The following is a 64,873-nucleotide window of genomic DNA, read 5'->3' as shown; positions in this document are numbered from 1 at the left end:
TCATCACCAGCACTTGGCTCTTCTCAGCGCTGCTCATGCTGCCCTACGCCGTCTACAGCACCACACGCGCCATGCCCGCCCGCGGCGCCCACCCGCCCGTCAGCCAGTGCACCCACGACTGGCCCAGCGAGCACGTCCGGCAGGCCTGGTGAGTCGGCCCCGGGACCCCCGCCCGCCCCTGGGACCCCGGCACGTAGGGGGACACCGTCCGGCCACCGGCCCTGCTGCTGCGGCCAGGCTGGTGAGGGGCCACTGAGCGACAGGCACCGCCTCTTCCAGGTACGTCCTGCTGCTCCTTGTCCTCTTCTTCATCCCGGGCGTGGTGATGATCGTGGCTTACGGGCTCATCTCCCGCGAACTCTACCGAGGCATCCGCTTCGAGCTGGACATCAAGGGGGAGGCTGCAGGTGAGGGGCTGGGCTGGCACGGAGCAGGGCTGGCAGCACCGCTCGGCCCTGCCCTCCCCTCCTGCAGCATGACCCCCCCGCGGGCAGAGCCCCCTGCCCCGGGACACCGGGGAGGGCTGAGCCCCCACCCTGGGTCCTCGCAGCTGGGGGGTTCCCTGGGGACACCTCCCTGTGCAGGGCCCTGTGCCGTGTCCCGTCCCAACACCCCGCTGCGTCCCAGCAGACGATGTGCTCGTGGCCTCGGGGTGGCGTGGGTCCCCACGGCGCCACGGCTGTGACCACATCCCCTCCGCCCCACAGCTCAGCGCAACGGCAGCGGGGAGCCGGTGCTCGCCTGCGACGAGGGGGACGGCTGCTACCTGCAGCTCTCCCGGCCGGGTGGTGCACTGGAGCTGCGGGCGCTGGGCGCGGCGGGTGCACAGCAGGACCGGGCGCGCATCAACAGCTCAGAGGCGAAGCTGGTGGCCAAGAGGCGCGTGATCCGTATGCTGGTGGTCATCGTGGCCATGTTCTTCCTCTGCTGGCTACCCATCTTCACCGCCAACACGTGGCGCGCCTTTGCCCCACGGGCGGCCCAGCGGGCGCTCTCAGGGACGCCCATCTCCTTCATCCACCTCCTCTCCTATACCTCCGCCTGCGCCAATCCCCTCATCTACTGCTTCATGAACCGCCGCTTCCGCAAAGCCTTCCTGGCCACCTGCGCCGGCTGCCGCCGCGCCTGCCCGCACCGCCCGCTCGAGGAGGAGGTGGCCAACGCCAACGCCTCGCTCTCCAAGTTCAGCTACACCACCGTCAGCAGCCTCGGACCCCCCTGAGCCACCCACCCCGGCCCCCGCTGCCCCCTGGGCTCTGCCTGCGCCCCCCATGCCCCCGCCCACCTTGGCACCCTCCCTGTGCCCCCCGGGCCTGGCACAGCTCAGCGCACCCCCAGCCTCCAGGATCCCCCGTGCCTCTGCGCACCCCCCCCCCCCCGTCCCCATCTGCCCTGGGGCCTCACCAGCCCCCGTACAGCCCCAGGACCCCCAGCACCCCCAGCGCCCCCAGCTCCACGCACCGCTGTGCCCAGGCTGGGCTGGGGGCGAGCACCCAGGGCAGGGGCTCCCCAGGGACCTTCGGGGCCTGGCAGGCCAGGGGCGGGTGGGGTCGAGGCCCCCAGGCCAGGGTCTCCCTACGCTGCTCCCTGGCCCCAGCCACAATAAACTCGCCCTGCGCCCGCCTGCGCTGCTGCTTCCCGCCGCAGTCAGTCCAGCCCGTCCTGGCACTGGGGGGTCTGCGGGCCAGAGCCGGGCGGGGCGGGGGGATCACACTGCTTGGGGCTTGGGGGGCCACGGGGCCTTGCTCCTCTGCTGCGGGAATTCCCAGACCCCCGGGGCAGCGGCCAGCGCTGCCTGTGGGAGTGGTTGGTCCGTGCCCGGGGCTGCGGACAGCCCTGTCCGGGACAGCCCCGCTGGGCTCCACGCCAGCACGGCACTGGGATGGTACCGGGACAGCGCGGCACGGCACCGGCATGGCACAGCTCTGCACACATTGTCCCCAGGGGAGACACCCACACCTGCACGCAGACACGCACACACCTGTACACACAGATCGCACCCGCACTTGGGCACACGCAGACACGCTGCACACGCGGGCACACACACCGGCACTGGCGTGCGCACAAGCACACACATACAGCTGGGCACGTTTGCACAGCCGTACACATTCACACCCGGGTACAGACAGAGCCACAGCGCACACCTGCACACGCACCTGTGCACATGCACACACCTGCACCTGCACAAGCATGTGCATGCGCACAAACAGCTGCACCAAACACCTGCACACACACGTATGCACACATGGGCGCGTGCACATGCACACACACACACAGGGCAGGGCACACGCACAGACATAACCCTCCAGCACCCACAGGCAGCTCTTCACGGGTAGTGGATGAAGGGACCAGACCATGGCTCTCGTGAGCCCAGACACAGCAGGGACACGACCCCCCACAGGACTCCATCTCCCACAGAGCCCACAGGACCCCATCTCCCACAGAGCCCACAGGACCCCATCTCCCACAGTGCCCACAGGACCCCATCTCCCACAGTGCCCACAGGACTCCATCTCCCACAGTGCCCAGGGACCCCATCTCCCACAGAGCCCACAGGACTCCATCTCCCACAGAGCCCACAGGACCCCATCTCCCACAGTGCCCACAGGACTCCATCTCCCACAGTGCCCACAGGACTCCATCTCCCACAGAGCCCACAGGACCCCATCTCCCACAGTGCCCAGGGACCCCATCTCCCACAGAGCCCACAGGACCCCATCTCCCACAGTGCCCACAGGACCCCATCTCCCACAGTGCCCAGGGACCCCATCTCCCACAGTGCCCACAGGACCCCATCTCCCACAGAGCCCACAGGACCCCATCTCCCACAGTGCCCAGGGACCCCATCTCCCACAGAGCCCACAGGACCCCATCTCCCACAGTGCCCACAGGACTCCATCTCCCACAGTGCCCAGGGACCCCATCTCCCACAGAGCCCACAGGACTCCATCTCCCACAGTGCCCACAGGACCCCATCTCCCACAGAGCCCACAGGACCCCATCTCCCACAGTGCCCAGGGACCCCATCTCCCACAGTGCCCACAGGACCCCATCTCCCACAGTGCCCACAGGACTCCATCTCCCACAGTGCCCAGGGACCCCATCTCCCACAGTGCCCACAGGACCCCATCTCCCACAGAGCCCACAGGACTCCATCTCCCACAGTGCCCACAGGACCCCATCTCCCACAGTGCCCACAGGACTCCATCTCCCACAGAGCCCACAGGACCCCATCTCCCACAGTGCCCACAGGACTCCATCTCCCACAGAGCCCACAGGACTCCATCTCCCACAGTGCCCACAGGACTCCATCTCCCACAGTGCCCACAGGACTCCATCTCCCACAGTGCCCACAGGACCCCATCTCCCACAGAGCCCACAGGACTCCATCTCCCACAGTGCCCACAGGACTCCATCTCCCACAGTGCCCAGGGACCCCATCTCCCACAGTGCCCACAGGACCCCATCTCCCACAGTGCCCACAGGACCCCATCTCCCACAGTGCCCACAGGACTCCATCTCCCACAGTGCCCACAGGACTCCATCTCCCACAGAGCCCACAGGACCCCATCTCCCACAGAGCCCACAGGACCCCATCTCCCACAGTGCCCAGGGACCCCATCTCCCACAGAGCCCACAGGACTCCATCTCCCACAGTGCCCACAGGACCCCATCTCCCACAGAGCCCACAGGACCCCATCTCCCACAGTGCCCAGGGACCCCATCTCCCACAGAGCCCACAGGACTCCATCTCCCACAGAGCCCACAGGACTCCATCTCCCACAGAGCCCACAGGACCCCATCTCCCACAGAGCCCACAGGACTCCATCTCCCACAGTGCCCACAGGACCCCATCTCCCACAGTGCCCACAGGACCCCATCTCCCACAGAGCCCACAGGACCCCATCTCCCACAGTGCCCACAGGACTCCATCTCCCACAGTGCCCACAGGACCCCATCTCCCACAGAGCCCACAGGACCCCATCTCCCACAGAGCCCACAGGACCCCATCTCCCACAGAGCCCACAGGACCCCATCTCCCACAGAGCCCACAGGACCCCATCTCCCACAGAGCCCACAGGACCCCATCTCCCACAGAGCCCACAGGACCCCATCTCCCACAGTGCCCACAGGACCCCATCTCCCACAGAGCCCACAGGACCCCATCTCCCACAGAGCCCACAGGACCCCATCTCCCACAGTGCCCACAGGACCCCATCTCCCACAGAGCCCACAGGACCCCATCTCCCACAGTGCCCACAGGACTCCATCTCCCACAGTGCCCACAGGACCCCATCTCCCACAGTGCCCAGGGACTCCATCTCCCACAGAGCCCAGGGACTCCATCTCCCACAGAGCCCACAGGACCCCATCTCCCACAGTGCCCACAGGACCCCATCTCCCACAGAGCCCACAGGACTCCATCTCCCACAGAGCCCACAGGACCCCATCTCCCACAGAGCCCACAGGACCCCATCTCCCACAGAGCCCACAGGACCCCATCTCCCACAGTGCCCACAGGACCCCATCTCCCACAGAGCCCACAGGACTCCATCTCCCACAGTGCCCACAGGACCCCATCTCCCACAGTGCCCACAGGACCCCATCTCCCACAGTGCCCAGGGACTCCATCTCCCACAGTGCCCAGGGACTCCATCTCCCACAGTGCCCACAGGACTCCATCTCCCACAGTGCCCACAGGACTCCATCTCCCACAGAGCCCACAGGACCCCATCTCCCACAGAGCCCAGGGACCCCATCTCCCACAGTGCCCACAGGACCCCATCTCCCACAGAGCCCACAGGACCCCATCTCCCACAGAGCCCACAGGACCCCATCTCCCACAGTGCCCACAGGACCCCATCTCCCACAGTGCCCACAGGACCCCATCTCCCACAGAGCCCACAGGACCCCATCTCCCACAGTGCCCACAGGACCCCATCTCCCACAGTGCCCACAGGACTCCATCTCCCACAGTGCCCACAGGACTCCATCTCCCACAGAGCCCACAGGACTCCATCTCCCACAGTGCCCAGGGACCCCATCTCCCACAGAGCCCACAGGACCCCATCTCCCACAGAGCCCACAGGACCCCATCTCCCACAGAGCCCAGGGACCCCATCTCCCACAGTGCCCACAGGACCCCATCTCCCACAGAGCCCACAGGACTCCATCTCCCACAGTGCCCAGGGACCCCATCTCCCACAGAGCCCACAGGACCCCATCTCCCACAGTGCCCACAGGACCCCATCTCCCACAGAGCCCACAGGACTCCATCTCCCACAGTGCCCAGGGACCCCATCTCCCACAGAGCCCACAGGACCCCATCTCCCACAGTGCCCACAGGACCCCATCTCCCACAGTGCCCACAGGACCCCATCTCCCACAGAGCCCACAGGACCCCATCTCCCACAGTGCCCACAGGACTCCATCTCCCACAGAGCCCACAGGACCCCATCTCCCACAGAGCCCACAGGACCCCATCTCCCACAGTGCCCACAGGACTCCATCTCCCACAGTGCCCACAGGACCCCATCTCCCACAGTGCCCACAGGACCCCATCTCCCACAGAGCCCACAGGACCCCATCTCCCACAGTGCCCACAGGACTCCATCTCCCACAGTGCCCACAGGACTCCATCTCCCACAGAGCCCACAGGACTCCATCTCCCACAGAGCCCAGGGACCCCATCTCCCACAGTGCCCACAGGACCCCATCTCCCACAGAGCCCACAGGACCCCATCTCCCACAGAGCCCACAGGACCCCATCTCCCACAGTGCCCACAGGACCCCATCTCCCACAGTGCCCACAGGACCCCATCTCCCACAGTGCCCACAGGACCCCATCTCCCACAGTGCCCACAGGACCCCATCTCCCACAGAGCCCACAGGACCCCATCTCCCACAGTGCCCACAGGACCCCATCTCCCACAGTGCCCACAGGACTCCATCTCCCACAGTGCCCACAGGACTCCATCTCCCACAGAGCCCACAGGACTCCATCTCCCACAGTGCCCAGGGACCCCATCTCCCACAGAGCCCACAGGACCCCATCTCCCACAGAGCCCACAGGACCCCATCTCCCACAGAGCCCAGGGACCCCATCTCCCACAGTGCCCACAGGACCCCATCTCCCACAGAGCCCACAGGACTCCATCTCCCACAGTGCCCAGGGACCCCATCTCCCACAGAGCCCACAGGACCCCATCTCCCACAGTGCCCACAGGACCCCATCTCCCACAGAGCCCACAGGACTCCATCTCCCACAGTGCCCAGGGACCCCATCTCCCACAGAGCCCACAGGACCCCATCTCCCACAGTGCCCACAGGACCCCATCTCCCACAGTGCCCACAGGACCCCATCTCCCACAGAGCCCACAGGACCCCATCTCCCACAGTGCCCACAGGACTCCATCTCCCACAGAGCCCACAGGACCCCATCTCCCACAGAGCCCACAGGACCCCATCTCCCACAGTGCCCACAGGACTCCATCTCCCACAGAGCCCACAGGACTCCATCTCCCACAGAGCCCACAGGACCCCATCTCCCACAGTGCCCAGGGACCCCATCTCCCACAGTGCCCACAGGACCCCATCTCCCACAGAGCCCACAGGACCCCATCTCCCACAGAGCCCACAGGACCCCATCTCCCACAGTGCCCACAGGACTCCATCTCCCACAGAGCCCCTCGCGGACCCCATCTCCCACAGTGCCCAGGGACCCCATCTCCCACAGAGCCCACAGGACTCCATCTCCCACAGAGCCCACAGGACCCCATCTCCCACAGTGCCCACAGGACCCCATCTCCCACAGTGCCCAGGGACCCCATCTCCCACAGTGCCCACAGGACTCCATCTCCCACAGTGCCCACAGGACTCCATCTCCCACAGAGCCCAGGGACCCCATCTCCCACAGTGCCCACAGGACTCCATCTCCCACAGAGCCCACAGGACTCCATCTCCCACAGAGCCCACAGGACCCCATCTCCCACAGTGCCCACAGGACCCCATCTCCCACAGTGCCCACAGGACTCCATCTCCCACAGAGCCCACAGGACCCCATCTCCCACAGTGCCCAGGGACCCCATCTCCCACAGAGCCCACAGGACTCCATCTCCCACAGAGCCCACAGGACCCCATCTCCCACAGTGCCCAGGGACCCCATCTCCCACAGTGCCCACAGGACCCCATCTCCCACAGAGCCCACAGGACCCCATCTCCCACAGAGCCCACAGGACCCCATCTCCCACAGTGCCCACAGGACTCCATCTCCCACAGTGCCCACAGGACCCCATCTCCCACAGTGCCCAGGGACCCCATCTCCCACAGTGCCCACAGGACCCCATCTCCCACAGTGCCCACAGGACTCCATCTCCCACAGTGCCCAGGGACCCCATCTCCCACAGTGCCCAGGGACCCCATCTCCCACAGAGCCCACAGGACCCCATCTCCCACAGTGCCCAGGGACCCCATCTCCCACAGAGCCCACAGGACCCCATCTCCCACAGAGCCCACAGGACTCCATCTCCCACAGAGCCCACAGGACCCCATCTCCCACAGTGCCCACAGGACCCCATCTCCCACAGTGCCCACAGGACCCCATCTCCCACAGAGCCCCTCGCGGACCCCATCTCCCACAGTGCCCACAGGACCCCATCTCCCACAGAGCCCACAGGACTCCATCTCCCACAGTGCCCACAGGACTCCATCTCCCACAGTGCCCACAGGACCCCATCTCCCACAGAGCCCACAGGACCCCATCTCCCACAGAGCCCACAGGACCCCATCTCCCACAGTGCCCACAGGACCCCATCTCCCACAGAGCCCCTCGCGGACCCCATCTCCCACAGTGCCCACAGGACCCCATCTCCCACAGTGCCCAGGGACCCCATCTCCCACAGTGCCCACAGGACCCCATCTCCCACAGTGCCCACAGGACCCCATCTCCCACAGAGCCCACAGGACTCCATCTCCCACAGTGCCCAGGGACCCCATCTCCCACAGAGCCTACAGGACCCCATCTCCCACAGAGCCCACAGGACCCCATCTCCCACAGAGCCCACAGGACCCCATCTCCCACAGAGCCCACAGGACTCCATCTCCCACAGAGCCCACAGGACCCCATCTCCCACAGAGCCCACAGGACTCCATCTCCCACAGAGCCCACAGGACCCCATCTCCCACAGTGCCCAGGGACCCCATCTCCCACAGAGCCCACAGGACCCCATCTCCCACAGAGCCCACAGGACCCCATCTCCCACAGTGCCCACAGGACCCCATCTCCCACAGAGCCCCTCGCGGACCCCATCTCCCACAGAGCCCACAGGACCCCATCTCCCACAGAGCCCACAGGACTCCATCTCCCACAGTGCCCACAGGACTCCATCTCCCACAGAGCCCACAGGACCCCATCTCCCACAGTGCCCACAGGACCCCATCTCCCACAGTGCCCACAGGACCCCATCTCCCACAGTGCCCACAGGACCCCATCTCCCACAGTGCCCAGGGACCCCATCTCCCACAGTGCCCACAGGACCCCATCTCCCACAGTGCCCACAGGACCCCATCTCCCACAGTGCCCACAGGACCCCATCTCCCACAGAGCCCCTCGCGGACCCCATCTCCCACAGAGCCCACAGGACCCCATCTCCCACAGTGCCCAGGGACCCCATCTCCCACAGAGCCCACAGGACTCCATCTCCCACAGTGCCCACAGGACCCCATCTCCCACAGAGCCCACAGGACTCCATCTCCCACAGTGCCCACAGGACTCCATCTCCCACAGAGCCCACAGGACCCCATCTCCCACAGTGCCCACAGGACCCCATCTCCCACAGTGCCCACAGGACCCCATCTCCCACAGTGCCCAGGGACCCCATCTCCCACAGTGCCCACAGGACCCCATCTCCCACAGTGCCCACAGGACCCCATCTCCCACAGAGCCCACAGGACTCCATCTCCCACAGTGCCCAGGGACCCCATCTCCCACAGAGCCCACAGGACCCCATCTCCCACAGAGCCCCTCGCGGACCCCATCTCCCATCCTGCCCCTGGCGCCATTTAAAGGCGCCGCCGTCTCCCCCCGCCCCTGTTCCCGCCCCCCCGGTGCCGGCCCCCCCCCGGCCCCGCCCCGCCGCGCCCCGCCCGGCGGCGGAGGCCTCGTTCCGCCATGGCGGCGCGGGCTCGGGGCGCCGGCCCGGCCCTGCCGCTGCCGCTGCCGCTGCCGCTGGTGCTGTCGCTGTCGCTGTCGCTGTCGCTGTCGCTGTCGGCGGGGTCGCCCCCTGCCGGGGCGGAGCCGTTCCTCGCGGCGGCCCCGCGCTGGGGCTGGCGGAACGTGTCGTGCCCGGCCTGCCGGCTGCTCTTCGGGGCGCTGGGCCTGGCGCTGCAGGTGCGGACGGGACCGGACGGGACCGGACGGGACGGGCAGAGCGGGGCCAGCGTGGTCCGGGACAGGAACGGGTTCAGGGGAGGACAGGGACAGGAGGGGAAGGGCTGGAGACGGGGACGGGACAGGGATGGGGACAGGACGGGGACGGGCTGGAGATGGGGACGGGACAGGTCAGGACGGGGCTGGGACAGGACAGGGCCAGGGCCAGGACGGGACAGGGACAGGACAGGGACAGGCTGGAGATGGGGACAGGGACAGGTCGGAACAGGTCAGGAGAGGGCTGGGACAGGACAGGGACAGGACAGGACAGAGACGCTGGAGATGGGGACAGGGACAGAAGGGGAAGGGCTGGAGACGGGAACAGGACAGGGACAAGACAGGACAGGGACAGGCTGGAGACAGGAGCGGGGATGGGGCCGGGCCAGGACCTCGTGACAGGCCCGGGGCTGGGGCAGGCTGGGGCACGTCGTGGCTTGTGATGGGCACGGGACCAGGACAGGGATGGGCCGGGACGGGCTGGGACAGGCCAGCAGCTCCGTGCTGAGGGACAGGGACAGGCTGGGGTGCAGCTGCGACGGGCCCCAGGGACCTCCCCCTTCCTTCCCCGAAAGGGGAACCAGACTGGGGCCCGGGCGTGGGGCGGGTGGAGGGGACTGGGCGGGTGTGGGTGCCCCGGCCCCGGGGCTCTGAGCCCAGTGGGTCTGGGCAGCCGGGGGCGAAGGGCAGCAGCCCAGCTGGTCCCTGCCCCGCAGATGGAGCCCAACGTGGCGCGCGTGGGGCGCGTGGCGGCCCGGCTGTGCCAGGACCTGCGGCTGGCGCGCCCCGACATCTGCCGGCAGGCCGTGCAGCTCTTCCAGCAAGACGTGGTGTCGGCCTGGGCCCGCTCCGTGCTCCGGCCCAGCGAGGCCTGCGGGCTGCTGCTGGGCCGGCGCTGTGGCCACTGGGACATCTTCAGTGCCTGGAACGTCTCCCTGCCCGCCACCCCCAAGCCACCGGTGCGGCCCCCGGCACCCCCGCCACCCGGCGCCCCCACCGCCCGCCTCCTCTTCCTCACCGACCTGCACTGGGATCGCCGCTACACGCCAGGCAGCGAGGCCGCCTGCCCTGACCCGCTCTGCTGCCGCGGTGCTGCCCGCCCCGGCCCTGGCGGTGCCGGCTTCTGGGGCGAGTACGGCAAGTGCGACCTGCCGCTGCACACCATTGAGGCGCTGCTGGCCCGGCTCCCCGGCACGGCCCCCTTCGCCGCCGCATACTGGACGGGCGACATCCCAGCACACGACGTCTGGCAGCAGAGCCGCCAGGACCAGCTGCTGGCCCTGCGCACCGTCACCGGGCTGCTGCGCCGGCACCTGGGCGCCCTGCCTGTCTACCCGGCCGTGGGCAACCACGAGGCCACTCCCGTCAATGCCTTTCCCCCGCCATATGTGCAGGGCAACCAGTCCTCCGCCTGGCTGTACGACGCCATGGCCGAGGCCTGGCAGGACTGGCTGCCTCCCCCAGCGCTGCAGACCCTCCGGTGGGGGCGGCTGTCGGCAGGGGCTGGGCAGGGGGCTCCGGGCTGGGGGGCTCCGGGCTAGCAGGGGCTCAGGGGGACTCAGGTCTGGGAGGGCACGGAGTGGTCTCCATACTGGGGGGGCTGGGGGGGGCCGGGCTAGCAAGGGCGAGGGGGGGGCTCAGAGCTGGGAGGGCAAGGGGGGCTCAGGACTGGGAGCTTTGGGCTGGGGGGACTCGGCGGGGTTCAGGGCTGGAAGGGCACAGAGTAGTCTCCGTACTTGGGGGGGCAAGGGGAGCCCCAGCCTAGCAGGGGCTCGGTGCCGGGAGGGTGCAGGTGCCTCAGGTTAGCAGGGGCGAGGTGGGGGGCTCCATACTGGGAGGTGGGGGGGCTCATGGCTGGTAAGTGTGGGGTACTTCGGGCAGGCAGGGATGGGAGGGCTCCGGGGGTGCTGGGGGCAGGCAGGCAGAGGGGAGGGGGGTGCCAGGGTGGGCAGGGAGCCGGGGGGCCCAGGGTGGGCACGGGGACGTGCGGCATGGGGCAGGGGCAGGCAGTGCTCACCCCCCTGTCCCTGCAGGGCCGCCGGTTTCTACACGGTGCAGGTCTGGCCTGGGCTGCGCCTCGTCTCCCTCAACATGAATTTCTGCTCCCAGGCCAATTTCTGGCTCCTCATCAACTCCACCGACCCCGCGGGGCAGCTGCAGTGGCTGGTGGGGGTCCTGGCGGCCGCCGAGCAGGCGGGGGAGAAGGTGAGGGCGGGGGGGGCACCGGCCCTGCAGATGGGGGGGTCCCGGGCACCCCCCAGCCCCCCCGTCCTCCACTGCCTCCTAGGTGCACATCATCGGGCACATCCCCCCGGCCCACTGCCTGCGCAGCTGGAGCTGGAACTACTACCGCATCGTCAGCAGGTCAGCCCCGCGGACCCCCGCCCTGCGACGGCAGCAGCGGCGGCATGGGAGGGGACGGGGGGGACGGTGCTGTGCCGGAGTGTCCGCGGTCAGGAGCCCAAAGCTGCCGTGCCAGGCAGGGCTGTGCCGGAGCCAGCGCCGACAGGCACGGCCTGGACACATGGCGTCAGCTAAGCCCAGCGTAACGGGGGAGTCCGGGTCACGGGACCGGCTGCGCCATGCCGGCTGCCAGGCAGTGCGGTGGGGCCGGGGTGGAGGTCTGGGTGCCGGCAGCCCTCACCCCCCCGGCCCGGCGCAGGTTTGAGGGCACCATCGCGGCTCAGTTCTTCGGGCACACGCACGTGGACGAGTTTGAGATGTTCTACGACGAGGAGACGCTGACGCGCCCCGTCTCTGTCGCCTTCGTGGCCCCCAGCGTCACCACCTACATCAACCTCAACCCTGGTGCGCCCTGAGCCCCCGCCCCAGCGCAGCCCACCCCTCCGGCCGCGGTGCCGCTGCCTGCCCTGACCCAGCCCGCCCTGCCCACAGGCTACCGCGTGTACGAGGTGGATGGTGCCTACCCCGGCAGCTCCCACGCCGTGCTGGACCACGAGACCTTCATCCTCAACCTCACTGAGGCCAACGCGCCGGGGGCAGAGCCACGCTGGCAGCGCCTCTACCGCGCCCGCGAGGCCTACGGGCTGCCCAGCGCCTTCCCCGCCGACTGGGACCAGCTCATCCGCCGCTTCCAGGACGATGAGCGCCTCTTCCAGCGCTTCTGGTTCCTCTTCCACAAGGGCCACCCGCCCCGCGAGCCCTGCCTGGCCGCCTGCAAGGCAGCACTGCTCTGCGCCCTGCGCACCGGCCGCTCCGCCGACCCCAGCCTCTGCCAGCCCCTGCGCCCAGCGCTGCCCTTCCCACGCATCCAGGAGCTCTGGCGGCAGCGGCGGCTCTGCTGAGGCAGGATCGGGCCCTGGGACACAGGCAGTGCCCGGGCCCGGTGTGGACAGGCGAGGGCTGAGGCAGGTCCCTGCCTGTCCTGGTGCTCCCGGTGCTTCCAGCAGCTGCCGCCCCTGCCTGCGGCACAATAAAGGTGTGATGGACCCAGCGGCTCCTGCCCGAGGCCCTGCGGGATGTGCCGGGAGGGCACGCGGCCCCGCTGCTCCTCCTCATCCTCCTCCGGGCGGGTGCCGCAGCGCGAGGGGCCAGGCCAGGCTGGTGGAATGGGTTTATTAATTATTTAGTACGACACAGATCTTTGTTACAGCAGGCGTGGCAGCTCCAGAGCCGGCAGCCCCGGGGAGCCCCACACCGCAGGTTAGACTGCATGCATCAGGGCAGGGTGGGCCCCGTGCCCCCGCCGCGCCGGCACCATCATCCCCGCAGGGCGGCGGGGGGCTCGCCCCGGCGCGTGGGGCAGGACCCCCGACCCGCCGCCCTGGAGCACGGCCGGAGGGAGCGGAGCCACGGCGGGGCACCGCGCTCGGCGCGCACCCCCAGCACAGGCACGTGCCCCACGGCACCTCGCACGCAGCTCCGTGCGCGGGGACGCTCGCACACACACACGCACGCCCCCCCGGCGCGGGCTCGCGCTCCGCTGGCGCCCTGCGCGTCCCCAGCGCTGCTGCCCCCTCCATCCCGTCCCCCCGTCCTGTCCCAGGGGTGGCGGGTGGGGAAGGGGTCTCGGTCACTCCCCCTGTCCTGGCTCACGGCGTCTGGGCCCCGAGGCGCTTGGGCTTCAGGCTGCCCAGCAGGGTCTGCACGCCCCTGCGGACGGAGGAGCCCACCCGGCGGGCCACCGAGTCGGCGGGTGGTGCGGGCAGGCAGGAGCTGGAGGCCTGGGGCCGAGCGTCCAGGCACTTCTGGTAGCGCAGCTGGGGAGAGCGGGGTCAGCGGCCGGGCCGGGGAGGGGGCTGCGGGGATGGGGAGGGGGCCGCGGGGGACACTCACCATGCAGGCGGCCTGCAGCGCCTCGCTCAGCCCCGCGGCGTTGGGCTCGCACCAGACCATGTGGCAGCGGAAGGCGCCCGGGGCGCTGGCCATGATGAAGGCGAAGGAGCGCACGTCCCGGCCCACCCCCATGAAGGACAGGAACCGCACGCGGCACTCGCACAGCACCACCTCCGTCTGCGGGACGCGGCCAGGGGTCACCGCTGCCCCTGCCACGCCACCGGGACGGGGACAGCAACAGGGAACCGCGGGGCCGGACCCACCTGCTCGTGGGTGATGGTGAGCGTGGCGGGCGCCACGTTGACCACGATGGGGGTCCAGTGCTCCTTGCTGCCAGTGGCCAGTGCCGCCTCCAGTGCCGCATTGATGACGTCCATGCCTGGGGATGGGCAGGGGGCTCAGGGGTGCCCCGCGGGGGGCAGGGGTGCCTGCCCATGGCAGCCCTACGGGGTGTGAGTGCCCCTGGCCGCCCCCAGCACCGCCCAGCGCGGCCCGAGCCCCGCGCTCACCCACGGGCTTGGCGACGGGCACGCAGCCCAGGTAGAACACCGGGAACTTCTGCACCACCTCGCTCTTGGGCGCCGGGAACTCCACTGCGGCACAGGACAGGGTCAGCCCCGCGCCAACGCCACCGCACCGCGTCACCCACACTTGGCCCCCCGCCACCGCTGCATCCCAACACCCGGCCCCCACCCCAACCATCGCCCAACACCCAGCCGTCCCCCAACAGCCGTCCCTGCCCCCCCAGCACCCCCCCAGCACACACAGCCCCCGGACACGGCAGGCTCTCCCCAGGTCTGCCCCCTGAGCCGTACCCTGGAAGGGGATCTCCACCAGCCTGGAGGAGTCCACGGAGAGACCGTTAGCCAGCGCCCGGGCGCTTCGCCGCTCTGCCATGATCTGGGGAGAGCACGGGGGCACCAGCCCCCCCGGCCGTCATGCCACAGCCCCCAGCCCCTGCTCCCCACGCAGGGCCACGGCACCCCACCAGCTGGCTGCTCCCTGGGGACAGCAGGGTGAGGAGGGTCTCACTGGGAACAGACCTCGGAGCTGGGGGGGAGGCTGAGGGGCGCTCACCTAGGGCCGGGGGGGGTCTGGAGGGGCTCACTGGGAGCAGACCTGGGGCTGGGGGGGCCATGGGGGGCTCACCTGGGGCTGGGGGGGGTGTCACTTGGGAGCAGACCTCATGCAGGCTGGGGCTGGAGGCAGTGGAAAGGCTCACCTGGGGCCGAAGGGGGCTGGGGGCTGCTCACCTGGGGCCGAAGGGGGCTCGGGGGGCTCACCTGGGAGCAGACCTCGTGCAGGCTGGTGGCAATGTTCTTGGCGGGGCTCTCGCAGCGGAAGACGTGGCACTTGAGCATCTGCGTCAGCTGGTCCCGGGCCACATAGGCGAAGTCCCTGCGGGGAGGGGCTGCACTCAGGACCCCCCCCCCGGCCACCCCAGCTGCCCTGAGCTCCCCACCACCCCACCCTGAGTGCCTCCACCACCAGCCCAGCAAGGGATGGGACTGGGAGGACTGGCGCGGGACTGGGCCGCCATACCTCTCCCTGCATCCCCGGTCAGCGCAGCAGGAGAGAGCCAGAGAGCGGAGTTAGTGGGGCCGGGGCACACGCGTCCCCCATGATCCCCACCACGTGGGTCACCCCACACCCGCATGGGGCCATGCCTGACCCATGAGACCCCCCCGCCCTGGCACCACTCTGGGGGCTCAGCCTCGGGACCCCGCATGGCCCTGCACCATGGGTACACGGGACCCCACAGCCCCACGCCCCGCGTGCACTCCAAACCCTGCACCCTCCTGCACCCACATGCATGGGCCCCACACCCTGTGTGCAGCCAGATCCTGCCCAGCCCCACAACCCACACGCACGGGACCCCCGCAGCCCCATGCCCCGCCTGCGCCCCAATCCCTGCACACCCCTGCACCCCATGTGCACGGGACCCCTCAGCCCTGCGCTCTGCAAGCACCCGGATCCCCGCGCATCCCGGCAGGCACCAGACAGCCCCATCCCCAGAACCCGCAGGTGCAGGGACTCACCCCGCGCCCACCCCCTGCACACACAGACCCTGCGTAGCGCCTGTGCCCGCCTGCGCGGCACTCCCCGTGTGGCCCCATCCCGCACCTGTGGGACCTCACGCAGCCCCCGTGGGGTCCCATACAGCCCCCCCGCCCCGCGGATCCCCGCTCACCCCCAACCCGCATGCCCGGGCACCCAGCACGTCCCCGGACCCCCTGACCCCGCGCCCCCCACCTGCCGCTGTCACGCCCCACGCCCCAGACGCGGATGCTGGCCACGGGCTGCGCGTGCAGCAGGGCCTGATCCTGCGGGTCCACCAGCTTCAGCGTCTGGCTCTCCAGCAGCAACAGCATCGCCCGGCCCTGGGGGGGGACCGAGTCAGGGGGGGCCCAGGGGCCATGCTGGGAGCCGGTGTGCAGGGCAGGGGCGCGGGGGCACTCACCTCACCCCAGGTGCCGGGGGGGCCGCGCTGGTGCAGGGAGAGCTGGCGGATGCAGTTGTTGACGGCGATGCTGCTCCTGCCTGGCGCCAGCTCGTCCTCGCTCATCTCCACCCAGCCCAGCGAGCGCACGGCGAAGCGCTGCAGGGCACGGCGTGGGGCAGGCATGGCGTAGGGCAGGCACGGCCCCGCTGTGGGGACCCCGGCCAGCCGCCCACTCCTGCGTGCCCCAATCCAGGGCAGACCCTGCGGCGGGGGCACCGCGCGCCCCGGACCCGGCTGAGCCCCCTCCCATGGCGGTGCCAGGGCTGGGGCACAACCCCGGGGCGGGGGTCCCAGCCACCCCCCGGCAGCGGGGCAGCCCCCAGGCCCCGCATGGGCAGCAGCAGCAGCAGGGAAGGGGCCAGCCGAGTCGGTGGGGGCTCCGCGGCGTGGGGGGGGTCTGGGCCATGTACCCGCCGCCCCGGGACCCCAGGCCTACCTTGGAGCCCGGCTTGTCCTCCTCGGCCAGGGCCGCGCTGCAAGAGCAAGGGGGCCGTCAGTGGCTGCTGCCTCCCGGCACCGGCGGGGAGACCCCGGCCCCCCACCCCCAGCTCAGGGCCCAGCTCCGGCCCCGCAGGCCCCCTCCCGCCGCCCATCCCGGGGGTCCCACCTCCCCGCGGGGCCCAGGCGCAGCCCCACGCACCCCATGCCCGGCGAGGCCAGGCCCGGTGACGGCGGCTCCGCATCCTGCGCTCCGGGCTCCTCATCCGCCTCCTCCGCCGCGGGGTCCTGGGGAGGGACGCGGGGGCTGGCAGGGGCCGGGCGCCGCGGGGTGCTGCCCCCCCGGCCGCCCACCGCCCCCTCTCACCTTCCAGAAGTCCCCCTCGCCGAAGCGCTCAGCCGGGGCGAAGCCCGTCCAGGCGAGCTGCGGGGAGAGCAGGGGCGGCTCAGGGCGCGCGCCACGGGGCAGCCCCGCGGCCCCGGGGTCCCCAGGCCGGACTCACCGGCGGCTCCTCGGAGGGGGTGCTGCCCGGGGAGCCGGGGGCCGAGCCGCGGGCCAGCCCCGAGGGGGGCTCCCACTGCGTGGTGCCGGTGGGGATGTGCCAGTAGTAGGTGCCCGAGGTGTCCTGCACCCGCATCCATCCCGCAGGCAGGTCCGAATCCGTCTCGAAGGAGTTGCGGGTCCAGAAGGAATCTGGGGGAGCAGGGGCCGGTCAGGGCGGCCCAGGCAGGGCACGGCCCCGCGGAGCCCAGCGAGGCGGGGACCCCCAGGGAGGGCTCTGGGCCCCCCATCGCCGGGGGGGGGGGGCCCGCGGCCAGGCCGGGCCCGGGACCCCCCGCTGCCGTGAGGCGGGGGCCCCGCCTCGCCGTGAGGAGGGGGGACCCCAGCCAGGCCCCGCGGGGCCGGGGGTCCCAGGGCCCGGCGGGACACGGCCCCACCGAGCCCCCGGGCGCGTCTGCGGCGGGGCCACGGCCGGGTCCCTGCCGCCGCCGGGACCCCCCCGCGCCCCCAGCCCCCCCCGGCGGGCGCGGGGCCCCGGCCCGGTCCCGGTCCCGGTCCCGGCCCCGCTCCCCGCGGCAGCGCTCACCTGCGGCCGGGCCGGACCGGGCGTTTCCCCGGCAACCGCTGACGGCAGCGCCGGGGCCGGCGGGATGCGGCAGCGGGGCCGGGCGGGGCGGGGGCGGCGGGGAGCGGGCGGCCGGAGCGGGGCCGCGGTGCCGGGGGGCCCGGGGCGGGGGTGACACCGGCAGGCGGGGGGACGGGGGGCTGGGGACGCAGGGAGAGCGCCGGGGGCACAGGGGGTGCTGGGGGGCACAGGGGGGTGCCAGGGCACACAGCAGGGCCGGGGGGCACGGAGGTGCTGGGGGGACGCTGGGGCTGCACCCGCAGAGAGGGGCGGTGGGCGCCAGCACAGCAGGGACCGCGCAACCAGCAAGAGCGCGGAGGGGAGACGGCCCAGGGAGGGCACAACATGGGTGGGGGGCACGCAGCAGGGTGCCGCGGAGCCTGCAGGGGCTGGGGGGGGCAAGAACGGCATCCAGCAGGGATGGGGGGAGCACAGGCAGCGATGGGGGTCTGGGGGGCAGTGGGAGCACAGCCAGGGACGGGAGGGGGAGGAAGGTGTGGGGCTGACAGGACCAGGCTGGGCATGGCGGGATGGGGGCAGGCGGGGACAGCGGGGGGACAGGCAGGGGCTGCCATGGGGCAGGCAGAGCTGGCAGGGGCTGCCATGGGGCAGGCAGGGGCCACCTATGGTTGTCAGGGGAAGCCATGGGGCAGCCATGGGGGAATCGGGGCAGTCATGGGGCAGGCAGGAGCACCGTGGGGCAGGCAGAGCAGGCAGGGACAGCCATGGGGCAGGCAGGGGCCACCACCGGGCGGTCACGAGACACCGTGGGGAAACCAGGGGCAGGCGCAGGACGGGCAGGAGCGGCTGCGGGGCAGGCAAGGGCCACAGTGGGACAGGCAGAGCAGGCAGCGACAGCCACGGGGCAGGCGGGGGCCGCCATGGGGCAGTCAGGGGTCACCGTGGGGCAGCCGTGGGACCGCGGTGGGGCCGGTGCCCTCGGGTGCCCACCTGCGTCGTCGGGCGAGCTGCCGGCGGGGCTGCCCTGGCTGAGCGTGGCCCAGCTGGAGTCCTCGTCGCTGGCGGTGCCGCTGCGCACCCCGAAGAGCAGGCTGGCGCTGCGGCCGTGCTCGCGGGGCGCCCGCTCCCCGCTCTGCTCCGACTCGGCCGTCATGGGGTCGCTCTGCACCGGCGTCGAGTCCCCGTCGCCCTCCTCCTCCTCCTCCTCCTCGTCCTCCTCCTCGTCCTCCTCCTCCTCGGCGCCCCGCAGGTCGATGAGCAGGGGCAGGGCCCCCCCGCCGGCGTTGCGGGCGTTGCGGGCCGAGACCTCCAGCTCCTCGGGGGGGGGGCCCAGCTCGTTGCGGTTCTGGTCCCGCTCGGCCGCCCGCCGCAGCTGGTTCTGCCCGTCCTTCACCCACTTGGCGTTGGCCGGCTCCTCGCCGGCCGGGGCGGGCGGCCCCCCGCCGCCCCGCAGCTCCGTGCCGCCATAGAGCGGGGCGCCCTGCGGGGAGCCGGGGCGGCCCTTGGGGCGCAGCGGCTGCCCGGGCGCGGGGGGGCCGCGCAGCCCCAGGCTCAGCCCCAGGCAGCTGTTGTCGTTGGCCAGGTCGCTCCGCTTGCTCAGGGACCCCGACATGGCCGGGCCGGGAGCCCCCCGGACGAGCCCCGGCGGCGGCGGGAGGCTCCTACAGCCCGCGGGGCGCCGGCACCTCCGCGTCCATCGGGCCTGCGGGCGGGGGCAGCGGGCAGCCGCGGCCGGAGCCCCCCCGGGCCGGAGCCCCCCCGGGCCGGGCCGCGGCCGAGCCCCCGGGGACCCCGCGCCCGCGCCGCCCCCCGCCGCGGGACCCCCCCGGCTCCAGCCCCCCGCCCCCGGCCGCCCCCAAAGCCCGGCCCCGCCCCCCCCCCCCCCCGCTGCCCGCGGCGCCCCCGGCCCGGCCGCCCCGCACCGAGAGACCCCCCCGGCCCGGGGAAGCGGCCCGGCCCCGCCGGTACCTGCGGCGGCTCCGCGGGCGGGGGGCGGGGGGGGGGCTCCGCTTCCGCTTCCGCTTCCGAGGGCGGGGCGGGGACAGCGCCCCACCCCCACCCGCACCGGTACCGGCACCGGTACCGGCAGTGACAGCGCCAGTGACACCGGTACCGGCAGCGACAGCGGCACTGACACCGGCACCGACCGGCACCGCCACCGGTACCAGCAGTGACACCGGTACCGGCAGTGACAACAGCACTGGCAGCGACAGCGGTACCGCCACTGACAGCGGCACCAGCAGTGACAGCGGTACCGGCACTGACAGCAGCACTGGTACCGGCGGTGACAGTGGTACCAGCAGTGACAGCGGCACCGGCACTGACAGAGGCACTGGCACTGGGACCGACCGGCACCGCCACCGGTACCAGCAGTGACACCGGTACCGGCAGTGACAGCGGCACCGGCACTGACAGCAGCAGCGGCAGGGATCCATCCGCATGGCACAGCACGGCCCAGGATAGCACGGCACAGTACGGCACGGCACAGTATGGCACGGTACAGTACGGTACAGCACAGTATGGCATGGTATGGCACGGCACGGCACGGTATGGCATGGTATGGTGGGTATGGAACAGCACAGCACGGTATGGTATGGCATGGTATGGCATGGTACAGTACGGCATGGCACAGTACGGCATGGTATGGCACAGCACAGTACGGCACAGCACGGTATGGTACAGTATGGTATGGCACAGTACAGTATGGTATGGTATGGTATGGCACAGCACGGTATGGTACAGTATGGTATGGCACAGTACAGTATGGTATGGTATGGCACAGCATGGTATGGTACAGTATGGTATGGCACAGTACAGTATGGTATGGTATGGCACAGCATGGTATGGCACAGTACAGTACGGCACGGCACAGTATGGCACAGTACGGTACGGCACGGCACGGTATGGCATGGTACGGCACAGCATGGCACAGTATGGCACGGCACGGTACGGTACGTGTGGCACGGCACAGCATGGCACAGTACGGTACGGCACGGCACGGGACAGCAGGGAGCACAGTGGAGCAGGACAGCACGGCAGGGCCCAGAAGGGTGTGGTACCTAACGGCACGGCCCGGCACGGCACGGTGTGGCACGGCACGGCATGGCACAGACAGTGGGGAGCAGCCCAGAGCAGCGCCTGACGGTGCAGAGCAGCCTGGCACAGCCCCGCATGGCACTGTCCCGTCTGGCACGGCACAGCGTGGCACGGCACAGCATGGCACAGCACGGCACAGTGTGGCACGGCACGGCACCATCCCATCTGGCACAGTACAGCATGGCGCAGCTCAGCAGAGCACAGTATGGCACAGTGTGGCACGGCACAGCACCGAGGGGCAGGGTACGGCCCAGAAGGGTGCAGCACGGCACAGCTTGGCACGCGTGGAGCAGCACAGAGCCAGACAGTGCAAAGCAGGGGGACACAGTGCCAGGCGGTAGTGCACGGTACGTCACGGTGTACCATACAGTATGGGGATGCATGGCACAGAATGGCACAGAACAGCATGGCACTGGATGGGACATGTGTGCAGCATGGCCTTGAACAGCACCAGCAGCGGAGCAGAGCCCAGGGCAGCGGTGGGGCACAGAAGGGATTGGTACGGCACGGCATGGGGGGACACAGGGCGCTGGTATGGTATGGTATGGCACAGCATGGCAGGGGATGGCACACGAGGCGCTGGTACGGCAACGCACAGCACGGCACAGCACGGGGGACACACAGGGTGCTGGTACGGCACAGCACGGCATGGCACAGGGGACACACAGGGTGCTGGCACGGCACGGCACAGCACGGCACGGCATGGGGGGCACGCATGGTGCTGGTACGGCACGGCAGGGGATGGCACACGGGGCGCTGGTACGACACAGCACAGCACGGCATGGCACGGGGGGCACACAGGGTGCTGGTACGGCACAGCACGGCATGGCACAGGGGACACACAGGGTGCTGGCACGGCACGGCAGGGGATGGCACACGGGGCGCTGGTACGACACAGCACAGCACGGCATGGCACTGGGGACACACAGGGTGCTGGTATGGCACGGCACAGCACGGCATGGGGGGCACACAGGGTGCTGGTACGGCACAGCATGGCATGGCACAGCACAGGGGGGCCACAGAGGGAGCTGGTACGGCACAGCATGGCATGGCACGGCATGGGGGGCACACAGGGTGCTGGTACGGCATGGTATGGCATGGGGGGCACACAGGGCGCTGCTACAGCACAGCGCGGCATGGTGGGGCACTGCAGGAGCAGGGTGGGCTGGGAGGGAACCGCAACATCGGTCACTGACTGGTGATGCTGGCGGCACCTATGGGGTCCCTCTGGTCCAGCCCCACTACCCCTGGAGCCGGTGGCCCAGGACCGTGTCCAGCCCCTGGGGACGGCGACCCCACCACCGCCCTGGGCAGCCTGTGCCGGTGTCACCCCCACAGTGACGAGTGTCCCCTGGTGCTTGGCGGGACCCCCCTGTGTGCCAGTTGGTGCCCATGGCCCTGGCGCTGGCACCACCAGGGAGAGCCCGGCTCCTCCTGCAGCTGCTCCAGCCAGCGCTGATGCCTGTGGATGGGAGCCCCCTGCCAGCTCCTCTCCAGCTCGGGTCCCCCCCGGCCCCAGGGACGCCCTAGCCCCCGCAGCATCTCACGGCCTCGGCTGGGCTCTGCCTAGCGCATCCCTGGCTCCCACTGGGGATCCCGGCGCTGGACCCAGCACCCCAGGGGTGCCCTCCCAAGCGCCAGGCAGGACAGCATGGCATGGCACAGCACGGCACAGGGCTGTGGCACGGCACGGCTCAGCCCAGCACACCAGCATGGCTCCAGGCAGGACGGGACAGCACAGAGCAGCACAGCGTGGCACAGCACAGGTGGTGCGGGTTGGTACGGTATGGTACGGTGCAGCATGGCACGATGTGGCACAGTGCAGCACGGCACGGTGTGGCACAGAGCAACAGGACAGGGTGCCGTGTGGGACGGTGTGGCAGGGCACGGCACAGCACAGCATGGTACGGTACGGCACGGCACAGCATGGCACGACACAGTGCCGTGGGGTGCGGCACAGCACGGCACAGCACGCTGTACTGTGGCGCGTTACAGGACGACATGTTTCAGTCGGCAAGGTATGGTGTGGCTCAGCACCAGGCGGTGCTGTGTGGCACAGCACAGCATGGTTCAGCCCAGTTCAGCCCAGTACAGCCCAGCGCAGCCTGGCACAGCCTTGGACTGCCTCCTGGTACCACATCCCCTGGTGTCCCCTACCGGGACACCCCCGCAAGGCCCTGGGCACCTGCACCCGCTGGGTCTTGCCCTGCTGTCCCTGCCGCACCCGGCCAGGGTGGCACAGGCATGGGGACAGGCATGGAGACAGGGACAGCACCATGCCACCCTGCAGCCACTGCGACCCGGCTGCACCGGCCCCACCACCCCCCCAGCACCCCCAGACAGAGCAGGGGGGATCTCGGGGTCTCCCTGGATTTTATTGCATCCCAGGCACAGGCAGGCTGGGGCCAGCAGAGTCCCGCTGCCAGCAGCACCGCAGGGGCCCGGGCAGTGGCACCGGCCCTGGTCACTGGTGGCAGTGGAAGAAGTGGGTGGCGATGCTCTGGGCGGGGGCAGGCTTTTGGGCCCCCAGCAGCTGGGCCACGCTGGGGTACTGGTAGTAGCTGGGGCCGTGGAAGAGGAAGACGCCGTCGTCGGTGCACATGGCGCCATCCACGTGGTCGTGGGGCAGAGGCACCGGCTCGCCCGCGCGCCGTGGCGTCTGTGTCAGGTCCACCAGCCGAACGCGGTCCCCTGCCAGCACAGCACCCATCAGCCCCGCGCCCTGGCAGAGACCCCAGCACCGGAGGGTCCCAGGGCGCCGGCTGCCCACCTGTGATGAGGTAGAGGTGTGCGGAGCCAGGGCAGGTGAAGGCAGCATCGGCGCTGGGGACCCCCAGCTCCTCCTGCAGCGCCCGCGGGTACCCCAGCACCCGCCGGTGGCCTTGCTCCGAGAGGAAGATGGAGACCTGGGAGCCCTGGGGAGAGCAGAGGGTGGGGGCCGCGGGTGGGCAAGGGTGGGCAGAGACGGGCGTGGGGTGGGCAGGGACAGGGTGGGCTGGGGGCAAGGGCAGCGCGGCCCTGGGGGCACTGCAGTGTCCTGCGCCACTGCGTCCCCAGGCTGCCCCAGGGAGGGCTGGCGTCCCCGAGGTGCCCTGGTCCCGGGGGGTGACATCCCCCAGCAGCCCCGGGGCCAGGTTCGAGGTGCCTGAGCTGCCCGGTCTCAGGCGCGGGGCTGGGGGGGTCTCGCCAGTGGCCGGTGGGGCGGCGAACCGGGGCTGGGGGCAGGACCCACAGGGGACGGGAATCACAGGGGCAGGGGATGGGGATAGGGACAGGGGATGGGGCAGCCCCGTGGGGTCAGACCTGTATCAGGTAGGTGCGTCCGTCCCAGGCGAAGGCGGCGTCCACCTCTCCCTCCAGCCCCGGCCACGTCTGTCCCAGGGGCCACGCGTGGTGCCCGTCCTGCCGCGAGTCCAGGCGGAAGGACAGACCCCCTGCAGGCTGCGTCAGCGGCCCTGCCCCACAGACCCTGCCCCACAGCACAGCCACAACCACAGCCCCCACCCCACAGCCCCACAGCGCAGCCGGCTCCACACTCCGTGGCCCTACGGAGTGGCTGGGACCACAGTCCTCCACCCCACGGCCCCCAGCGCTGCCATGGTCATGGCCTCCCACAGCCCCCAGCGGTGCCATGGGCACAGCGTCCCCCAGCCCCAGCCCCCCGCCATCCCTCACCGCGGAAGGCGTAGATGCGTCCGGTGTCGTCGGAGAGGAGGGCCTGGAAGGGCATCTCGCTGCAGCGGTCACCGGCGTCCCCCCACGAGGAGTTGCCCTGCCTGTGCCCTGGTGGCAGCGGCAGCGCTGGCAGTGAGGCCAGGGTGCTGCGGGCAGGGGCAGGCAGCACGGGACGGGCAGCAGGGGCCAAACCCCAGCGCAGCCTGGGGCGGGGGTCCAGGGTCCCTCTGCCGCTCTGGGGCTGGGTGCCCAGGCACCTGGGCCCCGTGGGAGGGAGTCCCCAGGGTAGGTTCCCCCCGGTGGGTCCCCAGGAGGGTCCCCAGGGTGGATGTGGGTCCCCGGCGGGTGGCCGGGTGCTCACCTCGGCCCGGGCAGGGTATGAAGTAGTCTCGGAGGTCACGGGGGTACCCGGGGGGCACCTCGCCCGTGAGGGGGTTGAAGCGCTGGAACTGGGTCCCCCGCAGGCAGTAGTACCGCTCCAGCCAGCGCAGGGCGGCGCCGCAGGGGCCCAGCCCCGGCCACGTGCGCGGCTTTGTCACCCGCAGCTCCAGGTCAAAGGAGTACACCGTGTCCCCTGCAACGGCACCGCTGGCACCGCTGGCAGCACCTGAGCCCCACACCCTCCACAGCCCCTCCGTGCCCCATGGCAGCCCCTCCGCCCACCGACCACTGCCACCCCACGGCACCACCCCGCTGCAGCTCCCTCCCTGCCCCACGGCAGCCCCTCTGCACCCCACGGCAGCCCCCCTGGCCGTCACCCTCCTGCCTCCCGCCCCAACCCCGGGCCCCGCTCACCCTTGAAGAAGAGGATGGTCTCGCCTCCGCACTCCTTGGGGTGGCACTCGACGGCAGCATCCACCCCCCCGGGAACCCCTGGGAACTCGTCCGCCATGCGCCGCGGGAAGCCGGGACGCAGCTGCCCCCCGGCATAGGCCCAGACCTGCTCGCCCTGCAGGCACCCCACAGGCTGAGACCCACGGGCACCGCTCCGGGGACCCCCCTGGGGCCAGACCGGGGGGGAGACCCCCAGGAGAGGAGCCCCCCCAGGACAGGACCCCCAGACCCAACCTGCAGGCCAGGATCCCTGGGCCTGTCCCTCCCGGCAGCCTCGAGAACCCGCCCCATGCGTCAGCCCCACGGACTCACTGGGGGTCCAGGCAGAGGGGGAGCCCCCCAGCCCCCAGCAGCCCGCCTGGCCGCCCAGCCCGGGACCCCCACCTGCTGCCACTGTCCCCCACCCGATGCCCCGTGCCTGCTGCCCCCCGCCCACCACCTGCCGCCCGCAGCCGTGCCTGGAAGAGGTAGAGGCTCTGGTGCTCCTGGGGATGCTGCCGGCGGTACAGGCGCAGCGCCGCGTCAACAGGGCCCCCCAGCTCGGGCCAGGACGTGGCCAGGGGACGGGCATGGACCTGGGTCCCCCTCCGGGAACTCTCCCAGACCTCCTCGCCTGGGCAGGGGCAGCGGCTAGCCCCACGGCGGGCAGCGGGGGGGCCCACAGCACTGCCCTGCACCCTGCTCCCGCAGCCCCCGGCCCTGGGGTGCCCCACAGCCCCCCTGCCCCACCGCCCCCCACCGCCCGTCATTGTCCCCCAGGGCCACTCCACGTTCATCCAGACCCCATTTCCCACCCCCCAGGCTTCCCATTGCGATCTGCCCCCATGGACCCCATCTTCCCCCCCACTCCCTCCCATCTCCTCCAGACCCCATCCCCCCCCATCCCATTGCCCCCCCCCGACCTCCCAGTGCCAGGCTGGTCCCCCATTTCCCACGGACCCACCCCTCCTGGACCCATGTCCCTCCCTAGTCCCCCCAGCCCCACAAACTCATTCCCCTGCCCCCCTATATCCCATTTCCCCGTGCCCCCATGCCAGACCCCATCTCCCACCATTTCCCCCAGACCCCATTTTCCTCCAAAGCCCCATGCCCCTGAGCCCTGTGCCCCCAGCCCTGTGCCCCCAGCCCTGTGCCCCAGCCCTGTGCCCCCAGCCCTTTGCCCCCAGCCCTGTGCCCCCAGCCCTGTGCCCCATGCCTGTGCCCCCAGCCCTTTGCCCCCATCCCTGTGCCCCAGCCCTGTGCCCCCAGCCCTGTGCCCCCAGCCCCACCTCTGAAGAAGAGCATGGTGCCATTCTCGCTGAGTGTGATGGCGTCGAAGCCGCCCTCGTCCGCACAGAGCTCAGCCAGGTCTGGGGAGGGGTCAGGATGGCGCAGACCCCAGAGACAACCCCCCCGCATCCCACCCACTGCCCCACACCGCCTGCCGCACCCCACACCCCCCTTATGCCCCACACGCGACTCTGCCCTCCTCCCCCATCCCCTGGGCTCTCACCAGTGTCGTTGCTGGGGGGCTCAGCCCCATGGGGGTGACCTCCTCCAGCTGCCTCCGGTTTGCCGTGGGTCCTGGGGACAGGCAGCACCGTGGGCTCGCGGTGCAGCCCCCCCAAACAGCCCCGTACGTGCCCCACATCGGCAAGCGGCCCCCCGCCCCACATATCCCCCCGCCCCATACAGCCCTCCGCAGCCCCAATACCCCCCTTGCCCCACTCCCCAGCTGCTCCACGTCCCCCCCAGCCCCCTGCCCCACACCCCTGCCCAGGGCCCCACATGCCCCCCGCCACCCCACTCACAGGGGGTAGGTGCACCCCAGGGCCAGGGCCCAGGCCAGGCAGAGGGCGGCTGTCAGGACCCCCATGGTGCGGCTGGGGCTCCTGGCGGCCCCGGCCCTATATGGGGCTGGAGGGGCTGTTGCACAACTGCCCTGCCCCACTGCTCGACTCGCCCCGCCCCGCACACCCTCGTCGGGGCGGGGGGGCAGGGGGGGACACGACGCGGGCACAGGGCAGCGCATGGGGGGCAGGACCCCCCCCGTCATCGCCCCCCAGCAGCGGGGGCAGCACAGGGAGCCGTGGTGGGGGTCAGGGGGACTGGACTCACACCCCGTGGGGGGACGGCAGGGCTTCGGCCCCTGGCACAGAGGGGCTGGGGACAGGGGTCAGACCCTGACGTGGCAGGAACGGGGGTGAGGGTCTGACGCCAATGGGGCTCAGTCCCCCACATGGGGGTTCAGCCCCCAGCGAGGCTCAGCCCCTGGCATGGCAGGACCGGGGGGGGGGGGGGGTCCAGACCCTGGTGGGGCTCAGCACCTGACATGGCAGGGACAGGGGTGAGGGTCTTACTCCAACAGGGCCCAGACCCTCCTGGGGCTCAGACCTGAACACAGCAGGGCTGGGGACAGGGTTCAGACCCCAACATGGCAGGGATGAGGGTGAGGGTCCGACTCATGGGGCTCAGCCCTTGACAGGGCTCAGCCCCCAACATGGTGGGTCTGGGGAGGGGGGTTCAGCCCCTGGCGGGACTCAGACCCCAACATGGCAGGGACAGGGGTGAGGGTCCAGCTCCAATGGGGCTCAGCCTCTCATGGGGCTCAGCTGACGACATGGCAGGGCTGGGGCCCGGGATCCGTCCCCAAGGGGGCATGCACAGAGGTGAGAGTCCAGCCCCAGTGGGGTCAGATCCTGACAAGGCTCAGCCCCCAACATGGGGGTTCAGTCCCCAACGTGGCCGAGCTGGGGAGGGGGGTTTAGACCCTGGTGGGGCTCAGCCCCCGAAGCAGTGGGGCTGCGGAGGGGGGTCCCCCCCAGCGGGGTGCCTGGGGGCCAGGGGTGCAGCGGGCAGGGCCTGGCACCATCCCAGCCCCTTCCCAGAAGGCCCCCGCCAGCCCAGTGCTGGCCTTGGCCCCACTGCTCCTGTTTGCTCTGGCCACCAGCCCTGCGGGCAGGGACAGGCAGTGACGGGCAGGGACGGGCAGTGACGGGCAGGGTCAGGCAGGGACGGGCAGCCAGCCTGGCTCCGTGCCCAGGGCAGCGGGCAACACCAGCTGGGGGGTCAGAGTGCTGCCCCGGGGGTAGGGGGCACGGCCATACGTGGGGTGCGCAGCCCCCAGTTCGGTCACACCAACCCCAGGCACCGCTGCAGGCGTGGGGAGGAGCGGCTGGGAGCTGCCCGGCGGGAAAGGGCCTGGGGTGCTGGTCGACAGCCGCTGGACATGAGCCAGCAGGGTGCCCAGGTGGCCAAGAGGGCCAGTGGCACCCTGGCTTGTATCAGGACTGGTGTGGCCAGCAGGAGCAGGGCAGGGATGGTCCCCCTGTGCTGGGCACTGGTGAGGCCGCCCCTCGAATGCTGTGCTCAGCGCTGGGCCCCGCACCCCAAGGCGGCCATGGAGGGGCTGGAGCGTGGCCAGAGCAGGGCAGCGAGGCTGGGGCAGGGGCTGGAGCACAAGGCTGGGGAGGAGCGGCTGGGGGAGCTGGGGGGGCTCAGCCTGGAGAAGAGGAGGCTGAGGGGAGCCCTCCTCGCTCTCTGCAAGGGCCTGAAAGGAGGCTGGAGCCGGGGGGGTCGGTCTCTGCTCCCCAGGAACAAGCGATGGGACGAGAGGGAACGGCCTCAAGCTGCGCCAGGGCAGGGTTGGGTTGGGTGTGGGGAAAAACTTCTTCCCCCAAAGGGCTGCCAGGCCCTGGCCCAGGCTGCCCAGGGCAGGGGTGCAGTCACAGCCCCTGGAAGCGTTCACAAACCGTGTGGATGTGGTGCTTAGGGACAGGGTTCAGAGGTGGCCCTGGCAGGTAGGGTAACGGTTGGACTCGGTGATCCCAGAGGTCCTCTCCAACCTTAACGATTCCGTGACTCCGTGCTACGTGCCCCATAGGCTGGGGGGGCAGCCCCTGTGTGGGGGCAAACCTCCCGTGGGAAGGGGGGCACCCCCCGCGGGGTGCACGTCCTGCGGGTGCGGAGCCCCGTGGGGAGGGTGAGCACAGACCCCACCACTCCCGGAGCCAGTACAGACCAGTCCGACCCAGTCCCTGCTCCCAGTACGGACCAGTATGACCCCGTCCCTGTGCCACGGGTCAGCGCGGGCGGCAGGCTGTGCCAGGCAGGCACCCAGCAGTGCTGGGGAGCTCTGGGCGCTGCGCCCGTCCCCGCTCTGCCTGGCGCTGCCCGTGTCTGCCGTGGGCTGGGGGTCCCACCACGGCATGGGGTTCCCCCACAGCATTAGGGTCCCAGCACAGCCCGGGGGTCCCACTGCCCCGTGGTGTGCCCGGGGGTCTCCAGGAGCACGTCAGCAGCACCCAGCCCGGCTCAGCCCCCACCTCCCCTGGTGCCAGTGCCAGGCCCCTGCCCACCACCCCCAGCCCCCAGGACAGGGGCTCCCACCACCGCACCCAGCGAGGCTTCGCCCCAGGGACCCCCGGTGAAGGTGGTGCCATGGCTGAGACGTGGATCCACGGGGTGGGAGCTGCCCCTGCTCCCACCGTCCCCACCGTCTCCCCGCCCCGTGGGGCTGGCAGTGCCGGGGACAGGGTACTTCCAGAATATTTTATTTTGTACATACAGTTTGTCAGCGTGCGGCAGCAGCCCCACACGGCCCCGCCATGGGGCAGGCAGGCACGCGCGGTCGCCCCACGGCCAGGGCTCGAGCCAGGGGAGCAGGGCCGGCGGAGGGCAGCCCCTGTGGGGCGCGGGGCTGCGGGACCAGCCGCCCCACAGCCGCCCCGCACCCCCGAGCAGCGCACGCAGCCCCCAGCCCTGCCCGGCAGCTCCCCGCGCCCCACACTCCCCATTGCCCCCAGGCGCCCCGGGGACCCGCAGCAGGGGCAGTGGGGCTGCTGGCCCTGCCGCGGGGCAGGAGGAGGGGCACGACCACGGCCCCCCAGGCAGCCCCCGCCCCAGCCAGACCCGTCCTCGCCCCCGCTCTGGGCCCGGCCACCCCCCGGGATAAAGTGCACGTGAAGGCCAGGGCAGCGCGTGGGGGGCAGCGATGGCTGTGGGGCAGCCGTCGCTCGGGGCACCCCGCTGCGGACGCTCTCCCAGAGGGCCCGCGGGCACCGTCCTGGCGCGGCACTGGAAGCGTCCCCGTCCCCATCCCCGTCCCCGTGGCGGCTACTGCAGGTAGCGATAGGCCTTGAAGCAATGGTTGCCGGAGTCGGCCACCACCACGTGTCCGTCGGAGGTGAGGGCCAGGCCCTGCGGCCCGTACAGGGGGTCGGCAGCCGTGTTGATGTAGGAGAGGAAGGAGCCCGAGCTGTCGAAGACCTGCAGGGAGGGGCAGAGACACGCTGTCCCCAGTGTCCCTGCTGCCGCTGCTCCCCAGGCACCCCACCACCCCGGGGGGACCCCCTGCCCTATGGCCCTCGGCATGCCGGGACCTTGTCCCCGCTCTGCTGAGCCCCCCGGCCCCACGTGTGGTTCAGCGCTTGCACCACAAGCCCCGTCCCCTGCCTGCAGCCCTCTGTCCGCACCCGGGCTGCCTGCGGGACCTGCTCCCTGCAGCAGGATGGGGATGGGGACGGGATGGGGACAGGGACAGGACAGGGATGGGATGGGGATGGGGACGGGATGGGAATGGGGTGGGGACAGGGAGAGGATAGGATGGGATGGGGACAGGATGGGGACAGGGATGGGATGGGGACGGGGACAGGGACAGGACAGGGATGGGATGGGGACGGGATGGGGACAGGGACAGGACAGGGATGGGGACAGGGGTGGGATGGGGATGGGGACAGGGACAGGACAGGGATGGGATGGGGACGGGATGGGGACAGGGACAGGACAGGGATGGGATGGGGATGGGGAGAGGATAGGGATGGGACGGGGATGGGATGGGGACAGGGATGGGATGGGGACGGGGACAGGGACAGGACAGGGATGGGATGGGATGGCGATAGGGATGGGGACAGGGATGGGATGGGGAAGGGGACAGGGATGGGATGGGGAAAGGGACAGGGATGGGATGGGGACAGGGATGGGACAGGGATAGGATGGGGAGGATGGGGAGGGCACGGTGCTGGCCCAGCGCCCCCCAGGGCCAGGGCAGCACGGGGGGCAGAGGGGCTCCGTGGGCTGCAGGGTAAGTGCAGGGCTGCGGTGCCGGTGCCGGTACCTGGATGCGGCTGTTTCCCCAGTCGGCCACGATGATGTTGCCGTTGGCGTCGACGGCCACCCCCGTGGGGGCATTGAACTGCCCGTTCCCCTCCCCGTGAGACCCGAACTTGAAGAGGAACTCGCCGTCTGCGTTGTACACCTGCAGACAGCGGGTCACCGCGGGCTGTCCCGGCGCACGGCACCGGCGCCAGGGGGGACAGCCCTGGGCAGCGCCGGGGCCTGGGGACGGCACGGAGCCAGGGACGCCGGCGGCCACCCAGCGCCTGCTGCGGCGGCACTCACCTTCACCGAGTGGTTGTGGAAGTCAGTCACCACGATCTCGTTCTTGTTGTTGACTGCCACGAAGTGCGGCCCTGGGGAGGGGAGGGGGCTCAGCTCCAGGACAGGGACAGGGGGCTCAGCCCAGGATGGGGATGGGGGGCCCGGCCTGGCACAGCGCCAGTGCCGCAGGGACAGAGGGATGCCCCTCGGTCCCATGCCAGGGAGAGGGCGGCCCGGCCCCGGTGCCCGGTTAGTGGTGTTAGTGCCGCGTGAGCAGCCGGTGAGGCCAGCACAAGGGCGTTAGCACAGGCGGTGCCCGGACCCCCACAGCCAGAGGGGGCACCCGGCCCTGCGGCAGGACCAGCGCTGAGGACGGACCGAGACCCCAGAGCCCCAGCCCATGGGCACAGAGCCCACTGCCAGAACCCAGAACCACAACCAAGAGCCCAGAACCAGAACCTGGAACACAGAACCTAGAACCAGAGCCCAGAACCAAAACCCGAGCCCAGAACGCAGAGCCAGAACCTAGACCCAAAACCTAGAACCAGAACCCAGAGCCCCAGCCTAGAACCCAGAACTAGAACCAGAGGCCAGAACCCAAACCCAGAGCCCCAGCCCAGCCCCAGATGTCCCAGTGCTGGCTGGGTGCCAGCCACCATTGGCAAGGCGTGCGGTACTCACCGGCCCGGCCCGGCCCCGGCGCAGCGGGAAGCCAAAGGCATGCAGTAAGGAAGAGGGGACTTGCCAGTCGGTGTATTACCATCGAGTGTACCTGCAAACTGCCGCTCAGCTGTGCCGCGGCTCCCAAACTTGGTGACGAGCTTGCCATTGGACTGGAAGATGAAGACGCAGCAGGCCTTGTTGTCCACCACGATGATGTGGCCGTTGCGGTCCACGGCGACGCCCTTGGGGCCCATCAGCCGCCCAGCCCCGATCTTGGTCTGCGGCCGGGAAGGGACGTCAGGGCCGGGTGGGGAGCGGCAGCCCCCCCGCCCAGTCGCTGCCCCCTCACCTTGAACTTGCCCTCGGGGGAGAAGATGCTGACCCAGCGGTTGTCGTAGTCCGCAATGATGATGTCCCCATTCATGTCCACAGTGACGCCGGTCGGGCGCTGGAGCTGGCCGGGGGAGCGGCCCCGCACCCCGAACCGCAGCCGGAACTGCCCCTCGTTGGAGAACACCTGGGGGGGCAGTGGAGGGGGGTCAGGCAGGCAGGGGGGCGGGCTGGGGCCGGGGAGGGGGTCACGGTCCTACCTGCACGCACTGGTTATTGCTGTCGGCCACCACAATGCGGCCGCTGCTGGAGGTGGAGATGCCCTGGAGGTTGGTGAACTCTCCCTTCTCCCGGCCACGGCTCCCTGTGGTGGAGAGGGGGTGGTCGGGGGGGGCCTGTCCACCCCGGGGAGCCCCAGGGAGCCCGGAGGAGCCCCCACCTCCTCAGGGAGCCCCCATCTGCCCCAGGGAGTCCCAGGGAGCCCCCACCACCCCAGGGAGCCCCTGTCTGCCCCAGGGAGCCCCGAGGAGCCTCCAGCACCCTGAGGAGGCCCCACCACCCCGGGGAGCCCCAGGGAGCCCGCACCGCCCCAGGGAGCCCCCACCACCCCAGGGAGCCCCTTCCACCCCATCCTGGTCACTCACCCACGCGGAAGATGAGCTCGTCCTCAATGGGGTTCTCCTTCTTCTTGCCACTGCTGTACATGCTGGAGGGGCGCCGGACGGCCTTCTGCCGAATGTGCCCGCTGCTGGGCGACTTGACGCGGCGCTTGACGTCGTCGGGAGATGGGGGCACGTCGGAGGCCTTGACGGCACGGACGCGGAAGGGGCTGCCACGGATGGGCTGCCCGTAGAGCAGGATGGAGAGAAGGAAGTCTCCCTCGGCACGGGGAGTGTAGAGCAGCTCATAGGTGCCATTCTTGTTGTCCTGCACCTCCGCCTCGGCTGTGCCGCCGTCCGGCGCCGTCACCTGGAAGCGCAGGCTGGCACTGCCACTGCGCACCAGCTCCCCATCCTTGTCCTTGGTGGTGACGCTGAGCGAGGAGGGCTGCCCCACCACAGCGTGCCGCAAGCCCTCGCCCGTGGCCACCGTCTTGTGGGCTGTGGCGCTGGTGGTGATCAGCACGCCCAGGTTGAGGATGGACTTGCGGACGCCCTCGGTCTCCACCACGTAGTCGAGCTGGGCGTTCTCGTGGGGGTGCTCGGGGAACTCCTGGCTGGCCAGCTCGCTCAGCCGCTCGCTCATCTGCTTCTTCACCAGCAGCACCTCGGTGGCGGTGCCGTGGTGCAGCGCCTGCTCGGTGAAGGCGCAGCTGCTGAGGATGCTCTCCTGGCCCTGGCGCAGGGCGTCCAGCTGCGCCTGCAGCACCTGCCGGGATGGGGCAGGTCACCCTCACCGCCAGGCCGGGACCCCCGCCAGCACCCGGACCCCAGCACAGCTCCGGCTGCCCCCACGGCACGGTGCCTGGAGCCCGGCTGCCTGCACTGGCAGGGCTGGCCGGCACTGTTGGTACCGCCGGGGCACGTTCACCCTTTTCAGGAAGAGCCAGGCAGGGCAGCAGGCAGGCACAGGGGAGGGACGCCAGCGCAGGGGCATGGCGGCAAGGGGGCACGGCGGCACAGGGGCACGGCAGTGTGGAGAACGATGGTGTGGGGCACAGTGGCATGGTGGTGTGGGGGCACGGCGTTGCAGGGCACGGGGGTGCTACCTTCTGCTTGGCCCCGCAGGTGGCCTCCAGGTCCCGCACTAGCAGCCCCTTGCGCTGCCGCAGCGCCGTCTCCAGCTCCTCGAAGGTGCTGCCGATCTCCGACACCGCCTCGTTCTTGCGCTCCACCAGCTGCTGGCTGATCTCCGACACCAGCCCGATGGCCGCCGCCAGCTGCGGGAGCCTGCGGAGGAGCCGGCGCTGGGCACGGGGCAGGCACCACCGGAGGAGACCCCCAGCAGAGCCCCAGCCCCCCTCTCCCCATACCTGCTCCTGACGGCGTCCAGCTGCTGCTGCAGGGCCGCCTTGTGCTGCTCCACCACGTCGCGCAGCGGCACGGTGATGTGCTCCCGGTGCTCCCCCTCCGTGCACTCGCGGCACATGGCCGTCTCGCACGGCTCACAGTAAAACTCCATCACCTGCGCATGGGCACTCAGGGCTGCCCGTGACGGCCCCCCAGCCCCGTGGGCTCCCCCAGCCCCCTGCAGTCACCCCAGACCCCCCACAGCCCCTCCCCAGCCCCTGCAGCCCCCCTGGACCCTCCCCGGACCCACCCCAGCCCCTGCAGCCCCCCTGGACCCCTGCAGTCACCCCAGACCCCCGCAGCCCCTCCAGACCCCTGCAGCCCCACAGACCCTGTAGCCCCTCCAGCGCCCGCAGCCCCTCCCCAGCCCCCCCGGACCCCTGCCCGCCGAGGCGACCCACCTTGCCCTCGTGGTTGGGGCAGGAGAGGGGCTGGCCGGTGACGGCGCTGACGGGGTCCAGGCCGCGGCCGGGGTGGGGGCCGCAGCTCTCGGGGTCCCGCTGCAGCACCTCCATCAGGTTGGTGATGAAGAAGTTGTTCTGCAGGGCGGCGACGCCGCGCTCGGGCAGGATGGAGGTCTGGCGGCAGACGGGGCAGGAGAGGGTCAGGCTCTGGGGCGGGATATAGTTCTGGAGACACCTGGGGCGAACGGGGACAACCAGAGGGTCAGGACCCGCGCGCAGTGGGGCGGCGGGGGGCAGGGGGACGGACAGGAGGGGCCGGGGTGTGCAGGACAGGAGCACAGAAGTGGGGCTGGAGGGGCGGGCAAACAGCAGGACAGACAGACAGACAGACAGGAGGCACCGGGGTGTGCGGGACAGCAGCAGAGGGATGGGGCTGGAGGGACGGGCAGATGGCAGGATGGACGGACAGGAGGGTTGCACCACGGCACACTGGGGTGCCTGGGGCAGGAGCGAGGAATAGGGCTGGCAGGGCAGACAGACAACAGGACAGACAGACAGGAGGGATCAGGGTGCGTGGGCCAGGAGCAGAGGGCTGGGGCTGGAGGAGCAGACAGACAACAAGATGAATGGACAGACAGGAGGGCTGCACTGTGGCACATTGGGGTGCACGGGGCAAGAGCAGAGGGATGGGGCTGGCAGGACAGACAGAGAGCGGGACAGACGGACAGGAGGGATCAGGATGCATGAGCCAGGAGCAGAGGGACAAGGCTGGCAGGGCAGACAGACAACAGGACAGATGGACAGGAGGGCCGCACATCAGGGTGCAAGGGGCAGAGGGATGGGGCTGGAGGAGCAGACAGAGCGGGACGGACAGACGGACAGGAGGGCTACACTGCTGCACACTGGGGTGCAGGAGCGAGGGCGGGGGCCGGAGGAGCAGACAGACGGCAGGACAGATGGACAGGAGGGCCGCGCCGCGGTGCCCGTGAGGAGCCACCGCCAGAGCCCGGAGAGGTGGACAGACAGATGGACAGGAGGGGAGAGGCCGGGCGGGGCCGGGATGGGGAAGGGGCGGGGGGGGTCTCTGGGGGCACAGAGAGAGCAGACATCAGTACAGTGCCCACCGCTGCCGACCGCGGCCGCAGCCCCCAGCCCCAGCCCGGCCCCAGCCCCAGCCCCCCATGCCCCCGCGCCGGTGGGCGCCAGCGCCGGATCAGCCCCGGCTGCCGCAGGCCGGGGGGGGGAGCAGGGTGGGCGGCAGCGGGCAGCTCGGGGGCAGCGGGGTCCCGGCCCCCAGGCGGGCAGGCGTGCTGGGGGAAGGCGGCCGGGGGGTGCAGGGGGTCCCAGCTCCCACCCCCGGGGCGCAGGGGGCTCGGCCCCAGCTCTCACTGGGGAGGGGCGGGGGGCTCAGGGGTGCCCTGGGGCCCCGATCACCACCAGCAGCGGGGGGGCAGAGGGGGGCTCCGGCTGCCCCACAGCGGGTGCCGGGGAACGCGCGGGGAGGGCGGCCCCGCTACCGCTGCGGGTTTGGGGGGTGCAGTGGGGCGCAGTGCTGTACAGCGGGGAGGCAGCAGGGCGCAGCAGGGGTGCAGTGTGAGTGCAACAAGGTGCAGCAGGGACGCAGGGGGCAGGGCGGGGATGCCGTGGGGATGCAGTGGGGATGCAGCGGGGCCCAGGGGCACAGCAGGGATGCCATGCAGGTGCAGTGCCGTGCTTTGTGGGTGCAGCGGGGGTGCAGCGGGGATGCAGTGCAGTGCTGTGTGCGTGCAGCGGGGATGCAGCGGGGATGCCATGGGGATGCAGTGCAGCTCTGTGTGGGTGCAGTGGGGATGCAGTTGGGGGTGCAGGGGGGATGCAGTTGGGGGTGCAGGGGGGATGCAGCGGGGATGCAGCGCAGTGCTGTGTGGTGCAGCAGGGATGCAGTGCAGTGCTGTGTGGGTACAGTGGGGATGCAGCTGGGGTGCAAGGGGAATGCAGGGGTGGTGGAGGGGGGCCCATGGGCACAGCAGGGATGCCATGCAGGTGCAGTGCAGTGCTGTGTGGGTGCAGTGGGGATGCAGTGGGGATGCAGGTGGGATGCAGTGGGGGTGCAGTGGGGGTGCAGGTGGGATGCAGTGGGGGTGCAGTGGGGCCCAGCAGCCCCAGCTCATCTCCTGCAGGAGGTACAGGCAGGGAATGCTGGGGGGATGCGGCGAGGTGCAGCAGGGGTGCAGCGTGAATGCTGGGGGGTGCGGGGACCCCAGCTCTCCTCCTGCAGGAACTGCATGAGGGGCTGCCGGGGGGTGCAGTGGGACGCAGCGGGGGGGCACAACAGGGCCCAGAGTGCAGCAGGGGGGACCAAGCTAGGGGATGCAGTGGGATGCAGCGGGATGCAGCAAGGCACAGCGGGACATGGCGGGGCTTGGGGCACAGCGGGGATGCAGCGGGGATGCAGGGGGGGATACAGGGGGGGATACAGGGGGGGATACAGGGGCGCAGTGGGGATGCAGGGGGGGATACAGGGGGGGATACAGGGGGGCCCAGGGGCACAGTGGGGATGCAGGGGGATGCAGCGAGGCCCCAGGGCGCAGTGGGGATGCAGTGGGATGCACTTGGGATGCAGTGGGGCCCAGGGATGCAGCGGGGCCCAGGGACGCAGCGGGGCAGAGCAGGGATGCAGCGGGGACACGGTGAGGACACAGCGAGGCCCGGGGCACGGTGGGGATGCAGCAGGGATGCAGCAGGGATGCAGTCAGGATGTAGCGGTGGCCAGGGACACAGCGGGGCACAGGAGGGATGCGCTGGGGACGCAGTGGGGGTGCAGCGTGAGCTGAGGGCACAAAGGGGACGCAGCAGGGTGCAGCGGGGCCAGGGGCACAGCTGGGACGCAGCGGGGCCAGGGACACCGCAGGTTGCAGTGGGTCCAGGGGCGCAGATGGGGCGCAGTGGGGCCGGGGCCTCACCTCTCGCAGAAGGTGTGCAGGCAGGGCAGCACCTTGGGGTTGCGGTAGCGGTCGAGGCAGATGCTGCACACCAGGAACTGTTTGTCAATCTGCCGCACCACCGGGCTGGCGCTGGCCTCCCGCTTGGCCATGGCGGTGTCCCCGCAGCCCCACGGCGCTCAGCCTGGGGGCGGGGATGGTCAGCGGGGCCGGGGCAGCCCCACGGCACCCCATGACCCCCGGCCCCGCAGGATCACGCCCCGTGCCCACCCCACACGCTGGGCACAGAGGAGCGCGCCCGCCCCACAGAGGCACCCACAGCCCTCGGCCCCGCGTGCTCCGGGGTGCACGGGGGGGGTCCCCCGCTCCCGACCCTGCCCACGGTGCCTGGGTGCCCGGAGCCAGCCCCACGCCTGCCCCAGGCCTTCGCGACCCACAGCTCTGCCCCCCACCCCAGCGCCGGGCTGCGCAGCACCCTCGCCCCGTCGTGACGGACCCCGCGCAAAGGCCCTGCCTGCCCCACGGACCCCCAGCACCCCCCGCCCCACGGACCCCCAGCACCCCCAGCCCCACGGCACCCCCAGGACCCCCCGCCCCACGGCACCCACCCCTGCCCCACGGACCCCCAGCACCCCCCGCCCCACGGCGCCCACCCCCGCCCCACGGACCCCCAGCACCCCCAGCCCCACGGCACCCCCAGGACCCCCCGCCCCACGGCACCCACCCCCGCCCCACGGCCCCCCAGCACCCCCTGCCCCACGGCCCCCACGGCCCCCCCCCGCCGTGTCCCGGGCGCTCCCGGGCCGGGGCTCCCCCGCACCCCCGGGCCGGTCCCCGCCCGCCCCCCGGCCCCGGGCCCCGCTCACGGCGCTGCGGCGGCCCCGCGCTCCAGGCCGCGGCCCGGCCCCGCCCCGGCCGCCATTGTGCGGCACCGCCCGCCCCGACGGCACCGCCCCCGCGCCGGGATCGCGGCTGCGGGCGGCGGGCGGGGGGCGCCGGGGGGCGCCGGGCCGGGCCGCGGCGGGGGGGGGGACACGGGGGGCAGCGCCAGCCCCGGCCCTGGCAGCCGCGGGTCCCCGCCGTGATGCTGCGGGCACGGCCCGGTCCCACGGCCCGCCCCTCCTTGTCCCTGTCCCCCCGTCCTGTCCCTGTCCCCCCGTCCTGCCGTCCCCCCCCGTCCTGTCCCTGTGTCCCCCCTCCCTGTCCCCAGCCCCCCCCGTCTCCCTCTCCCCCCCGCCCCTGTCCTCGCCCCCCCCCCCATACCCCCCACTCGCGACGGGCCGGCGCTGCCCCCCCCCCCCCCGCCCCCCCGGACCCGATCCCACCTCCCCCCCCCCCGCCATCCCCACGCGTTGACCCCCCCACCTCTACAACCCCCATCCCCACGCGCGTGTCCCCCCCACCCCCACGCTCTCCCCACTCACCCCCCACGCAGCCCCCTCCTCGCTTCAGCCCACGCCGCGGGCCGGCAGCGGGCATCCTCGGCCCGGCCCGGCTCGGCTCGGCGCGGCAGGGACTGCGCCAGGGATGGGCAGGGAAGGCAGCTGCCAGACCGGACCGCACCACGGCGAGGCGGGAAGGGGGGGGGCACAGGCTTTTTACCCCCCCAATCTCCCACGGGATTCCCCCACACACACCCCCCCGCGGAACACCCCACTCGGGAACGGCGACGCGTCGCTCCGCGACGCGTCGCCGTTCCCGAGTGGGGTGTTCCGCGAAGGACCCCGTGGGAAACTGGGAGGGGGGGAGCGGGACTTAACCCCCCCCCAGCACGAATGGTCGGGTCCGGGCTGTGGCTCTGCAGTGGGGGGGGCTCCGGGCGCGCCTCCCCGCATCCCCGGGGTACCCGGCTGTCGCCACGGCAACCGCATCCCACCCCGGTCCCCCCCATCCCAAATTGGAAGGGGGGGGGGGGGTGTCCTGGCTGGCAGACCCCAAATTGGGATGGGGGGGTGGGGGGGGGGGCTGTGTGTTGTGTCCCCCCCACGCCGTGACGCCTCGCGTGGACGCGGCGTGCCGCAGGCGTGCACGCTCGCCCGCTTGTGCAAGGGCGCGCGTGTGCGCACGCAGGCTGTACCCGTCTGCGTGCGCCCCTGCCAGCGCAGGGGTGTGCGCGCAGGTGCGCGGGCTGCGCCCGCGCGGGTGCGTCGGTCCCCGTGTTTGCACACCCCAGCGAGCGCCTGTGCGCACGTGTGCGCGCCCTGATGCTCTCCGCTGCCCTTGGGGGACGCGGGGCGGGCGGGCAGTGCCCGGGGACCCTCGGGGTGAGCGTGCTGGGCCCTGCGCTGCCACCGCCCCCCGTCCGTGCGCCACGCACCCCGGCACACGCCCGGCACGCGCCCGGCACACGCCTGGCACGCGCTGGCTCACCTGCCCGCGGGAGCCATCCCGCCACGGCACCAGGCCCCAAGGTGGGCGGCGGGAGGGACGGAGGGGTCCGGTGGGATCTTCCAGGTGTCCCCGGCCGGGCCCCGCGCTGCTGCCGGGTGCCAGGTGCCGGAGAGGTGCCGGAAGGTGGGCGGGGACGGGCGGCAGCCAGGGACGCTGCAGGCGTGGGGGCCCCGGGGTGTGCACACACCCACGTGCAAGCGCACGAGCAGCCGTGGCGCAGGGCCGCCTGTGCGCGCCGGGGTCCCCGGGTCCCCGAGTGGGCGCTGCCCGTGGGTGGCCGGGTGCGGTGGCCCTGGGGGGGACCTGTCCCCAGCCGCACGGAGGAACCGGCCAGGCGGCATTCCCGCCGCCATCGCCATCCGGCAGGGCCATGCCGGCACGGCGCCACAGCCACGGCCACAGCTGCGGCCGAGCGGGGCCCCGGGAGGTGTCCGGGGCAAAGTCACCCCCGGCCGCCCCATCTGCCCTCCACGGCGCAGTGACGGGGGTTGCAGCGGCCGGTGACCCCTCCGTCCACAATCCTCATATCCAAGGCAGGACGTTATGGTTTGGAGGGATGGACGGCCGGGCGGGCCAAAAACAGGTTGGAGGGTTGGGCTCAGAGGGCGGTGGTTCATGGGCTGTCCTCTGCCTGGAGGCGGGTGACAAGTGGAGCAGCACAGGGACCAGCCCGGGGACCTCTCCTGCTTAACACCTTCAGCAAGGACCCGGGCAGGGAGCGCACGCTCGTCAGGGTCCCAAATGACACCGACCCGGGAGGGGGAAGCAGGACTGCGCCCCAGGGCCTCGGGCAGGCGGGAGGAACGGCTGACGGGAACAGCGGGAAGCTCGGCAAGGACAAACGGCAAGTCCCGCTCTGGGCAGCAGAGCACCTCTGCAACAGCACGGCCGCGACTGCCAGGCTGGGGAAGCAGCGCCGGGGAAAACGGCCGGGGTCCGGGTGGGAGCGAGCAGGACAGGAGCCGCAGCACACGCTGGCGGCAAGGAGAGCCCGGCAGCACCGCGGCCTGCGCCAACGGGCACAGCCGGGAGGCCGAGGGCAGGGGTTATCCTCCCTCTGCTCAGCCCTCGCTGAACCACATCGAGACACTGCACCTGATTTTGGGCCCCCGGTCCAGGAAAGACCTTGACAAACGGCGGCGAGTTCAGGGGCGGCTGCGGGGCCGGTGGGGGCTGGAGAAGCTGCCCTGCAAGGAGCTGCTGAGGGACCGGGGCTTGCTCAGCCTTCAGGAGGGGAGGCTGCAGACCTAACAGCGGGGGAGCTTCTCAAGGAAACGGAGCCCGGCTCTTCACAGCGGTGCACGACAGGAGAACAAGGGACTGCAGGCGTGGGTTGAAATGGGAACTTCAGGCTGGATACAGGGGAAGGTTTTTTCTCTGTGAGGACCCCCAGTACTGGAGTAGGTCGCCAACAGATGCTGGGCAGCCTCCATCCTTGGAGGTTTTCAAGACGCTGCTGGATGAGCAGCCCAGGCTGACCCCACAGCTGCCCCTGCTTCGAGCAGGGGGTGGACAGGGACCCCCGGGGTCCCTGGCCAGCCTGGGACCCCCGGCTCCACTCCCCCTCCCAGGTCACGCTTCAGGCTGGATCGGGCCCCCTGGGACCAGCTGCCAGGACAGGAGGGACCAGCACTGGGGTCCTAGGGCCGTTCCAGTGCTGGCCAGGCCACCGTGATGGGAGGCCACAAGCAGCCCCATGGAGTGGCTGGGCCAGTGCAGGGGGTGGCCAGCCCGGGCATGGCTCCCGCAGGGGATGGGGTCCTGCACCGCCTGCCTCCGCGCCGCCTGGCACGGCCGGTGCCAGCCCAACAACAAAGGGCACAGTGACAGGGCCGGCGGAGGGGCTGCTTGGCAGGGACATGGCCACAGGCCAGCCCTGGGCCAGCACCGGGCAGGGGACGTGGCCGCCGCGGCAGCTGCGCCAGGTGCTGCGGCACAGCCGCGAAGCTGCGGCGCGGAGGCGGCAGGCAGGGAGCTGCGGCCGCGGGGCCCCCGGGCAGCGGGGCCGGCACCGCGCTGTGCCGGACAGAGGCAGCCAGGTGCCGCCATGGCCTCGTGTGACGGCAACGCGGGGCGGCGGGCAGGCCCAGAGCGTGGCCACCGCCCTGGGAGCAGGAGGCCAGGGAGATCCTCAGCGTTTATTTCACAAAAAACCAGGCAGGAGCAGGGACACAGGGAAGGGTAAAACCAGAGCCCAGCCCGGCAGCCCCTCAGCTGGGGGGGGTGCCGTGCCCCTTCCCACCCGTCAGGCGCCGGAGGAAGCCGAGCAGGGCAGAGCCCTCGGCAGGGGCGGCCGGGGGCGGCTGGGGGCACTCCGGCCCCCTCCGGCCCCCCCTCCGCTGGAAGAGGCCAGCCAGGCTGAAGAAGGGTGCGGGGCTGGCGGGGGCCGAGGCTGCGGCCAGGGAGGGCGGCTCGGGCAGGTCGGGCTCGGGGCCGGGCTCGAAAAGCCCCCCCTGGCCGCTGGCCGGGGTCCCCAGGGAGGGCTGGTGGCAGCCCCCCGCCTCGGGCAGGGCTGGCAGCGCCGGGGCCGTGTGCCGCCGCAGCAGGGCCGGGGGGGCTCCGGGCGGCCAGGCAGGGCTCTGCAGAGCTGGGGGCAGGAGGGGGCTCCCGCAGCCCAGGGGGCTGGGGGAGCCAGGGGGGTCGTCCCCCGGCGGGGCGGCCAGGCAGGGCTCGGAGCTGGGCTGTGGGGACCGCAGGCGGTGCCGGCGGGGCTGGGGCGTGAGCGGGAAGGGGCTGTCCCGCCCCGCGTCCCATGCGGCCGCATCCCACGCAGAGCACGTGGCGACGGAGCGACGCTTCAGCCGCTCCCGCTCCAGCTGCTGCCGCCGGCGCTGCGCCTGCTCCCGCACCCGGTTCTCCTGCGGGGCAGAGGCGGGTCGGGGCCGGCCGGGCGCGGGGCGGCAGAGCCGACGCCGGCCCCGCGTGTAACGGGGGCGTGGGGCCGGTACCTGTGCAGCGGCAAGGAGCCGGCCCGCGAAGCCGTGCAGGATGGCGCACAGCTCCTGCAGGCCGCCGGGCGCTGCGTCCTCACAGAAGAAGTCGAGGGTGGCGGCCGCGGCGCGGTGCATCTGCTCCAGCGCGTCCCACGCCCCGCGCAGCTCCTCCTCGGCCGCGCGCAGGAAGGGCTGCAGCTGCGGCCCCAGCCCCTCCGCGCCCAGGCTGCGGGCCCCCGCCAGCCGCCCCGCCAGCCGCCGCAGCTCCACCTCCACCTCCGCCACCTCGATCCTGCCGAGACGTGTGGATCGCCTGTCCCCCACCGCGCCACTCTGCTCTACCGTGCCCCCCGCAGCTGAGCCCCCTCCTGCCCCTCTGCTCCCACCCCCGGCCGGTGCCACGCATGGGGCAGGGTCCCTGCTCGGCCCCGGGACGCGGGGATGCCCTCACCGCGAGGCCGGGCCCACGTGCCGCAGCTTGCCGGGGAAGTCCAGCAGGCTCTTGTCCACCCTGGCCGCCTCCTGCAGAGGAGAGGGGCAGCGAGCAGCCCTCGCCGGGCCGCGGGGCATCCCCAGGGCCCCGGCAGAGCCGCCTGCGCGGCAGAGCCGGAGCTCGGGGGAGCGGCAGAGGTAACTCCCCCTCTGCCTGGCAGGGCTGGGGGCCAGCCCAGAGCACGCGTCCCTGCGTCCCCGGCCAGACGTGCTGGCAGGTCACTGCGGGAGTGACTTGAACCAATACCCGCGACCAAACCCCCAGGAAGGAGAAAAACATCCTCGAAGGCAGACGGGGCTTGGGGGGGGGGCTATGGCAGCGGTGTCAGGAGTGTCCAGACCCAGCCGAGGAGGGACAAACCAGTGCCGAGGGCAGGAGGAAGAGGAGGCAGCAGCGTCGGCTCCCCGCAGGCAGAAGCACAGCTGCCACCGGGCAGAGCAGGGGCGAGCGTGGGAAAAACTGCACCGAAGCTCGTCTGCCGGGGACAACAGCCTCCCCCGCACGCAGACGGGGCGCATCCCTGCCGGGGCCGTGCAGGCAGCGACCTTGCGCAGGACAGGGGAGGGAGCTGGGGCTCCCCGGGGACGCACAGGTGCCCGCAGCCACGGGGATGCCCCGGCGAGCCCCACTCCGGCTGCACCCTGCGGCTCCCGGGCAGTGGGAGGCAGCCGGGATGGCCCGGCGGTGGCACGCCAGCCAGAGGGAACAGCGCACGTGGCCGGGCTGGCCCAGGGCCTTCAGCGGCCGGCGGGCAGAGGAGCTGCCACAGGGCCTGGCGCCTCCCGGGGCTCGGCCGGGCTGCGCTCCCTGTGCGGGCTGGCAGCCGCAGCCCAGGACGGAGCCAGGCACCCACGTGCCAGCCGCTGCCCAGAGAAGGGCCATGGGGATGGCGGGTGCTGCCATGGGGACGATGGGCAGGGGACCAGGACGAGGTCCTGCCCGTTGCAGCCACGTCTGGAGCAGCCCCAAGGGCCAGGGAGAGGAACGAGGGGGTGTACAGGGACCACCTTCCGTTTAAGAACCCCATCAGGGAAAAGCCCGCTGCAGGCACGGACCCAACGCTCTGCCAAGAATGAGCCACCCCCCCAATAAATCCATCCCCGGCCCCCAGCAGTGCAGGGAGGCCAGGCGCCACGGCCCCACCGGCGCTCACCATGGCCACAAAGTGCAGCAGGTCCACGCCTGGCTCGTTGGCCTTGGTGTCGGGCAGCTTCAGCAGCGAGGCGAGGCGGAAGCCGACGGCGCTGCCGGCGTAGCCGCCCTGGGAGCAGAGCGGGGGAGTTGCCGCGGCCCTGCGGTGCCGGGGGGGGCGGGGGGCGGGCGGCAGGCCCCCTGCACCTCGGGCTTACTGAGTTCAGGTGGTTGCCGGCGCTCAGGATGAGGTGGAGGATGGTGTGCAGCTCTTCGCACTCCAGCAGCTCTGGGGAGCGGCCGAGGGGTGAGCGGTGGCAGGGATGGTGCCCCCCCACCCCGCGGTCCCAGTGCACCCCGTGGTGCCGCTCACCGACAGCGGCGTCCGTCAGGGTCTGGATGGAGCCGCGCAGGGCGCTGAGCCGGGGGAAGAAGTCCTCCTTCAGCACCAGCAGCTCCAGGCGCTGGGCGTAGCTGGGGGCGAGCGCGGGTGAGTCGGTGGGGCCGCGGGACCCCCCATCGTAGGGGAACCCCCGGTGCGTGGGACCCCCGGCTCGTGGGACCCCGGCTCCCACCTGGGCACCTCCGTCAGCAGCAGCATGAAGAGCTCGGGGTCGGCGAGCTGGCGGGGGCTGCCGGGGAAGGAGCGCAGCCGGGCCACCTGCGGGCAGAGAGGGGTGTCAGGGGGGGCCGCCGGGGGGTCCCCCCACCCCAGCCCTCACCTCTGCGGCGCCGGGCAGCATCCGGAGGAGCTCCAGCAGCTTCTCCGCCCCGTAGGGCGCCCCGACGCCCTCCTGGATGTCCCGCACGATCTGGCGGACGGGCCTGGGGGGACGCATCAGACACGGGTGACCCCCCGGCGGCCCACAGACGCCCCTCCACCCCTCCCGGGGGGCAGACACCCACCCGACCCCCTGCGGCGGGCACGGCGGGGGGGCCCCCCCATCCCTGCCCGGGTGCAGAGGGCAGCAGGAGCCCCTATTCCCCACCCGTGTGCGGGACCCCGGCGGGGGGAGCAGGTACCCGCAACGTCCCCCCCGCCGGGACCCCTGGGGACAGGTCTCATTCTGCCCCGCCACGGGCTGGACCCGGGCGGGACCCGGGTGTCTCCCCGCACCCCTCCGTCTGCGGTACCAGCGCGCCAGTCCCTGGGCGTGCAGGGTGCGGGGGGGTCCCTGGGGGGGACAGTGTCCCGCGGGGGGTCCGGGGGCAGCTCCGCTCACCGCTTGACCTGCTTGAGGAAGACGCCGAGGGCGAGGCTCCGCTTGGGCTCCAGCAGCGCGGCCTGGGGGGCACGGGGCGGTCAGGGCGGCGGGGGCCCGGGGGGACCCCGGCCCGGGGGGGGGGGGGTCTCACCGCGGGCGGCGGGCGCTGCCCCGGCGCGGCCCCGCGGGGCTCTCGGAAGAGCAGCCGGAGGCGCGGCAGGTCCAGCGGCGGCGGCGCGGCCCGCGGAGCCCAGACCGAGCGGCGGCCGCGCACCCGCGCCGCGGGCACCGGCTCCCAGTGCAGCGCCCGCAGCCGCCCGCCCTGCGCGGCCGCCGGCGGGGAGGGCAGCGCCGGGGGGGGCGGCCCCGGCGGCGGCGGCGGCGGCGGGGGCCGCGGGGAGCCCATGGCCGGGACGGGCCGGGACGGGGCGGGGGGCACCGGCCGCCCCGCGGCTCTTGCGGCTCGGCCCGCCCCGGCCCCGCCCCGGCCCCGTCCCGCCCCGGCCGTGGGCTCCCCGCGGCCCCCGGGGAAGGGGAACCCGGCCCCGCTGCAGGCGGCTGTCCCGTGGGACCCTCGGAGCCCCCGGCTGCCAGCGGGACCGCGGTGACGGGCGGCGCCGCGACCCCCGGAGCCGCAGGCGCCCCGTCCGTCCCGGAGGAACGAGCCCCGCCGAGCCCCCTCTCCTGGGGCCGCTCCCGGGGTCTTCCCCACTCGCTCCCCAGGCCGGGGTGGCACGGCCCCGGCAGACGGGTACCGATTCCTGCCGGTGCTTCGGGAAGGCGGGAACGGCTGCGGGGGACCAGAGCAAAGGCGCGTCCCCCCAGGGCTGTCAGCGAGCAGCAGCAGATGCCCAGGGAAGGCTTTAGGATGGGCAGGGGTCTCCCCCAGAGTCCTCTCCCGCCCGCCTGAGCCGGGGCAGGGGCATCTGCAGCGCCTGCGGCTGCGTTTTCTCCCGCGCACTTGCCCAGTCCCCTGTTCAAGCCCCGCTGTCCCGCAGCAAGGTGCCGCACGGCTGCGAGGGGCTCTTCGAAGACCAGCCGATGGTCTAAACCTGATGCCTGGCCACGTCACAGGCTGCGCCCGGCTCGTTCGGGGATGGCTTGGGCTCGGCTCGTCGTCTCCTGCTGGCCCCGGGCAGCCACGTTCCCACCACAGGGCAGGACTGGGCCGGAGGAGCCCCGCGCTCCCCCAGCCACGTTCCTGCGCGGTCGCCAATCCAGGTAAGGCCGCGCACAAGCAGGATCAAGCAGCGCCGATCGCCGCCGATGCTCCGGCTGCCAGCTCCGCGCGCAGAGCGGGCAGGGGGCCCAGGGAGCGGGCAGGGGGGCATGGGCACCCTGCCCTCGGGGCACCTCTGCTGCCCCCCCCCGTGGCAGGAGCAGTCCACAGCCATGGGGAAGCACCCGCCTCACCCCACTGCCGCCGCCTCCACCTTGCCCCCCAAGTCAGCCCCCAGCCCACGGGGACCCAGGCCCACAGCTCCGCGCACACAAGTGATCCGTACCGTTTTATTCTGGAGTCTTACAGAAGTTGGGAGGGAGGAGGGGGTCAGACCTTCACCGGGAAAGGGGGGGGGGCGTCAGATCCCAACATTAAATTACCAGGGATTAAATTAGCAAGAAAAACAAACTATTTTGTCTCAGGAGAAAGTGCCCAAGTGCTGCATGTGGCCAGGGCTGGAAGTAACACTCAGCTGGAGCAGGACAGAGCTCTCGGGCGCGGGACGCTGGCCGAGGCCCTGGCCCCGCTGTGCGTGGCACACGCACCGACATGCACATGCACCCGCCCGGGACGCGGCCAGCATTTGGTCCTTCGTTTGAGTCCCCGCAGCTCCCGGCGGCCGTCCAGGGCCCACGCGTCAGGGCGGTGCGCGGGCCCGCGTCTGGCCAGCGCCCGCCCGCCCACGCCTCGCTAGCAGCAGTGCACGGGGCCCCCAGCCCCGAGGGTGGCCACCCCAGCACAGAGCAGGTGAGCACGGCCCTGGCCAGAGGACCCGGAGGGGAGGACGGGCGTGCCACGGCCCCGAGACAGCTGGCACAGCGCACCCGTGCGTGGGGGACTGTAGTGTGAGGCTGGGGGTCGGCCCCCGGGGCGGCTGGGGAGGGAGTGCAAGAGCAGCTGCCCGGGGAGAGACCCCAAAGCTGGGAGAGAGGGCAGGAGCCCCGGCTCCTGGTGCCGCCCCTCCGGAGCTTTGTCTTCATTTGGAAACGAACCCTTCCGCCGCAGGGCAGGGGTATTCCTGGGCTGGGCCCCGGGGAGCGGGGCCGGGTGGGCAGGGAGGGTGCCCGGGGGGGTCTGGAGTGCACAGCCCCTGCGAGGGAGGCGTCCGCTGCCCCGCAGGGATGCCGGGAGGCAGGGAGGTCGTGCTGTGCCGGGGGTCTGTGCTAAGGGAGCGCAAACGAGCTGGGCAGGGCTGGACTCTGCCCCGAAGGGGAGATGCGGGACCGGGGAGCCCCGGCCTCTCCAAGCTCCTCTCCCCAGGCAGGACCAGGGCCCCACTCACGGCCTCCCGCTCCCCCCCAGACCAGGCCCCGGCGGGCGGCCCCCGGCTGTGGCAGGGCCCAGGCCGCGTCCCCCGCTCACCCTGCGAGCACGTGGCCTGGCCCCGCGCCAGCGGCCAGAATTCAGGTCCATGGCACCCCCGGCCAGAGCGGGCGGGGGGCGGTGGGGGCGGCTCACTGCTCCTCCAGCCAGGAGGGCTTCTCAGCACCGGGGGTCTTCAGCTTGATGTTGAACTGCTTGAGGGTCTGCTCCAACTGCTGCTGGTTCCCAGCGAAGTAGGCAGAGATGGCGTTGTGGAAGAGCAGTAGCTGCTTGTGCATCACCTTGATCTGGGAAGAGCAGGAGGGGTCAGCCTGCAGCGAGCTGGCCCCGCCGCCCAGCGCCCAGAGCAGGGGCAGGGAGCAGGGATGTGGCCCCCGCCTAGCAGCTCCCGAGAGCCAGCCCTGAAAGCCGGGAGAAGGCTGCGCGGCAGAAGCCACGACAGCGAGAGGGGGGCAGAGACGGGCGCTCCCCTGCCCTTCCCCTCTGGTCTCCTGGCTGCCTCACGGCTGCTGCCCACCCAAAGACAGGCGGCCGCCAGGCAGCAGGGCCAAGGGACGCAACAAGTGCACAGCAGACCCCCGCCCTGCGCCCTGTGGCCCCTTCCCAGCCCCCGGTCCCTCCCCACCTTGTTCTCCTCCAAGAACTTGAGCTTGATGGCCACATCAGCACGCAGCTTTTCGTACTTGTCCTTGTGGCTCTGGAACTGGCTCTGGGCCGCGTCCAGCCGGCACAGGGTGCTGGCATCCCGAGGGCCCATGCTCAGCTCCTCCAGGTCCGTGCGGTAGGCATCGTACTCCAGCCTGCGCAGAGACAGCCAGTGTCAGAGCTGCGCTGCGGCCCCGCAGTTCCCCCCAGGGACGCCCGACACCGTCGGGAACCCGCGGGCCACGCCGCCGCTCTACCTGGCTGTCTCGTACTGCTTGACCGTCATGAGCGTGTCCTCCATGGTCTTGTTCACCAGTGTGTTGATGCTGGAGACGAAGAAGTTGACGGCCCCCAGTAGTGTTTCTCCGTTCTTGCAGAGCAGTTTCTGCGTTTCCGCGTTGTAACCAAACTCCTCCTGGGAGAGGAGAGGAGTCAGGGTCCGCACCAGCAAGGCCCCCCTCTCTCCTCCCACGCACCCCGATCAGCCTGGCTCTGGGTGCTCCAAGGAGGTGCTGGGACACGGCCCTTCACGCTCTCCCCTGCCCCACGGCCTTCGCCAGCGCTGTCATCCTCAACCTCCTGCTTCTCCTCACACACCTGGGGCGCTGCGGAGCCAAGAGCCGCCCCCGGCTGTGCTGCAGAGCCCGAGGTTGATTTGTGTCTGTAGGCTTCCTCCCCACGAGAGGCACAAGGGGCTGCAGCACAGGCAGAGGCAAGGCCTGCGCCATCTCCCCAGCAGGCATACCTGCAGCTCAGGAGACTTCTGGCTGAGGTCCGCAAAGGCATCCCCCAGGGCGTGCTGTGTCTGCACCAGGCTGTAGAAGTGGTTGGTGAAAGCCCGCGCCAGCTGCAGCACACACTCGTACTTGCGCTTTGTCTCCCGGAGCAGCTCAATCTGCGTCTCCAGCTCCAGGTCCACGGTGCGGGAGCCCCGGCCAAACCGCTCCGAGATCAGCTGCTTGGTACACTGCAGGGCGAGGAGGAAGGCGTCAGGAGGCCCCGCGTCCCTGGCCGACGGGGAGCAGCGCTCCTTGCTGCTGCGGGCAGCATGGAGCTGCAGAGCTGTCCTCATGCATTCTGCGGGGGGATCCCCGGATGCGTCCTCCACCCCCTGCTGCTCCGCTGCCCCTAGCACGGGAGCTGGCCTGACCCTCAGCCTGCTGCATGGCCCTGGCAGCGAGCTGGGCCATCCTGCCACTCCCGGGAAGCAGCTCACCTTGTACGTGTTGATACCCCATTTCTTGACAATGTCGAACTTCTCCACGGCAATGCCACGGACAACTTCTTCTCCTCCGACGGCTGGGCTGGGGTGGGGCTGGTGCAGCCCAGAGCCTGGAACAGACACAGCCCCGTGCAGCATTGCCTTAGCAGGGCAGCAGCGCTGGCTCAGCAGAGCAGCAGCACCTGCGAGGGCACGGGCCAGGCCGCTCCTCCAAAAGCAACGGTGCCTTCACAGTGGGGCACCGTGGCTGCGCCCGGAGGGCTCGGGGTGCTGCAGGGAGCACAGGACTCCCACAGTGCTGCATCGGGGCTCGACAAAGCCCATGCACAACAGACTCGCGGTCTGGGCAGCACCCACCCCTGCCCGGCTGCTGCCCTGCCTGGGAAGCTGCCACCGTGCCTGCTGCGGCACAGCACTGGGCACATCGCCCCGCTCGGGCCCTGGGTCGGAGCAGCTCTCCCCCACCAGCAGTGAGGGCACGAGCTGGCAGCGTTAATGGGCTCCAGCCCGTCTTGCGCTGCTGCGTGCCTGTTAACTGGCTTGCAGACGTCAGGACCTGAGGCCTCGTAGATGCAGCAGGAAACCTGCTGCTACGAGCCCTTCCAGAGGGGTCCCACGCAGGGCCCCAGCGTTGGCAGCCGGCCCTGCAGGAAAAGGCGCTGACCCCAGCCTGCCCGCAGCAGCTGGCAGGGCCTGGCCCCAGGGCTGCCTCGTCACCAGCCCAGCCACCTCTGCTCTCACAGACGGGGCCTCGGCACCTCCCGCGCTGGACTGTGCCCCTCACAGCATCCTGCCCGACCCCGCTCCTCACCCAGCGGGCCAGAGGAGAGAGGTGACCGGCAGCGCCCGGGGGAAGCACACGCGTGGGCTCCTCACTGCAGGAATGATCTCCCATGGCTGAGCACCACCTGGGCCTCACCTTGAAGCCACCCAGGACCCTGGCAGCGCCATCCTCTCCCCCCCAGCACCAGGACCAAGACCCTGCTGCAGCTGCCGGGGGAGGCGAGCACTGGGAAGCTCTCCCTCCTGCGGCAGCGGGCTCGCCTGCCTGCACACCGGTGGCTCTGTGGGGCTGCAGCCACATCTCTGCGGGGGTGCTCCGAGGGACCCCAGCGCTAACCAGGTGCCCTAACCCAGGGTGAGGAGCCCAGGCCCAGGCAGGGGGGCCGTGGAGCGCCAGCCGGGGGCCGGGCGGCCGCAGTACCTGCTGAAGCGCCAGCCTGGTTGGCCATCCTGCTGGCGGCAGACGCACTGGGGGAGACGGATGGTCCTCGGGGTGGGTGAGGTTGGACAAGACAGCCTGGAAATGGAGGGGCTGGCAGGTGTTGAGCAGAGAGGGGCAGGAGGAGATGGGGCGGTGTGATGGGCACAGGGGCAGGAACGGCCAGGACAGAGGATGAGTGTGCAGGCAGGACAGCAGCAGGGGAGAGCGACGGGAGCAGATGAGTATGACGTGACATCAGAAGACATGGCTGGCTGCCAGACGGACACCTCCCGCACCAGGCACTCCCTCCCCGCTCCCTCCGTCCCCTCAACCGGTGCCATCGTGCCCACGAGCCGGGAGCTGGACAGGCCCAGCGTGACAGAGACAGGGGGATGGCAACCACAGCACACACCTCTTTCTGCCAGCCACTTATGCTGCTCTTCGGCAGAGCAGGCTGGGAGCAAAGGCACACGTCCCCTCTGCCTATGCAAATCCACTCGCTCGGGTTTAGCGCAGCACGGAGTGGCTGGGGTCAAGCAGCTGTCTGCTGCAGAAGAGATGCTTGGGGCAAGAGTCGGGGACAGAGACTTGTGTGAAACAGGACCACGAGGGACAGAGGGCGAGAGATGCAGCTGTGCCAGCTCAGCACCGCCGACGCTCATCACAGAGCCACTCGGCCATTGCTGCCCCCGCGCCTGGGCAGAGCTCCCGGGGGGGCGCGGGGCCCAGCAGGGCCCCGGAGCTGTGGCACAGCTGCCCGCACGCTGCCCGGCAGGCAGGACGCTCGCAGCCGTGCCCTGCCGTCAGGAGCACCCGCAAGCCCAGGACCGGCCTGAGCAATGAGAAGAGGAAATAAGTGGAGCGGGGGGCTCAGAGCCACCCTGCCCCATCCCCAGTCCTCACCGCACAACCGCTGGCACCACCGCACCCCAGAGCTCCCCTGTTTGCCCCAGGACCAGAGAAGAGGTGGGACACCAGTGTCTTTCCCCAACACCGGAGGAAGGACCCAAGCGCTGCCCCACCGCAGCACGGTGCAAAGCCCAGGCACCAGAAGCCACAGCCCCGGGGGTGCCCCCGGCCACTAGGACAGACCCTCGCCCGTGGGAGGCCCCACACCTGCAAGAGAGGGGAGCGCCTGTGGCCCTGCCCTCCCGCTGCGCCTCCCCATTAATTACCGCACGCTGGGAGTGCTGGAGGAGCGGGGTTAGTGGGGTGGCAGCCCCTCCGCTCTGAGGCAGCCAGGCTCTGCCGGGGGCACGTGTGCGCCAGCCCATCAGCAGAGCCCAGCCCTGGGAAGGAAGAAGGGGAAGGAGCCACCATACGCAGCAGGAGCCACCATCCCGGGAAGGAGGCATTGTACCAAACAGCTGGGCCGAAGCAGAACCACGTGTCAGGACCAGGGAGGGGATGTGCTGCAGGGCCCAGGTGACAGCCCAGCTCGAGCTGAGGCTCGAGACAGAGCTTTTGCCCGCGGGCCCACATGGGACCTTGCCTGGCAGCACTGCGGGCCCTGTGGCTTGAGCAGCATGCCTCCTTCCCCATAGGCTTCCGCAGCCCGGCAGGGAGCAGGAGGTTGGCGAGGTGAGGTGTGCCCTCCTTCCCGCGACGGAGCCTTTCCCTCCCACGAGGAGCGGCACTGCCCTCGGCAGGCAGCCCCAGCTTTTCCCCGCTGCCCCAGCCCCGTCCACGGGAGCCTGCGCCACGGCCTGGCCTACCTTTGATGGTGCTGGTGGGGATGATGCCTTCAGCCGTGCCCCCGTAGCCTCCAGAGACGATGCTGGTTTCGTTGAGGTTGGGCCCCGACACCATCACCTGCTGCAGGTCCTGGAGCGGAGGGAGGAGTGCGGGCAGCTAAGCGCAGAGCCGGGATGCACGGCCGAGCAGATGGTGCGGCCCTGACACAGAGGGCCTGGGGCACAGCGGCACAACACGGCCCGGAAAGCAACACCCGGGGGTCCAGCACGTCCCCACTCGGCCCCAGCTACCAACCTGCTCCAAGCCATCGTCCTCCGGCAGGCTGCCTGCGTCCCCGTTGCTGCTGATGGGGATCTCCATGGTGGCGGCCTTGCTCATGATCCCGTCCGACATCCTCAGGGCCTGCAAGGACACAGATGTGTTGCTGGAGCCAGGGGAGCCCTGGGGACCGGGCAGAGATGGAGACCACCCTGCCGTGGCCAGCACCCTGGGGCTCTCACCCAGCCAGGGACCCTCCGGGCTTCCCACGCCTAAGGCCTGGGCTGAGCTCCTGACGGCCAGGGAGCAGGCAGAGGACAGCGGGCAGCTGGTCCTGCGCCGGCAGCTGCGGGCACCAGGCAGCCTCTGCGGCCGCTGCACAGCACAGCAGTCCCTTGGGATGTGCCACCCTGGCCCTGCCTGCAGCCTCCTGCCGCCCAGAAAGCTCCCGGCGGAGCCGCGCGTCCCAGAAGAGCCAGCCCCAGCTCCCGCTCGCAACCCTGGAGCGCGGCCGGCGTGTTCCCTCCCACCCCGTCGGCCCACGGCTCGCACGTTTTGGAAACGAGGTGGTTCTCCCCTGCCCCTCGCGAGTCTCCAGGGCGCAGCAGCGGTCCGTCTGTCCCGGCTAGGCGGCAGACCCTGCCCCGGGACAGCCGGGGCTTTGCAGCAGAGCAGCTCCTGGCCCAGAGCCGGCGAGGACGGAGCCAAGAGCCACGTCCACAGCCAAGCCGCGCACCGGCGGGGGGAGCAGCGAGGGCCCCGCTGCGCCCAGACCGGTCTGAGCGCATTCCAGGGCGGGCAGTGCCAGGCACCTGAGCAGGGCCCGGACCCGCCCCCGGCGCTCCGTTAGCTGCCCGCCCAGGCGGGGACACGGCCCCGACGACCGGACCCGCAGGAGGGAGCCCTGGCTGCAGGGATGCTGCCTGGGCTCCCCGGGCCAGGGGGGCGGCTGCCCGCAGGCCCCGTCTTGGCCCGGGAGGGGAGCGGGGGCGGACGCATCCCCATCCCGCCCCGCTGCTCCGGCCTCGCCGCGGTCGCCCCGGGGACCGGCCGTCCCGGGCAGGCCCCCGCCGCGGCCTCGGGCTGCGAGCGCCGGCGGGGAGCGCCCGGCCCCGGCGCGGCCCCTGCCCCGGGCGCCCGGCGGGGGCACGGTCCCGGCAGGCCGGGCTCCCGCTGCCCCGGGCGCCCGGCGGCCCCCGGACCCTCCTGCTCCGGGCCCCCGCCCCCTCCCGGCCCCGGCCCCCGCCCACCTGCGCCGCCCCGGCCGCGGCCGGGCCCCCCCGCCCGGTGCTCGGGAGCCCGATGCGCCTCGGCCCGGGACACGCCGGAAGCCGCGTCACGCCGCCAGCAAGGGCCGCCGGGAGACCGGCCGGACGTGGCGTCAGCGGCGGGCACCGGCGGCGCCGGGCGGAAGCGGGGCGGAAGTGACCTTTTCACCCGGAAGCGCCGCCTGAGCGCCCGGACGGCCGGCGTGGTGCGGCCCCGCCGAGGCGGCAGGGCCGGGCAGGGCCCCCGGGCATGGAGCCGGGGGCCGAGCACCAGCAGCAGCTCCGCAGCGTGAGGGCGGCGGCGGGGCTGGGCCGGTGGGGGCCCGGGGGCGGCGGGGGGCGCAGGGGCTCGGCTGGGAGCCGGGGCCGGGGCTGGGCCGGTGGGGGCTGGGGGCGGTGGGGACCCGGGGGGCCAGGGCCGGGCCGCCTGGGCGGGTGGGGGCCCGGGCGCTGGGGGTCCGAGCCGACGGGGGGTCCCGGGGGTCCCGGGCTGGGGGTGAGCGTGGGCCGGTGCCGCCTCTCTCCCAGCTGCGGGACTTCCTCCTGGTCTACAACCGGATGACCGAGCTCTGCTTCCGGCACTGCGTCTCCAACCTCAACTACCGCCTGCTCACCGGGCGCGAGGTGAGGCCCCGGGGCGGCCGCGGCCCCCGGCGTGCGGGGCCGGAGGGGCCGTGGGAGCCCCCCGCCGCGCTGATCCTCCCCGTCCCGCAGGAATCGTGCCTCGACAGCTGCGCCGCGAAGCTGGTCCACGCCAACCACCGCCTGATGAGCGCCTACGTGGCGCTGATGCCCTCCATCATGCAGCGCCGTATCTCCGACTACGAGGCCAGCGCAGCCCAGGTGTCCCAGAGCTCGGCCCAGGCGGGATCGGCGGCGCCGGCTGCCCTGCCAGCGGCAGGGGGACCCGGAGCCTCTCCTGACCCGCCGGCGGCTCCAGGCCCCGCTGGAGCCTTGCAAGGGGCCGCAGGCACTGGCACGTAGCACGGCTGTCGTCCTGGGTCGCACCTTCCGACCAGCGGTGGGCTGGGTGGCTGCAGGACGGATCCAGGCTCTGCCTTCCCAGCGGGAGAAGTAACGTTCCAGTGCTGCAGCACGGTCTGGGCCTCCACGCGCTGCCGGTAGTCCTGATCTGGAGCAGCAGATCCGCTCTGCATCGAGACCTGGTCTTGTGGATCTGCGTCCTCTAGTGCATCGGCATCGAGAGCCACCTGGCAGTGGCCAGGTCTGTTCTGTGCCTGGCAGTGCCGGGGCCAGCACTGGCGGGGACTTGGGGGGCACCAAGAAAGAAATCACAGTGCCTGCCCTTCGGCCAGGGGCAATTCCCACCTGAACTCTGCCCTAACGGCTCTGGCGCTGGGCTTTCCTGCTCCAGGCCTGGGGTTCTCGTACTTCTAGGAAGCAGTTTCCTAGTGCTAATAAAACATCTCTTCGTCAGTGTCTTGCTGTCACGCCTCATGAGGGCGAGTAGAGCCCCGGCCCCGCTGGTCCCTCCTGCGCGCTGCACCCCGCGGGGACGGGGGCCGCTCTCCCCGGGGCTGAGGGCTGGCGCTGCTCCTTCCGCGAGCCCCTCTGTCCCCGCACTGGCTGTTGGCATCAGAACAGGCTGCGGGTCACGGCTCGGCGGGTGCGGGCCATTCCCGCTGGAGGCAGTGGCAGCACAGCCGGGTCTGGCCCTTGGCACGGCGAGGAGGCGTTGGAGGCGGCCGAAGCCGGTGAGCTTCGGAGAGGGGTCGATTCCTCCTGGCTGTGTGACAGACACGAGGCTGCGGCGGTTTGGGGCTTGCCTGCCGTGTGCCTGCTCGCGGGCTGCTGGGGCTGGGAGCCGTCCAGCACCACCACCTCCCTGCGGGGCGGGCGGGCGGGCAGGGGCCTCACCGGGAGCCTTCGTCTGGAAATATTTGAATGTAAAGGTCCTTGAAGCTGTAGGTCCTGCCAGCTCCCTGCAACTCCTGTCCCTGCCCGCAGAGAGCAGATCCACAGCACAGCTTGCTGGGAGCTTTCCCGTGTGCTCTGGCTGGCGGCACAGCTGATGGCGGGGATTGCCGTAGTGGGTGGCACAGGGCCGCAGCTCTGCCAGCAGAAAAAGGGTCACCCTGGACCCCGGAGAAGGGGGTTTCCATGCCTTCACCCCTTGTCTGAGCACCTGCGGCAGGGCTGAAGCCAGCCTTGGCATCCAGGGAGCGGTACGGCCCTGCTGGGGCTCAGCCAAGCCTTGTCCCTGGCCCAGGGCTCCAGAACCCTTGGCTGTTCTCTCCCTGCCGAGGTCCCTGCCTGCCCCTCGTCCCTGCCCAGGAGGCAGGGAGAGCAGAGCCCCGGCCACCCCCTCCCTCACTCTCTCGGCTAACAGGCTCAGTCCTGCTGCTCTCCGCCTCCGGAGACCTTTTCCGGGCCCCCGCTGTTGCCAGCCCCTTCTCCAAGCCCCTGCGGCACCTGAGGTGAGCAGCAGTGCTCTGCACGGCGCCGGCACTGCAGGGGCTGCACCGCCAGCAGCAAACGGGCCCCAGGCAGCCCTTTCCTGAGCCCCCCAACACCCTGGTCTCCGCACCCCTCGTGAGCGGAGCATGCCAGGGCGCTGCCCGCAGGGACGCCTGCCTGCAGGGACGTCTTCCTCCGCTTCCCCCTCTTCCCTCTGCAGCTAAGCCTTGGAGCGGCTCCCTCCTGCAGAGCCACTTGGTCGCTGAAAGCAGGGGGGGGTCTGCACAGCTCAGGGGCTCCTCAATGTCCCAAAGATGGGCTCTGGCCCCACCACCCACGGGCTGCGCTGGGCTCCCGCCCACGGACCCTCGGCACCCGACGTCCCCCCGTGCCGCCCCTGCCCCTGCCCCTGCGCCATCCCCAGCGGTGCAGGGCACGGCACGTCCCGGCGTTGGCCGGCCCGGAGCTGCCATGAGCACGAGAGGGCTCCCATGGAAGCAGCACGCTTGCTTCTGGTGCAGCAAGTGTTTGGGTTTTGTGTTGCAGAGACTGGAAACATTTATACAATGTAAAAATAAAAGAGCGTAAACTTACGATATGTTTGATGTCAGCTCTAGTTCTGGCCACGATTAAGTAAACTTTGGTGCATTTTCTGAATTCTCAGTGACCCAGTAGTGGTTTGACTTATCTCTTACCACACCGAGGAGACATGGCCTGGAGACCACCATGGGGGAGCACGGGGCCAGCCATGCAGGGGCTGCTGCAGTAAGGCCCCCAGCCTTGGCAGACCCTGCAGGCGGCTCCCCAGGAAGACGTCGTTTTTCTCATCTGTGTGTCCTGTTCCCTTCCCTTCTCTCTCTCTTGGTCTTCCTCCTTGGCTGGCTGCGAGGTCTCCACGTGGGTGGGGAGGGTGGTCTCGTGGGGGCTGCCGTGGGCATGGGAAGGGGCAGCTGCCTCCTGACGGCCTCTCGTCTCTTAACAGCTCCGGGAGCAGAGACTTAGTACAGTCCTGGGAGATGCTCTCCGTCGTGCAGCTGCGCTCTCCTGCCTGGAGCCCTCCCTCCGGGGAAGACATTGGCATCAAGAGCTGCTGGAGAGATGGCAGGACTGTGTGCTGGCTGCCGCAGTCCCCCAGAGCCCCATGGCACGCAACGGCGCCGTCTTGCCCTGGTTGAGCTCCTGCAATCCAGCTTTGCTGCCTGCACGATGTGGCTCTGATCTCCGGCCTGTGCCTGGGAGCAGGCGAGAGGCGCAGGGCACCCGCAGGCACCGAACAGCCCCTGCCGCACGCACACACGTCATTGCTCTCGTGTCTGCCCTCGGCTCCGCGACCCGGACCAGCAGCCCCTCGCCCGGCTGCCCAGCGGGCAGACAGCGGGCAGGGGGACGTGACTGGGGACGCAGGGCAGGGACTGCACAAGGAGCCCAGCGCCCTGATGGGAGGGCGAGGAGAGCCCAGCCTGCTGCGGGCCGCAGGGATGATGTCCCCAAACACAGAGTCCTGGCAGGCTCCCGCGATCACGTTTTCTTCCAAATGCCACAATTTGGACTGTGGTGTTTCCTTGAAAAGCAACTTTACTGCACAGGGCTCTGGGAAGGGTAAAAATTGAGAGAGATGACATTCTCCTTTCTGCTTCTCCCTAAAGCTTTCAGAAGCCCTGAGGAAGAGGGCTCTGAGTAGAGACGGTCTCCTTTCTCCCCCCAGTTAAGTCCTCCATCAGCCCAGGCCTCCTCCTCGAAGACAAGGACCCAATGAGCGATACGGAGTCACCTGAGGTACAGACCCCCGCCTGGAGCAGAAGCCCCTGGCAGCGGACAGGGCAGGAATACGAACCCGGTCCAAAACCCAGCTGACGCGCGCTCCCTCCCGGTGCTCAGGGCCAGCCTCCCCCAGCGTGCAGCCAGAGCAGGCAGGCGGTGCCGGTTGCAGGCTGCCCCATGCACGCGCCGATGCTCAGATGTTGAAAAGCTGCCGCCGCGTGCGCAGTCGGTGCAGGGGTGACTGCAGCAGCTGCTCTCCGCTGCAGAAATGCCTGGGTCAGACTGGCGTGGCCGGTCCCGGCAGGCAGGAGGTCTGGCAACCAAGGGCAAAGCTCACCACCACATGCCCAGGGGGACTTGCACAGGCTCCCCACGCTGGCCTGTTTTGGCACATGAGACACCTGGCAAGGCCACCCTTGATGGCAAATCCAGCTGTGCTGTGGCAGTGGCCAGCGGTGAGCAGTGCTGTCAGCGAGGCTCGGTCTTGCTGCCAGCAGGGAGCCGGGAGAGGTCCCTGAAGCAGCAGGGCGGCGAATGCACAGGGTGCCCGGCACCCGTCTGCTTGACCTCGGCAAGGTCCCTCGGCGAAGGCTGCCCAGGAGCCGCACGTACTGTGGAGAAGAGGACAGGCCCTTTGCTGGGAAGCGACCAAGTAAAGAAGAGGAGCAGGGGAGAAGGGTGGTTCTTCCCTGTGGAAGGAGGTCGCCAGGGGAGTCCCACCGAGACCACCCGCGGGGGCGGCTGCTGCTCAGCCTGTGCCTGAATGATCTGGCACGGTGGCAGAGAGGTGAGAAAGTCTGCTCACAGTGCTGCATTTACTAACGCAGCTAACGGGGCTCTGAGGAGCTGCAGCAGGACATCGCAGTACTGGGTGATACAGGGGCAGGATCAACTCAGCTTAAATAAATGGAAAGGGACACCCATTTCATGTTTTGCATGTGAAACGATGAGTCCTGAGCTGAGCATTACCGCTTGGGAGTTCAATCTCCAGGGGACAACAGCTATTTCTATGCAAACGGCAGTTCAGTGCTCAGGGGTAGTCAAAAAGCAAATCAAGTGCTAGGAAGAGGAGGAAAAGCAATAGCGGAGCACAGAACAGAACATCCGTACAGTCACCTTCTCAAACTGGAACAGGTCCGGAGAGCGGCGGCGGGGGTGGTCAAAGGGCTGGAGCAAGCAGCAGGCTGTGCGTCCTCGGCGGGAAGGACGCTCGTCCCATTCCTGTACTGGACCCCGGTCTGACCAAGAGCAGTTGCTGAGCGTGGCAGCAGTTGCTTTCAGTCTGTCTCAGAACATGGCTTTAACAAAAACTGCGTTGCGCAGTGCAAGTCATTGAGGTCTGTTGATTTCAAATTGTTATGTTCTAGCAAATGCTTAACATCCTTCTAAATTTCTTATCCTTCCTTGCTTGCCAAGAACCTACAGCTTCACAGTTGAAGAAACTGAAAAAGACCTCACAAGTTTCTTTGTCTGAAAAATTTCCTCCCGATTAAGTTTAACGTGGGCTTTCCTCAGCTGTGGGAAATGAATGTTTTGGCAGTATCAGTTACCCCCGCCGCTGGCTGTGACTGCCCTCCGCTCGCTGCGGCGGGGCGCAGGTGCTGGCCGCACAGCCGCCTGGCAGTCTTGCTCAAAGATTTATCTGCAGCACCTTTTGTGCTAAAATTTATGGATTATAATGTTCCAGGCACTCCAGTGATGATTTACTCTGTGCTGCCTAGTGGCTCCAGCATCCACCTCCCAAACTGAGCCCTCCCATAAGGAGGCAGCTTTCCTCCTCCATGCTGCAAGCCGACCTTTGCAGCAAACGCCCAGGTCTCTCCCTTGGAGAGCGCGGTCCCCAGACACCACTGACAGAAGCGTGGTGCCAAGCTGTCGGCTGTAAAAGAAACGCTGGTGTCTTTAATAGCAATTACATCATTTTCCTCGCGCACATGCACTTATTTTAATCCACGTTATTGCTCCTAATCAGATTACAGACGGAAAGTCTCGGCAGGCCTGTCTGTGGGCGTCAGCAGGTGAGTGAAGCCGTGCACTGCGAGACCGATGCGAGAATCCTTGCTGCAACCTGGCAGCTCAGCGTCTGGCAGCGACAGAGGCAAAGACCCTCAGGGTATCTGTCAGCTTTAAGGGCTCCAGGCTTGCATGGAGCAGCTTCAGGTGCCAGGAATTCGCTGTCCGTCCTGCTGTTCGACCTTACCTTTCTCCTGGTTGCTTTTCTCTTCTGCCGCCCCAGCTCCTGCAGTCTGATCCTCCCCAGACCGCAGCGGTTCCCGCCGGAGCTGAGCTACGCCTCCCGTGCTGTCCCCACCTGCAGCACAGCCGTGTCACGGACGCTGCCCGCGGCCCGACCGTGCTGGGCAGCTCTGAGCCCCCTGCCAAGACACAGCTACCAGGATCTCAGCGGAGTTGGATCCGGTTCCTAGCGTGCCCCCAGTGCGGAATTAGCTCTCCCCGTTATGCTGCAGTCGGGGATCTGCAAAGCTGTCGGCACAGGTCCTCTTGTCCCTGCTCGTTGCTGCCCAGTGCTACACATCCCATGCCACTTTTGCCTGAGAGTAAAACCTTTTAGAACCCCATGTATTGGTGGTTGTGTTACTGGAGATGTTTCTCTACCAGGGCAGAAGTGTATAGACCAGGACTCTTACACAAAGAGCGTAGCTTACCGGTTTCATGGACCATGCATCGTATGGATAATGAGGTGTTCTTCCAGTGGAGGCTGAAGAGGGTTCCTAATTGCTTCCATATATAACAAAATATCTTTATCAGTGATCTGGATGATGGGGTCAAGTGTACCCTGATGAAGTTTGCTGATGACACCAAACCGAGTGGGGAAGCGGACACTCTGGAAGGGAGAGCCCCCCTGCAGGAAGATCTGGATAGGCTGGAAGAGTGGGCTAACGAGAACCTTATGAAGTTTGACAAGGACAAGTGTAGGGTCTTGCACCTGGGAAAACATAATCCAGGAGTGCAGCTCAGCCTGGGAGCCACCTGGCTGGGGAGCAGCTCCGTGGAGAGGGACCTGGGGGTCCTGGGGGGCAGGAGGCTCAACGTGAGCGAGCGGGGTGCTGCTGCGGCCGAGAGGCCAAGAGGAGGCTGGGCTGCATCAAAAGGGCATCACCAGCAGAGAGAAAGAAGTCGTGATCCCTCTCTACTCGGCGCTTGTCAGGCCACACCTGGAATCCTGTGCACAGTGCTGGTCCCCGCTGTACAGAAAAGATGCGGGCAGGCTGGAGGGGTCCAGAGAAGGGCCACCAAGGTGATCAGGGGTCTGGGCACCTGCCGTGTGGGGACAGGCTGAGAGCTGGGCTTGTTCAGCCTTGAGAAAAGGAGGCTGAGAGGTGATCTCATCACCATGGACCAGTGCTTAAAGGGTGGCTACAAAGCAGATGGCGACTCCCTTTTTACAAGGAGTCACACGGAAAAGATGAGGGGTAATGGGTACCTGTTGCTCCTGGGGAGATCCTGAATGGACACAAGAGGAAGATTTTTCACAATGAGAACAATCAGCCGTTGGAATCATCTCCGCAGGGAAGCGGTGGATTCCCCACCATTGGATGCTTTCAAGATTTGGCTGGACAGGGTGCTGGGCCATCTTAGGTAGACTGTGCTTTTGCCAAGAACGGTTGGCCCAGATGATCCTTGAGGTCTCTTCCAACTTGGTATTCTATGATTCTCTGAAAAAGAGGAGTCAGAGCCATTGCAGAGGTCTCTGACAAACTTCTCCACTGGGAAAGATGCGTTTTGCCCATCAACAATGTCGCAAAAAATTCGACCAAGAACAATGGCGTCTGCCTAGGCTTTCAAGAAGAAAGCGTATGTGTGGGACGAGAACTAAGATTCTTTTCTTGAACTCTGTTCCTGCGTCGCTGACATTTTGCAGCTGTCTTTGAAAAGGCAAAATGATCCAGAACAGTTTAAAATAGGGGCCCTGGTGATTTATATTATTCTGGGGAAATAATTTATCCTAAAGGCAAGTGGGCAGATTTGTTTGGCCAATTGCTGCCAAATTGCTTACTGTGATGAGCGGGGTGAGGGCAGCGTACGGCCGCTGGTGACACATCTGCGTGCACCGCAGCTTGCACAACTGCTTGAGGTTTTGTGCAGCTGGCGAGTGCAACAGGAGCTCACAAGCAGAGGCGGACCCTCACGGCACCGCTGGTGATGGATTATTACGGCAATCCTGAACTTGTGACCTACCCAGAGAAGCCAGATCTCACCCTGGACCGGCAGGCTTCTTGGCGAGGCTTTCTGCTGTTTCTTCCCTGTCCTGCAGATCACAGCACGTCTCATCTCCCCAGGTTTTTGGCTCAGCATATCTTACAATAGCTGGTCACCCCTTTTGCACTGGATTTCGCCTGGAAGCTACTTCCCACCCACACCAGACTGCAAAGTCCCCTGTCATACAGCGTGCACAGCTTATCCAGCTCTCCAACCTGGGCACCAGAGAGAGGGTACCTCACTTGGTGAGATACTAACCACTACCCGCGCAGCGCAGTTTGCTTGTCTGAGAGCCAACCACTGTATTGCACACGTGTAAATCTGTGAAAGGTAAAGCTGAGCCAAAGCCTGCCTGCTGAAGCACCTGGCTCACTCCACTTTTCCCTTGCCGCAGCCCTACCTGCTCTTGCTGCCTGCGGCACTGCCTGTGTCCGAGACTGCATGCCCATAGCGCCGGACCGCGGCGCTGCCGTCATCCCCCTCGTAGCGGCTGAAGGGTCTGGACCTTCCTTGCCTGGAGGTTTAAATGTCTGCACATGCACCTGCACTGCGCGTCTGCAGACAAGCACCACTGACTGCAGTATTTTACGGCACCAATGTCTATCATGTCATGCTCTAAAGTATCTTCTCCCTTTGCATTTATATTGTCTTAAGAAAGCAGGGCATGCCCTTTCCACTAAAGCACTTGTTCCTGTACTACATGCTTTTTATAGTGACCTCCTTCTCTCACCCACCCATGCCCCATGAAGGGCCTCTTTTTGTGTTGTTAAGGCCTGTGTACAACGTGCACACGCAGACATGGACACACACGTTTACAGGCTGCTTTGTGTTTTATAGACAGTGCTGCATTTTCCGAGAGACAGCCATCGTATTACTGCCCAGTCTGCTCTCCAACCCGCCAGCTCGCTGCTGAAGTGCGAGCACAGAATCCCAGAATGGCTGCGGGTGGCGGGGACCTCTGGAGACCGCCCAGTCCAGCTGCTGCTCGGGCAGGGTCAGCCAGAGCTGACTGCCCAGGTCCGCGTCCAGTTGGGTTTCGGAAATCTCCACAGAGACTCCACGGCCTCTCTGGGCAACCTGTGCCAGTACTTGGCCATCCTCACAGTAAAAGTGATTTTTAAATGGAACTTCTTATATTCCTTTTTTTTTTTTTGGGGTGCCTATTGCCTCTTGTGCTTTCACTGGTTGCTACTGAGAAGAGTCTGTCTCTGTCTACTTTACACCCTCCCTTCAGGTATTTATACAAATAGATGTGAACACCTTGAGCCTCCTCTTCTCCAGGCTGAGCAGTCCCAGCTCTCCGAGCCTTTCCTCATAGCAGAGATGCTCCAGTCCCTTCATCATCTTCATGGCCCTCCGCTGGACTCTCTCCAGTCTGTCCATCTCTCTGCTGTACTGGGGAGCCCAGCACTGGACCCAGCACTCCAGCTGTGGCCTCACCAGTG

At 69.8% G+C, this 64,873-nt stretch overlaps 8 protein-coding genes across 12 annotated transcripts in view; 3 read left to right on the top strand and 5 right to left on the bottom strand.

Moving 5' to 3' along the window:
• Positions 1–1,222, top strand: part of CCKBR (cholecystokinin B receptor) — a gene marked incomplete at its 3' end in the record, with an annotated part of 3,023 nt that extends 1,801 nt beyond the window's left edge. Inside the window, exons 3-5 of the mRNA XM_082334467.1 lie at positions 1–148; positions 280–407; positions 708–1,222. The exon at positions 1–148 is cut by the window's left edge and continues 117 nt beyond it. Of these exons, the coding sequence (XP_082190593.1) occupies positions 1–148; positions 280–407; positions 708–1,222 (791 nt within the window). The remainder of the gene's footprint in view (positions 149–279; positions 408–707) is intronic.
• Positions 1,223–9,163: 7,941 nt separating this feature from the next.
• SMPD1 (sphingomyelin phosphodiesterase 1) lies at positions 9,164–12,874 on the top strand. Of its 2 annotated transcripts, XM_082337835.1 has the most exons (6): positions 9,164–9,388; positions 10,141–10,904; positions 11,458–11,629; positions 11,712–11,788; positions 12,087–12,232; positions 12,320–12,874. In XM_082337835.1, exons 1-6 carry the CDS (start codon positions 9,170–9,172, stop codon positions 12,727–12,729), a joined length of 1,788 nt encoding a protein of 595 aa, XP_082193961.1. In that variant the 5' UTR covers positions 9,164–9,169; the 3' UTR covers positions 12,730–12,874. The 2 variants fall into 2 exon arrangements, with proteins under 2 accessions (XP_082193961.1, XP_082193962.1); XM_082337836.1 differs by lacking the exon at positions 12,087–12,232 and having other exon boundaries at positions 11,534–11,629.
• A 126-nt stretch (positions 12,875–13,000) lies between these two features.
• On the bottom strand, positions 13,001–19,361 carry APBB1 (amyloid beta precursor protein binding family B member 1; the record flags this gene model as incomplete). The annotated part of the gene is made up of 13 exons (XM_082304668.1): positions 13,001–13,644; positions 13,721–13,897; positions 13,984–14,099; positions 14,230–14,313; positions 14,536–14,620; positions 15,004–15,118; positions 15,974–16,101; positions 16,182–16,319; positions 16,660–16,696; positions 16,864–16,949; positions 17,029–17,085; positions 17,165–17,355; positions 18,740–19,361. 13 exons carry the CDS (start codon positions 19,359–19,361, stop codon positions 13,477–13,479), a joined length of 2,004 nt encoding a protein of 667 aa, XP_082160794.1. The 3' UTR covers positions 13,001–13,476.
• Positions 19,362–23,309: 3,948 nt separating this feature from the next.
• Positions 23,310–27,389, bottom strand: HPX (hemopexin; the record flags this gene model as incomplete). Its single annotated transcript, XM_082304950.1, has 10 exons — positions 23,310–23,536; positions 23,616–23,760; positions 24,149–24,279; positions 24,521–24,628; positions 24,882–25,094; positions 25,316–25,469; positions 25,813–25,967; positions 26,623–26,703; positions 26,847–26,917; positions 27,145–27,389. 10 exons carry the CDS (start codon positions 27,387–27,389, stop codon positions 23,310–23,312), a joined length of 1,530 nt encoding a protein of 509 aa, XP_082161076.1.
• A 2,809-nt stretch (positions 27,390–30,198) lies between these two features.
• TRIM3 (tripartite motif containing 3) lies at positions 30,199–38,433 on the bottom strand. 3 transcript variants are annotated; one of them, XM_082304378.1, is made up of 11 exons: positions 38,060–38,433; positions 35,115–35,352; positions 34,677–34,828; positions 34,413–34,593; positions 33,349–34,072; positions 32,965–33,068; positions 32,724–32,891; positions 32,472–32,652; positions 31,733–31,803; positions 31,449–31,589; positions 30,199–30,601 (listed from the first exon to the last, which is right to left on the bottom strand). In XM_082304378.1, the coding sequence occupies exons 1-11, from the start codon at positions 38,188–38,190 to the stop codon at positions 30,449–30,451; spliced, it is 2,244 nt and encodes a 747-aa protein (XP_082160504.1). In that variant the 5' UTR covers positions 38,191–38,433; the 3' UTR covers positions 30,199–30,448. The 3 variants fall into 3 exon arrangements, with proteins under 3 accessions (XP_082160504.1, XP_082160505.1, XP_082160506.1); XM_082304379.1 differs by having other exon boundaries at positions 32,484–32,652; XM_082304380.1 differs by having other exon boundaries at positions 33,349–33,997.
• A 2,609-nt stretch (positions 38,434–41,042) lies between these two features.
• On the bottom strand, positions 41,043–48,826 carry LOC309587069 (FH2 domain-containing protein 1-like; the record flags this gene model as incomplete). Its single annotated transcript, XM_082304949.1, has 12 exons — positions 41,043–41,060; positions 41,182–41,236; positions 43,199–43,287; positions 43,378–43,654; positions 43,814–43,884; positions 45,009–45,116; positions 45,205–45,275; positions 45,360–45,460; positions 45,562–45,647; positions 45,709–45,811; positions 46,210–46,271; positions 48,776–48,826. The coding sequence occupies 12 exons, from the start codon at positions 48,824–48,826 to the stop codon at positions 41,043–41,045; spliced, it is 1,092 nt and encodes a 363-aa protein (XP_082161075.1).
• On the bottom strand, positions 47,732–55,100 carry ARFIP2 (ARF interacting protein 2). 2 transcript variants are annotated; one of them, XM_082303894.1, is made up of 9 exons: positions 55,011–55,100; positions 53,797–53,904; positions 53,523–53,631; positions 51,808–51,918; positions 50,598–50,713; positions 50,127–50,348; positions 49,639–49,796; positions 49,362–49,536; positions 47,732–49,023 (listed from the first exon to the last, which is right to left on the bottom strand). In XM_082303894.1, exons 2-9 carry the CDS (start codon positions 53,893–53,895, stop codon positions 48,868–48,870), a joined length of 1,146 nt encoding a protein of 381 aa, XP_082160020.1. In that variant the 5' UTR covers positions 53,896–53,904; positions 55,011–55,100; the 3' UTR covers positions 47,732–48,867. The 2 variants fall into 2 exon arrangements, with proteins under 2 accessions (XP_082160020.1, XP_082160019.1); XM_082303893.1 differs by lacking the exon at positions 51,808–51,918.
• Positions 55,101–55,192: 92 nt separating this feature from the next.
• Positions 55,193–56,465, top strand: TIMM10B (translocase of inner mitochondrial membrane 10B). The gene is made up of 3 exons (XM_082337842.1): positions 55,193–55,317; positions 55,557–55,652; positions 55,743–56,465. The coding sequence occupies exons 1-3, from the start codon at positions 55,279–55,281 to the stop codon at positions 56,010–56,012; spliced, it is 405 nt and encodes a 134-aa protein (XP_082193968.1). The 5' UTR covers positions 55,193–55,278; the 3' UTR covers positions 56,013–56,465.
• Positions 56,466–64,873: the final 8,408 nt, after the last annotated feature.

Source organism: Platalea leucorodia, assembly GCF_965183815.1.
Source record: "Platalea leucorodia genome assembly, chromosome: 2".
NCBI classification, from domain to species: Eukaryota; Metazoa; Chordata; class Aves; order Pelecaniformes; family Threskiornithidae; genus Platalea; species Platalea leucorodia.
The sequence above is the reverse complement of the archived record's forward strand: the minus strand, read 5'-3'. Positions and strand labels throughout refer to the sequence as shown.

Bases quoted from the DNA above. Each gene is read 5' to 3' on its own strand.
- SMPD1 (XM_082337835.1), top strand. From the start codon at position 9,170: ATGGCGGCGCGGGCTCGGGGCGCCGGCCCGGCCCTGCCGCTGCCGCTG. The intron at 10,905-11,457 runs GTGGGGGCGGCT...CTGTCCCTGCAG, and splicing joins CCAGCGCTGCAGACCCTCCG to GGCCGCCGGTTTCTACACGG. The intron at 11,789-12,086 runs GTCAGCCCCGCG...GGCCCGGCGCAG, and splicing joins TACTACCGCATCGTCAGCAG to GTTTGAGGGCACCATCGCGG.
- TRIM3 (XM_082304378.1), bottom strand. From the start codon at position 38,190: ATGGCCAAGCGGGAGGCCAGCGCCAGCCCGGTGGTGCGGCAGATTGAC. The intron at 34,829-35,114 runs GTGGGTCGCCTC...GCCCATGCGCAG, and splicing joins GCCCCAACCACGAGGGCAAG to GTGATGGAGTTTTACTGTGA. The intron at 32,653-32,723 runs GTGAGGGGGCAG...TCCCGGCCGCAG, and splicing joins CCCCCGAGGGCAAGTTCAAG to ACCAAGATCGGGGCTGGGCG.
- ARFIP2 (XM_082303894.1), bottom strand. From the start codon at position 53,895: ATGTCGGACGGGATCATGAGCAAGGCCGCCACCATGGAGATCCCCATC. The intron at 49,797-50,126 runs GTATGCCTGCTG...CTCCTCTCCCAG, and splicing joins AGAAGTCTCCTGAGCTGCAG to GAGGAGTTTGGTTACAACGC. The intron at 49,024-49,361 runs GTGGGGAGGGAC...TGCTCTTCCCAG, and splicing joins AGTTCTTGGAGGAGAACAAG to ATCAAGGTGATGCACAAGCA.
- TIMM10B (XM_082337842.1), top strand. From the start codon at position 55,279: ATGGAGCCGGGGGCCGAGCACCAGCAGCAGCTCCGCAGC. The intron at 55,318-55,556 runs GTGAGGGCGGCG...CCTCTCTCCCAG, and splicing joins ACCAGCAGCAGCTCCGCAGC to CTGCGGGACTTCCTCCTGGT. The intron at 55,653-55,742 runs GTGAGGCCCCGG...CCCGTCCCGCAG, and splicing joins GCCTGCTCACCGGGCGCGAG to GAATCGTGCCTCGACAGCTG.